The sequence below is a fragment of the Platalea leucorodia genome (assembly GCF_965183815.1).
Source record: "Platalea leucorodia genome assembly, chromosome: 1".
Classification (NCBI taxonomy): Eukaryota; Metazoa; Chordata; class Aves; order Pelecaniformes; family Threskiornithidae; genus Platalea; species Platalea leucorodia.
This window is the reverse complement of record NC_138823.1, coordinates 32,897,332-32,969,420: the sequence shown is the minus strand read 5'-3', so window position 1 is coordinate 32,969,420 and position 72,089 is coordinate 32,897,332. Positions and strand designations below refer to the sequence as shown.

Here is a 72,089-nt window from a genome sequence, read left to right as displayed (position 1 = left end):
ACAATCACATGGCAATTCAGTCATTATTTTTTCAGTTTCAGCAACAGGAGAAGCAGAACACATTTTTTATGAGCATTATAATACCTAACTAGCCCAGGCAGGCTGAGATTATTTTTGTCTTTGTTCAAATAGATGAACTATTTAATTCAAAGCTGTATGCTTGATCACATGTGCATTATGGAGATGTAATGGCATGTTAGCATTTATATTCCAGTAAAGTACACCAAGCCTTTTGCAGATACATTACAGGAAAAGTAAGCAATTTTATCTTAAAAGCTTTCATGCTGTGGTTTGACAGCTTGGGCTTTGAAATCTGTGATTTCTATGAACTAGTTTGTCAGGCTGCATCTCAAGGAAGTACAAATGCACTGTACATGAAGTGAAGGTGCAGTACATAACCTTGAAGCTTCACACATGAAAAAGGTTAGCCCTTCCTTTCAGTTATCATCTTTTAGCCGTAAGCTGATACGCTCACTCATCCTTATCAGAAAGCTGAAATAAATGTTGGAGAGAAGGGTTCTCCCACAGAGATTGTTTTTGACTAAGCTCATTTAGTGGCTCTGAGTATGACAGCCACTGAGTATGAGACTAACAAGGCCAGAATTGCCTCCTAAAACCTTCATTCTTCCAGAAAGTTGGGTTCCTTCTCTTTTAGTCAGCTATTCATCACTTTTGCCAGCTGATCTTTTAAAGTCAAAACTCAAAACCTTAAATAAGGGACCCAAATATAGCTCAAGGTCTAGATGCTGTGTCCCTTTGTGGTTGCAGGTGATACCTTTTCTCCTTTCCTGTTGAAAGCCACAGCAACTTTGGGACATTTTACTCTTTAGAGGAAGTACCTCAAGCATATGTGAAACAAAACAAGGGCCAGATGATGATGACAGTACGTTGTGTCTTAGTCTAACATTCAGTCTTCCTAGGACACCACTTTATCAAAGGATGTAGCAACAGTGCCTGTTTCCCCAATAGCCTGAAGATTAAAGCTTTGATCCATGACATCAAAGGTTCAGAATAAATCCCATCCTTTGTCTGAAGCTTTGAATCTCCGTCATCTACCTTCTAGGCAAGAAAGTATTCTGGCACGGAGACTCTCAAGCCTTCCTTTTAAAGCGTTTCACCACTGTGTAGAAAGAAATTAAAGGCCTTACCTTCTCCCAGGTGAATGCCCTAACCACTAGACTACCTGACAATGGATCCAAAACTATGCCAATTGTTTTCTTTAAGGAAAAAGAGTAGGATAGATAAGCTCATCTTCAAAGGAACCTACTCAAAGGGATTTACATGCTTAATAAGAACAGTCAAGCCAAAGAAGAGAAAGGCACCCCCAAGCCCAAAGGGAGAGATTTACATCCTTGACAAGCAGGTCTTAAACACCACCTTGTGCTATTCTTTACAGGCTTATGTACAGGCATAGGACTTCCGCAGATCTCATTTCTATGCCCATAACCCAGAGTCAGTCTAGGCATCCTCAAAGGACAGAGAATTGCAATAGTTGCATCCTCCTCATGAACGCAGTCCAACATTTATTAACTCTCTTCAGCTCTCACAGGAGAGATCACAAACCATGACTGATCTGAAATCTAGGTATAACCAACATTTTCCCTCCAACAAGAATAATAAACCCCCCTTAAACTATAACTATTCAACCAATCAGTGGCATCTAAAGCAGATTTCATTCTGGCATTAATATTCCAGGCTAATTTTGGGAGAGGCTTGTGATAAACAGCTGCTACTGAAGCTGTCAGTTAACCACTGCTTCCCTATCCTAGGGTCTTTGCCTTTATAACACAACCTGCCTTTTTCATGTATGATGTTGCCAGTTCATAAAAAAATCCCAAACATCCTTCATCAAGAGAAACATACAACTGGATGAATACAATTTGGGGGCGGAGGAAGAAAAAAATCTACAAAATCATTGGAGTTAGTCTGTCCTGACCTGGGGAGTTGCTTTTACAGTATTCTCAACAAATATTTTGACAACACTTTTATAAATAAAGACCTATTCTTCACTAAGAAAATATACTTCAAACAAATAGAAAAAACAATAGAGCTTATACAGCTGTGTTTAACAGAAAAGTATATCTGGTATGCATAGAAATAGGAATATATATGACAGAAAAGTATACCATAAGTCTATAATTATGACTAGAGAAACTGATGAAGTCAGACACTGAAATTGAGTGGTCATCTGAAAAAAGAAAATTACAAATGACAGTTTTCCCTTGACTCCATCTCTCTAGGATACATTGTCCCCAAGTAGAGGCGAGACTGCTGGGGCAAATTCAGTTCCTATGATGTAAATCTACAGTAACCGTGCTGAAGTGAATATTACACTTATTTAAAGGCTTTGAGAGCAGGAATCAACTGTACCCTATAATTTCTGCATCAAGCCCATGCTGTAAATCAGCTTCATATTTTAGCAGGATTAAAATCTCTGTATAGGTGCATTTATTTCTAAGGCATGTTTACTGCATAATTGCTACTTCAGGTCCACCAAGGGGGTTCAAACATTGGACTGGAGTTCCTTTTACACAAAACGTCTTCATCCTAAAAAATTATCCTTAACAGAATCTGGCAAAGATATTTCAGAGCTCAGTTCTTTCTCTGAGCATATGAATACAATATTTTCACTGCTTACAGCATTAGAGCCGAATGGCAGCATCTGAGAATAGCATATTGTTTTGAAAGTTCAGAAGACCAAACAATACATTGGAAACACAAACAAAAAACAAACCTTTCAGACAAAACCTTGATTATTTTTACCTCCCTCACACAAGTGAGCTAATCAGTGACCTCAAGATTGGAGACAGCCTGGGCTGCTGTGATCATGCACTGGTGGAGTTCACAGTCCTGAAGGATATAGGTCAGGTGAAGAGTAAAGTCAGGACCCTGAATTTTAGGAAAGCAAAATTCCAGCTGTTTATGGAGTTAGTCAATAGGACCCCCTGGAAAACTGCCCTCAGGGACAAGGGAGCAGAACAGATCTGGCAGATCTTTAAGGATGCTTTCCATAAAGCACAAGAGCTCTCGATCCCCAGGTGTAAGAAATCAGGCAAGGAAGGCAAGAGACCAGCATGGGTGAGTTGAGACCTGCTGGTCAAACTAAAGGGCAAGAAGGAAATGCACAGGCAGTGGAAGCAGGGACAGGTATCCTGGGAAGAACATAGGGACACTGCCCGGTTGTATAGGGATGGGCAAGGAAGCCCAAGGCACAGCTGGAGCTGAACTTGGCAAGGGATGCAAAGAATAATAAGAAGGGGTTCTACAGGTATGTCAGCCAGAAAAGGAAGGTCAAAGAAAACGTACCCTCCCGATGAGCAAGACTGGCAAACTAGTAACAATGGATGACGAGGAGGCTGAGGTACTCAACAACTTTTTTGCCTCAGTTTTCACTGGCAACCTCTCTTCCCACACCTCTCAAGCGGATGGACCACAAGGCAGGGACTGGGGGAGCAAAGTCCCTCCCACTGTAAGAGAAGATCCTGTTCGTGACCACCTGAGGAACCTGAACATAAGTCTGTGGGACCTGACGAGATGCATCCCAGAGCCCTGAGGGAACTGGCTGAGGTAATTGCCAAGCCACTCACCATGATATCTGAAAAGCCATGGCAGTCAGGTGAAGTCCTTGGGGACTGGGAAATGGGAACCATTGCACCCATTTTTAAAAAGGGCAGAAAGGAGGACCCTGGGAACTACCGACCTGTCAGCCTCACCTCTGTGCCTGGGAAGGTCATGGAACAGAGCCTCCTAGCAACTATGCTGAGGCACATGGAGGACAGGGAGGTGATTTGAGACAGCCAGCACGGCTTCACCAAGGGCAAGTCCTGCCTGACCAACCTAGTGGCCTTCTACAATAGTGACTACATCAGTGGACAAGGCAAGAGCTACGGATGTCATCTACCTGGACTTCTGTTAGGCCTTTGACATGGTCCCCTACAACATTCTTCTCTCTAAATTGGAGAGAGATGGATTTGATGGGTGGACTGTGCAGTGGATGAGGAATTGGCTGGATGGTCGCATCCAGAGGATAGTGGTCAACAGCTCAATGTCCCGATGGAGATCGGTGACGAGTGGTGTCCCTCAGGGGTCCGTATTGGGACCAGTACTGTTCAATATCTTCATCAATGACATAGCAGGATTGAGTGCACCCTCATCAAGTTTGCAGATGACACCAAGCTGAGCGGTGCGGCTGACATGCCTGAGGGATGGGATGCAATCCAGAGGGACCTGGACAAGCTCAAGAAGTGGGTCCATGTGAACATTATGAGGTTCAACAAGGCCAAGTGCAAGGTCCTGCACCTGGGTCGGGGCAGCCCCTGGTATATTGATACAGGCTGGGGGATGAAGGGATTGAGAGCAGCCCTGAGGAGAAGGACTTGGGGGTACTGCTGGACATAAACCAGCAATGTGCGCTTGCAGCCCAGAAAGCCAACCGTATCCTGGGCTGCATCAAAAGAAGCGTGGCCAGCAGGTTGAGGGAGGTGATTCTGCTCCTCTACTCTGCTCTGGTGAGACCACACCTGGAGTACTGCATCCAGCTCTGGGGTCCTCTGTACAGGAAAGACATGGACCTGTTGGAGTGGGTCCAGAGGAGGGCCACAAAAATGATCAGAGGGATGGAACAGCTCTGCTATGAAGAAAGGCTGAGAGAGCTGGGGTTGTTCAGCCTGGAGAAGAGAAGGCTCCAGGAAGACCTTATTGCAGCCTTTCAGTACTTAAAGGGGGCTTATAAGAAAGATGAGGACAAACATTTTAGCAGGATCTGTTGCGACAGGACAAGGGGTAATGGTTTTAAACTAAAAGAAGGTAGATTCAGACTAGATATAAGGAAGGAATTTTTTACAGTGAGGGTGGTGAAACACTGGACCAGGTTGCCCAGAGAGGTGTTAGATGCCCCATCCCTGGAAACATTCAAGGTCAGGTTGGATGGGGCTCTGAGCAACCTGATCTAGTTGAAGATGTCCCTGCTCATTGCTGGGGGGTTGGACTAGATGCCCTTTTGTCATGGTTTAACCCCAGTCAGCAACTAAGCCCCACGCAGCCCCTCGCTCACTCCCCCCCGGTGGGATGGGGGAGAGAATCAGAAGTGTAAAAGTAAGAAAACTCATGGGTTGAGATGAAGAGAGTTTAACAGGTAAAGCAAAAGCCGCGCATGCAAGCAAAGCAAAACAAGGAATTCATTCACCACTTCCCATGGACAGGCAGGTGTTCAGCCATCCCCAGGAAAGCAGGGCTCCATCACGCGTAACGGTTACTTGGGAAGACAAACGCCATCACTCCGAATGTCCCCCCCTTCCTTCTTCTTCCCCCAGCTTTATATCCTGAGCATGATGTCATATGGTGTGGAATAACCCTTGGGCCAGTTGGGGGTCAGCTGTCCTGGCTGTGCCCCCTCCCAGCTTCTTGTGCACCTGGCAGAGCACGGGGAGCTGAAAAGTCCTTGATTTAGTATAAACACTACTTAGCAACAACTAAAACATCAGTGTGTTATGGACATTGTTCTCATACTAAATCCAAAACACAGCACTATATCAGCTACTAAGAAGAAAATTAATTCTATCACGGCTAAAATCAGGACACCTTTAAAGGTTCCTTCCAACCCAAATTATTCTATGATTCTTTGATTCTATGATATTTATTTGCCATTCAGCTTTGGGACTTTATTTGAGGAGTCATGAGGAGGAAATATTATTATTTTTATTACTATTAAATAAATAAATAATAATAATAATAATAATAATAATAATATGGAGGTATAAAAATAAAATACCGAGTTCTTTTTTTTCATCATAGCTTGACTCTGCAAAACTTTTTCACAAAATAGTCATCCAAATAGAAACATGGTGTCATCCATATAAGGGTAAAAAATAAAATCACTGCATGCATATATTTAATACATGGCAAGGAATTAATTTAATATAATGGTATATATAAGCAACAGACATCTTCTACATGCCTCCAAGTTTTATCCTTAGGACATATCCACCCTTGTGACTGACATACCCATGAACCTGAGTGATGCCACCTCTCCACTTCACCCTCACCTTTTTTTACTGGGAGGGGAAAAGGGCAAGGTCTCTTATGCTAAATCCTCTTTACCTGAGACATGGTGCTTTTTGGAACTTATTAACTGTATTTGCTGAGGTCAAGTGCTGTCTTCAGTACACCTGACTTTCTCATTGTCCAAAACAGAGGCTTTTTCAGCCAGCAAACGCAATTTCGTTCTAATGGAAACCATTAGAGTGAGTGGGAACAGTGAGCGGATATACACAAAATTTTTACTTCCCTGTAGGGCTGAGGGGCACAGGGGCACAAGCCTGGGTTCCTCAATTTAGATGTTCAGTGCTGTATTCTAGGAGGGTTCATCCCATGCTTGCTAGGCCCTACAGACCAGATCGTTTCTAAGATATTATGTCTGATATATTGTGGAACATTTTTTCTTCGCTCAAAGTCTGTAAAAAGGAAGGTAACTTTGTCAACACCATACACTGCCCAATTAAACATAATTATAGTAATACATGTGAGATCTGTTGGAGGAATTCTTCATGGTTTGAATGCTTTCAGAGAGATGACAAAGGACATTTGGAAATTAAAACATTTACAAGGCCAGAGAACACAGCAGACAGCCAGCCAGTGTGCACAGAGATTGAGAAAACCGGATGCACACCACGCTTCTGGTTCAATTTCTGGTTTAGAGCAGTATTTTTAAGAGTAGGGTAGGACAGTTAGATTTCTTCTGCAAGGACATGTGTTATTCACCGCTTCTGCATATCTTTCCCCAGACTTTCCCAGCCTGGTTCTTCTTTTTGAAGTGTGTCATTAGCAACTCCGGTTCTAGAAATGCTGAGCTTTATCTCCAGTCCTGCTGGTCACAGAATGCATTACCTTTCTGCTCCAGCTGGGACTGGACCTCTCCAACAGCACGCAGGCTTTTGGCTTTCTGTTGCAGCGCCTTGGTAGGTATGAAGCAGCCAGACATCCTAGACTGAAGCATCTTCCAAGAATTGTACAGTCAAGTGGGAATTTTGTTTTCCTGAGTAATTGTAGATTAATTTTCCCTCTTTTACACTTCACCTTCTCCTATTTCATATTTTAAGTCCTGCAGGCTGAGTTACAGAGTGAGGTACTTTTCTTTAAGAGTTTCAGAGAGCCATTTGTAGTCATCTTTTATGTAGTCACATAGCTTCCTAAGCTAACACATAAGTTTCCTAACTGAGCTGAACCTTCACAATTTTAAGAATTCATCTTTGAATAAAGCACAGGGGTATTTTTGCACAACTCCTTCAGGCAAAATCCGCTTTGAAATGAAAGAGAGGTTTGCATAGTAACTATAAGAAGAAAGAATAATGTAAGAAACTGTAAGAATGTCAGGTCAGACCTTAGACTGATGGTTTTGGAAGCACATACTGAACACATGAAAGGATAAAAGAGAGCTTTAGCATGTACTAATAACAAAGGGTCACATTTTTTCTACACCAATTATGTGGGTGTAACCTGCTTTAGCCAGAAAGTCAAGCACTGAGGTCAACACCTTTTAAAAACCAATACCACTCTTTCAGTTATTAATAAGTAAGGAAAAAAAAAAAATCACATCTTGCAAAATGAAAGGCAGAGCCAAATAATAGATCAATATTGTCATTCTCCTCTTTAGAAAACTCTAACAAATATATTTACCAAACTCCACAACATTTCTGTATTAGTCAGAATATGTATATAAACATATTTGGTTCTTTTGTACAGAGCTAACATAATGCCATTAAAAAAAAGAGCTGACTTTATGAAAAAAAGATTTCTCAGTCTTTTTTTCTGCCTTGTAGCAGATATGGATGAATAGCCATAAACAGGATGATCAAAACATATAAAACTGATATTTCTCACCTATACTCAAGCATCGAGAAAAATCTACACCCTTTTATTATTAATATTCCAGGAATTATGGAGTTGCTGTGAGAAAAAAGCAGAATAAGCTTGTTTCATTGTTCTGATATTCAGTGACAGTGCAGGCCCATATTGAGTCACCTAGTGTTGCCTCATGGTTGGACAGTACTTTTCATTCTTTATTATTTAGCATCCAGCTGGACCAGGAAGTGCTTCCATTCACAAAAATGCTTTCTACCGGCCATTTAAAAGAATGGTAGCTAAAAATGACTATTGGAAAAGGCAGAATCTGTCTTACTGAAAATGAAGCCAAAATAGTTTCCTTGCCAAGTCCTACAATCAGATCCTCTTGCATGGCTTCCTACACCTGTAGAAAGCCTTGCTTCTGGCAATATCACTCCCCAAAGAATTACTGAGAGCAGGACAAGGACATCAGTCATCTGTACCACAGCAGCATACAAATTCAGCCTCTCTGCTGTTTTCATAGTGTTTTAACAATCCGTAGGAGTAATGTGGATGTTTCATAACTAAACAATGTTTTCTATTAAAGTGGTGTTTCCTCAAACTGGGAACAGCTGGAGTTTTAGAGCTGCAAACACAAACATCGTGATGAGACCTGGAAAGACATACGTTCTCTTAAGCAAACAAAAAAAGGGGAGAATTTGCCTTGCAGGGTATGCATATGCTACTTTGATAGCAAGTACAGGTGTCTGAATTCACAGTGAATATAGAAGCAATGCAGAACTCCTGTAAATTACTGTATCAAGTAGAATACTGCATGTTCATCCTTATCTCCATAGATAGGAAACAGGGACCTCAGCCCTTCTACTAGAACTGAGAAATCTATTATATACAAAAATAGCTATCCAGTAATTGTATATCATTGGCAAGACAAACCCAATTACCTCAAAGAATGTCAGTGGCAGCATTTGCTTCTAATTTTTGTTTCTGTTTATGGCAAAAATAATAATCATTTTGTTAGCAATTACCAGATGTTTATGCATCAAGCATATTAACTGAACTGGCATATACACAACCATAGGATAAAATACACAAAAGATGGCTGATTAAGATAATGGATGATTAAACACATCAGCTGATGGAAATGAAATTTGAGATTTCTATGGAGGATTTACAGGGAAGCACAGAACTGGGAAGAGCTAAAATGGCAGTTCATATCCAAGGCCTAAGGTCCAAAAAGTTTGGGGTCTGAATGTAGGGAAACTGAAAGACCTAACAGAAATCTACTTATCCACAACACACTGTAGTTCTAACATGGAAACACTAGTGCAAGGGGACGTTCAGACTCTGCCAGGAACTGTGCTGAACTCGTATGTTTGGAATGAATTACAGAATCACAGTGTGGCTGAGGCTGGAAGGGACCTCTGGAGGTCATCTGGTCCAAGCCCCCTGCTCAAGCAGGACCACCTAGAGCTGGTTGCCCAGGACCATGTCCAGATGGCTTTTGAGTGCCTCCAAGGATGGAGCCTCCACAGCCCCCCCAGGGCAACCTGTGCCAGTGTCACCCTCACAGTGAAAAAGTGTTTCCTGATGTTCAGAGGGAACTTCTCGTGTTTCAGTGTGTGCCCATTCCCTCTGGTCCTGGCACTGGGCACCACTGAGAAGAACCTGGCTCTGTCCTCTTTGCACCCTCCCTTCAGGTATTTATAGACATTGATGAGCCCCCCTGAGCCTTCTCTTTTCCAGGCTGAACAATCCCAGCTCTCTCAGCCTTTCTTCACAGGAGAGGTGCTCCAGTCCCTTCATGTCCCAGTATGTCCGTGTCTCTCTTGTACTGGGGAGTCCAGAACCGGACGCAGCACTTCAGGTACAGCCTCACCAGTGCTGAGCAGAGCGGCAGGATCACCTCCCTCCACCTGCTGGCAATGCTTTGTCTAACGCAGCCCAAGACACCATTCGCTTTCTTTGCTGCAAGGGCAAATGCACCAAGCCTTGAGGTAACTTGATGTTGTAGGTCTGGTCAGTAGGGAGGGTATGTCTATGTTTAAATATGGGCTAAAGGCTAAATTCAGCAGGTAAGCAGAGTGCTGCCTTGTGAGACACAAATGGGTCTTGCTTTACAGTGACTCAGCCATGATGCCCTAAGCAAAACTCTGCATTTGTCTGCACATGCTGCATTTAGTCACGTATTTATCTGAAGTGCAAATAGCCCTAGCTCCAAAGCCTGGCTGAACAGCCTCCATCTATCCCAACTGCATACGGTGTTTTATGTCTGACACTGGACAGACATAAGAACTTCGGGTACTTTGAAGTGCCCAGAATCTCCTTTTATCAGGTCAAATCACATTTGTATGCAGCTTTAGCTTAAGTTAGTTTGCAGGAAAAAAGTAGGTACAAGTAGTCAAGTCTCTACTGACTCTGCTCTCCCGAATTTTGTTTATGATGTATAAATTGTGTACAAGGGATAATATAGACATAGTCATCCAAGCCAGATCAGAGATGCAAATGAGGAGCTGGCCTCATTTGGTTCTGTTTACAATATAGAAATCAGTGAGGGGAATAATAACCAGAGGGAAGCGATAACCAGGAACAGAAACTGAAGTGGCAGGAGGAATTTTTCTTGTAAGCAAAGCTTTGGAGACAAAAGCTTGAAAATTTGGACAGAGGACATAGGAAATAGCACAATCTGAAAGATTCAGAGAAAGTCAAGCCAATACAAGAGACTGATTTTAAGATATTCAAAGGAGTAATAGAATTCAGTGGGGTTTCTACCTGAACCGCCGTTTGCAAGACATTGCTAAGCAATGTCTTTCTGTTCTATTGCTAATGAATATAGGTCCACAAAAAGTAAGAATTTCATTCTGGTGGAAAATGGATGAAGTAGTCCCTAGAACCAGAGGGAGGCAGCTGGAGCTGCAGGAAAGAGAATACTGTGTTGTGAACTTTTCAGGAGCTGTAACAATTCAATATCCTAGAGCTGTCAAAGATTTGTCCTGGCTTAGTGGCAGTTAGATGCACACAAAAATCATATTCAAAAATGCAAATTTGGGCTTGAAGCCCAAGCTTGAAGTTTGATTTCCTTGTTTCTCCTTTTCAGTTTTAACCAGACCTTTCAAAGAATCAGTTCTCCAAAAGTATTTAAAGAAAAATCAAAGAAAGGAATCAATAAGGAGGGGGAAAACCAGCAGTGCCTGCCAGCAAAACACCCATTTTTTTCTCTCATTGCTGCCTACGGTTGACCTCTGAGTAACTCCTTTGCATTTTAATTGACAATACTTGGCACCATCTAATACATTTAAGATGTAAATGGCCTTCCCAAATGGACATAAAAATCTACTAAAGAGAGCACTTAAAACATGTTCATGGGTTAAAGACTAAGAAGAGGTACATGAGAGATGTGGATGTAAACACACACACAAAATAACAAATATTTATTTGAGGAATTTTACCCTGCCCATTTTATCTTAACCTTATTTTATATATTATCTGTTGAGAAACTAAAATTGAATCCCATTTAAAATCAACAAACTCCTCAAGAATAACATGAAAGGGGCATAAGGAAAACAAAAAAACCCCACCATACTGCAGTCATAGAGAGTGTTGTAATCAATGTGGAATACTGTCTTCTCAAAATCTCCTTTGGTACCCAGTATTAAATGAAAGCCAAACTCACATATTTGATTTTTTATTTTGCAAGTATTTAGTATTTATGTGATTGTGAGTAAGAGTCAAGGGACATAATTTCAACTCTTCATTCTGCTTGTGATTTTTTGTGTGATTTCACTTCCTCTTTCCATGTCTTAGACTGCCACCATCAGTAACACTTTGAGATCAAAAGATTTCCTTAGTTGCTGGCCATTATTTTCATAAGTAATAGCTTCTATATGTAAATAGTTTTTTTTTAGATTGAGTATCTTAGAGCAAAGATCAGCTTAATTCAGGCTCTGAGTTCAAAGTGTGTCTCATACTATTGGATAAAAACAGAAACCTTCACTCAGTTTCAGTTTTGAAACCATTGTATGTAAATTTTTTAAATTGGTATGAAATTTCACAGTTAACTAAAGAAGACATTGAAACATTAAGCTATGTCTAATCAAATACTCTCCAGTGAATCAAATAATCAAAGATTTTTGCACTTCTGAATTGTACAGTTTGATCAAATAATACAAAGTATTTAAGAATATGTTGTGAGAATTATTCTGAGCTAGCGTGTGTCCCCTCTATTTCTGATTTCTGTGATTAAAAATGGAAGTATGCCGCAGCCTAGTTGTTGAACTTGTTCAGTATGATGCCATCAGTATGATAAGCCCATTGCTTAAAGTGAAAGCTTTGACTAATATTTCTGTGTTTCTTGTTGGAACCCATGTATATTTGGTGACTTTTTGTAAAGATATGCAAAAGAAAGCTTCATGCCAGATGGTAAATCCAAATTAAAAAATAAAATGCAACATTGTACAAGTTCTTTATATTAGAACTTACAGTAATTATTAAAGTCACTCATGAGCAACTATTCATCACCATGACTAATGGTTTACAATCTAGTCTGTGCCAATTGTGTCAAGACTCTTCTGTAAGTATTCACATGAATGTGGAAGTATCAGTAGAGTTGTATCATACGGTGAAATGAATTTTTTATCCAAACATCTAACTATATAGCAAAGCCAACTTGTACAGAGAAAGCCATCTCAGAGTTGCTCAGACTGAGAGCCACCACATTTACCATAATTACTTTCAGTTTGTTGATACCATTCAGTAAACTGATCGATACCTAAGAAGCCATTTATTGCCATACCCTGTTGAGTTGGATGTTAGAGAGGCTGAAGAGCCAATTTTCACCCCACGCTGTAAGTAGATGTCATCACTGATATTTCTTAACACTGGAAAACAACGTGGGGCATGCGGATATCTGGCATTTGGAAGAAAAAAAATCACAAATCATTATGAGACAGAGGGATTTCTCACCATGGCCGTGCATTGCTACTAGTAAGAGGAGATAGAGGGAGAAAGGGCAAAGACACACATGGAGTGAGGTTGTGGCTTTGGAAGGAAAAATACTAAGAGACAATCACTGGGAGATCAACTACAACTAGAACAGGCCTGGCGAATTCATTGATTGGGCTCTTTTTGTTTAACTTAAGGGAAGCACATCCAATTTAATGACACTTGGATTAGATGAAACTAAATGTTCATCTAAAACTAGATAAAACTTTAAGGTTTTCCTTCTTTGCTATGTATAAAAATGCTTTGTTTTAAGAAGGATTTTTACCACCATATTCATGACTACATATTCCCAAAGAGAAGAACTGCAAATGTGCAAATTTAGTCACATATCTCAAGGTGATAAGGGATGATATACACTGCATAATCTGTCTAGGCTTTTGTCCAAGAATGAAACAATCACAAGATCACATTCTGGAACAGAAAAAGGCAAGGAGCTGAGTATCTTAAGTGGTAAATAGAAAAGGAAACCAATATGTCAAAATATTTTATTCTGAAACAAAATCCAAGTTCAGTCAATAAATTCTCAGATAGAAAGGTGCAGCTGAGGCAGTGAGGGAGCAATACATAGGCAATCCTGCTTTAAAAGAGAAAATGTAAGCAAATATGTAAAATGTAAGGAATACGTAAGCAAAGAACTTAATAATCCTCCTGTTTCTTCAATCCTGAAACTTCAGCTTCTCAGTACCGGCTTTACAGATACCACAAGCATACATTAGTTAGCAGAAGAACACTGTTATCCTAACTACAGGAGGCTGACATCATACCCTGAACAAGAAGGATTTGGTCTCCCTCTCTTCTGGAGCTCTGGTTTCTCCCCTCTGCTCTGGGCAGTATGGGGTACTTTGAGGGGTGGAAAAAGACTGATAGAGCACAAGTCTTACAAGGAGCAGCTGAGGGAGCTGGGGTTGTTTATTCTGGAGGAGAGGAGGCTGAGGGGAGACCTTATTGCTCTCTACAACTACCTGAAAGGAGGCTGTAGCGAGGTGGGGGTCGGTCTCTTCTCCCTAGTAACAAGCGACAGGATGAGAGGAAACGGCCTCAAGCTGCACCAGGGGAGGTTTAGGTTGGATATTAGGAAAAACTTCTTCACTGAAAGGGTGGTCAGGCACTGGAACAGGCTGCCCAGGGAAGCGGTTGAGTCTCCATCCCTGGAGGTATTTAAAAGACGGGTAGACGTGGTGCTCGAGGACATGGTTTAGTGGTGGACTTGGCAGTGCTAGGTTAACGGTTGGATTCAATGATCTTAAGGGTCTTTTCCAACCTTAAGGATCCTATGATTCTATGATTCTATGAACATGTCTGGCAGAGGCACAAACAATTTGGGAGACCAACTTCTTCAGAAGTTCCTGCTGTTCTAACAGTTTTGCATTTTCCACAGCTGCTATTTTCGTCCAGTCTCTAAATATTCATTTATCTGGGGGAGTAAAATGTCAGGATTTCTTGAAAATACAAGGAAGAAGAAAGGGTAACATGCAACAGTTCATATTTCAGCCAGACGGAAAAGCAACAAAGAGAAATGCCTGCTTTCCTCATTTTGTCCTTCCTATTTTTTAAACGGCTGCTACAAAACCATGAAAGGATTTGAGCTCATTTAAATAATAAAAACAAATCTGCTTGTATGATGGACCCATAGGGTTTCATATGTCACCTTACAGATAGCACAACCCAATCCTACACACAGGGCTGTATTTTAAGTGCTGGTTTTTTGTGCTTCTGGATCAGAAAAAGGCGAGGCATTTTAATGGGCATAGGATACTTAAAAAAAAAAAACAAAAACAAAAACAACCAACAAAATCAAAGATCAGGAAAGATATTTAAAATCAGAGATGGGAGATTAGAAACTTGCAGTCTTTTTGCAAATCTTCAGGCTTATTGCTGGAGAAAAACCTCCATATTTTGTCATTGTGTCCAACAGGCTCAGCTGAAGTCTCTCGATTTTATCTGCTCTTTAAACCAACACAATCTACCAATGGAAGTGTCCATTCTGTCTTCCCGAAAGACTCTGGCTACCCATTCTGATTTTGATGCAGACATCCTTTGCTGCGCCGGCACAGCTGTTCACATAGCCAGAAACATGCATAGATCAGACAGGGGAATGTGGGTGCTGGGTAAGTCCCCAAACCACCTGAGCACATGAACATCTGGGCCAGTGCAACGAGGAGGAGAAGGATGTCAGAGTGAAGAGCTGAGAAACCATGGTCATCAGAGAAGGACAAGCGGTTTTGGTGGCAATGATGGTTTACTGATCAAGAAGGCATGGCATTATTCCAGCAGTAGAATGTCCAATGGAAAAAAATAGTCTTTTGTAGTTTGCTGTCCAACTGAAGAATTACAGCCTTGGATAAAGTCACAGCCCCTGGCCACCTCCTATTACTGGCTACGAATTTAAACTATTCTTTTATCTGTGTTTTGGGCATTATTACATCACATTTGCTCTAATACTTCCAGTTTAGACTCAGCTTTATAAACTGAGCAATTCAAGTTTGGAGAGAACAAAAGCTGTTCACTCCAGCACTGCTCACCAATTTTCATCGTGGCCTCTGGTCTTGTTCTGTCTAATTTGGGACTCCCACAGCAAACAAAACTATAAAAGTGTACTGAAAAAAAAATGGGTTGTTAAAAAGATTGATAGCAAAATCACAATACTCCAATCCTGAATATAAATCGGTACTATAACCCACAAAAGAACAAAAGGCACTCTTGTAGTAATTCAATTGAGGAATTATTTTAGTAGGAGAGTAATCATTCTTGTCTGTAGTCCTCAATTAGTGTTAATTGTAAGAAAAATCTTATTAGGAATATTTAAAGTCCCCCTGTGCAAGCATATCTGAATTCCCAGAAGGTCGTTATAGTGCAAAGTGTATTAATTAAAATGCCACTTTGGGAAATCCTTCTTTATCCAATGTTCATTATTAACATGAAAGATAGTGAACAGGTTTTGATTTTCTATAAAGATTTTAGTCATCATGACAGGGATTCAAATGGTGAAGAAAAGCATTTGGAATGTTAATGAAATTCTGATCATTTTACAGGACTTAGTCCTTTTACCACACTTCTGCCCCAAATGAAGGATTTGCACAGCTTTGCAAAGATCCAGGGCAATGTATTGTCAAACTCTGGATCCCAGAGTCACTTTCTGAAGCGACTAATGATTCAGAGCACTTCACTTTAGGGGTTTTTCTATATTGATATATACAGTAAGCCATATTTATTCCACAGCTCCTATTGGCCTGTCTGAACTGTTTATAAGACTCATAGTCCATTTCCCTCAGCAGCCCTCCTAACCTGGGGTGACTTTGCCATATTAATATTTCTAAATGCCAGAATCCTCTCCCCGTTGCATTTACTAAATACATCCTGTGATCAATACGTGCCTTTCAGATGATGCAAATCCAGGTATCTCTTATCACATGAGGAGCTGCATGACAAAAAAAGGGCTTACACATAGGAGATGGCTCGAGTTCGTTATGCGACCAGTTATGCTCTCCCAGCCATGAGCATCACACCCAGGGAAAGAGACAACTTTATGTATCAGTAATACACCTTGGACCTGTGAGTACAGTCCTCCAGTTCTTCTGCAAGAGGCCTTGACAGATTCTAGCAGAAAGATTTGGTATCACTTCTTCCCTGTGTTTTGAAATTAAGGACCCTTTCAAATCTTAGACCGCGATTCCACATCTCTAGGCACTTTTGAAAATGCTGACTTACGCAACCAAAGATCCAGCTGTAACTTTTATCTTTGCCCACAAACCACAGGGAAAATCGGTCTTCGTAATTTATCAAAAACTCGTAACTTATCCCTGTGGGCAGACTCCTCTTTTTTACCAACTAAAACTGAAAAACTGTCTCTTTACTGGCCAGCAGAAAGAGACTGAAGGCTTTTTGGAAACTGTCTGAATCTTAGGTGATATCTCTATGCTCCGGCTTAACGTCTGACCTAAAGGTACCACAGGTTACCTTTTACCTCTCTTCTTTGGAATTCCTTCTGGAATTTTGTCATGGGTAGTCATGTCTATGTTAGTGTTCGTACTTCAGTTCTTTAAAACAAGTGTGAGTAAATAAGATGTGACTTTTGCATTTAGGACCATATTTTCTTGGTCCTTCTCAGAGATACTGAAGATTCTGAACAGAAGGTGTTCAGACTCTGTTACTCTTTAGGAGGAAAAATTCCTATCATCCTTGCTGCCTCTGCAAAACAACTGATATGGAAAAGGAGCTAAATATATACTGGTGCCTACAAGCTTACCATATGTGCTGGTTTTGGCTGGGATAGAGTTAATTTTCTTCACGGTAGCTAGTATGGGGCTATGTTTTGGATTTTTGTGCACCCCACCAGTGAGTAGGCTGGGGGTGCACAAGAAGTTGGGAGGGAACACAGCCAGGACAGCTGACCCCAACTGACCAAAGAGCTATTCCATACCATATGACATCATACTCAGCATAAAAAGCTGGGGGAAGAAGAAGGAAGGGGGGGATGTTCGGAGTGATGCCATTTGTCTTCCCAAGTAACCATTACGTGTGATGGAGCCCTGCTTTTCTGCAGATGGCTGAACACCTGCCTGCCGATGGGAAGCAGTGAATCAATTCCTTGTTTTGCTTGGCTTGCATGTGCAGCTTTTGCTTTACCTATTAAACTGTCTTTACCTCTACCCACGAGTTTTCTCACTTTACCCTTCTGATTCTCTCCCCCATCCCACCGGGGGGGAGTGAGCGAGCAGCTGTGTGGTGCTTAGTTGCCGGACAGGGTTAAACCACGACAGTCCTTTGCGGCACCCAATGCAGGGCTCAAAGGGTTGGAGATAATGACAGGTTTGTTTGGAATGTGCTAAATTGAATTTATAGCTGTTATTGCTGCTTAGCTATTAATTGGCAGGCTCCTCTGCTTGCCATGGGGCTTGCTTGCCTTACTGTACATTAGAGTCTAGTGCTTGTTAGTGGCTGCTTTTTGTTTTCACTGCTTGCTGTACTGCTCATCATCTTACTCTGCTGTGCCTGGGAACATTTTGATAACAGCAGCGGTGATGCGCCTGGGCTGGCAGATGGCCAGGGCATCGCTGCTGTTTCTGTGCTGCTCTACTGGACAGGCTGGAGCTCCAGAGTGAACTCGAGTCGAAGGGACTGTGACCTGTGGATGAGTCCACATTGGAGAAGGACACCCCAAAGTGTCTGTGGCCGTGAATAAGTCCACACCAGAGCAGGTACATCTTGAAGCATCTGTGGCCATGGTTACATCTGTGCCACAGCAGATATACCTCTGAAGGGACTGTGGCCCAAGGATAAGTCCACACTGGCAAGGTACACCTTGAAGCTTCTGTAGCTGTGGATAAGTCCACGCTGCAGCAGATACACCTTGAAGCATCAGTGGCTGTGCATAAGGTCATGCTGGAGCACCTCAGAGTGGGTGGCCATGGATAAGCCTAGGACACCATAACACAGCAAATATAAACTAAGATGCATTAGTAAAAATATTCCTGGCACAGGTGAAGAACTCTAAGTGATGCAGTAAGATCACGTCTGAGGGATAATTTAAGATTCCAATCATGTACGAAATATGAACTAACATGGAATAGGTGCAAATAAAGAGCACCATGATGACTATGGAAATGGAAAGCATAGTTTCTGAGGACAGTTCAGAAGAGCTCTATTTTGTTTAGGCTAACAAGCCAAATACTGAAACAGAATGCATGCTAATTGCCTATAAATACATCAAAGAGGTAAACAATAAGGAAAATATTTAAGCCAGAAATCAATGTTGGCACAAGCATTCATGGTGCAAACTAGTAATTAATAAATTTAGCATAGAATTTGGAAAAAAAAAAAATCCTAAATGTTACAGGAATGTCATTGCAGAACAGACTTGCATTTGGAGTAGTAGGTCTACAGCAGAATAACACAGGCTTGGGGTTTCTTTCATTATGGAGCTAAGGTAAATTTATGGAGGCATTCACGTAGCACAGTGGCTATGATAATAAAGGACTAGTCCCCTGTTCCCCACATGGACACCACAATTAAAAGACAGCTACTTTTCAGCATCAGGAGTCCTTTAGGGTATGCTGTCCATATGCATAGTTACACAACGAATGTTCATACACCAGCCACAAGAGCCAGGACAACCCTCTAGCTTTGCAGCAGAATGGCCACTTGCCCATTCATTTTATGAGCCAGCTCTTATTTCTTTCATTTCTCAGATGAGTAATGGGATGACAAAGTCGAACAATGGCACCTTTGCAGAGCAAAGCTAAGCATTAAGTCTGTTTTCAGTACAGGATTCAGCCTGAAGAAATTTAGAGTAGGATTTGACTACTCTAATGCAGGTGTTGAGTATTTACTTGTCTCTCACCCTGAAATGGGCATTACATTTGGCCAGGCAGATTGCACCCTCAATCCTGTAGACTATATTAACTACACAGACAAATCCCTATAGACTATATTGGGGAACTTGACAGGTAGCTCAGATATGAGCACCGCATTGTAGACACTTAAAGACAGGTAAGCTGAAGTTATCTCCTGCCCCAGTTTTAACAAAAGTAACCACAAACTTCAAAGAGAAACAACAAACCAAACCAAACCAAACGGTCCTCTAATATGATACCCTTCACTAAACTGAGAACAGAAGGTAAAAATTATGTTTATGTTTTCATTATAAAGGATTTGCCTGCTGAGAGATTAAATTATCCTAGGCCTCTGTTTTTGAGTTTGCAGTCCAAGTAGAGAAATACCATGCAAGGAAGTGCACTTCTGATACACTACCCTAATGGTCAGTTAAACAGCAAATGTTTGCTAGCTATGGGCTCATTGAAGTTTTATGTCAAAGATTTAATGGATAATTTGCAAAGTTTAGGACCCTGCAACATGGTGGCAAACTAGTTCCTTCTGGCATGGCCTGTAATTTTATAAGCATAAGCTCTATAGATCAAAGGCAAATCTGAAACATATTTTTAGTATGGTTCTACACTACCTAGAAAAATTGCATCTAGAATTACCATATATATTCAAGCTTTTGGTCTCAAAGGATGATTTTAATCATATATTAATCATGGTTTACATGCTGGCTGTTTGGCATGCAGCATCTGGATCTATTTGTCCCATGCTAAGGGGATACAGCGAAGACAACATGATCATAATCTCCGATTTAATTTAGGTTTTATGTATTTGTTTTGCTTTCTTTGAGTTGCATTCCCAGATGTACCACGACTGGAACAGTAACTGTGATTCTATAGACAAGCAAACCTGTACCAACCAACTCGTCTAGAACAAGAAGAGAAATGATTTGCATGTGCCTGTAAAGACAGTAGTAATCTCTGTAAGATTTATTGTAGTTTATATAGAAAAATGTTATTAGTTGCTCATGGCATAATGCCACAAGAAAGACAAATAAAGACAAATAAAAAATTAATTAAGAATTAATTAAGAATTAATGCTAAAATAATATCTTGAAGAAACAAATCTTGAAATGCTTTTGTTGCTAAAAATGTGCAGAGGTCTTGTAAAAGAAACAGAAGAATTTCAATACGTATCAAGCATTATTCATATTCATTAGTCAACAGCAATTTAGTAGTCCTATTTTCCAAAAACATCCAATTACTCAAATGTTATCCTGTAGCGGGAGATACCCTCAGATAAGTTGTTTTGTATTAGCATCTCTTTCAATTAAGAAAATAAAAGGAGGAAAAAATGGGGAGGAATCCATTGCCTGCAATTATTTTCAGGACATGAACCTGAAAACCATTGTTTGTGGTTTTCCTGTGACTGCCCGTTTCCCTGCAGGCAAGGGGCACCCATCACAGCCGCGCGCTGTGCTGCACCCCAGCACCCCGCTCTTCGGCTCGCAGGCGTGGAGGGCGGCGGGCCCCTGCCACCATCTCAGCTGCCCCCCATGTCCACCCAGGGACTGACTACTCCGTTGCTTCTTCAACAGCACGGTTATTTCTTCCCCACGTTTTACTTCGCATACATACAAGTGCTGCTCGTGGAAGAAAAAGATCCTGATGGTAGCGTAACCTCAGCGTTGTGGCCTATACGACATGTCCGACTCTACCAGAGCTGGGCTGAGGCTGGGTTTTGCGGGAAGGTGCTCAGACCTGGCGCACCGCCCCCTTGGGAAGACCGACCTGGGGCGCAGCCGAGGGGCGGGGGGCACCACCTGGGCCGGCCGGGAGGCTCGGGGGGGCTGGGGCTCCGTGGCCGCGGGCGGCTCCGGGGGCCAGTGCCCGCGGGGGAGGCCGGTGCTCCCGCCCGCCCCGGGGCTGGGGCCGTGAGGGGCCGCCCGGGCCCGCCCGCCCGCGCCGCCCGGCCAATGGGAGCGGCGGTTGTTAGCGGGCCGGGAGGTGGCGGCGTTGCCACAGCAGCGGCGGGGCCGGCGGCAGCGGCGGCAGCGGTCGGGGTGCGGCATGGAGGGGCTGGAAGGTGAGGGGCAGCGGCTGGGGGTCCCCTCCCTTCGCCGGGGGCAGCCGGCGGGCGCCTGGGCCGGGCCGCGCCGCGCCGCGTCTTTGTGCTGTGGCGGGGCGTGCTTGGGCGGCGGCGGGAGCTGCGGCCCGGGCGCCGCCTTCCGCGTTCTCGGAGCCCCCTGAGGCGGCGCGGCGGCCTCGCCTCGCTCGGCGGCCGGGAGCGCTGGGGGGGCGACGGGGCCGAGGCGGGGGAGCGCCGCTGAGGGGGGCAGCGTGGTTTTGGGGTGGCAAAGAGAGGTGGGAGGCGGCGGGCCCCTGCGCGGAGCCCGGCGGGCTGGGGGGCAGGCGCGGCGGCAGGGCCGGCCTCGCTGCGCTTTGTCTCGGGCGCTGCTGGGCTCTCGCAGCCGAGCTGCGGGGCTGTGGCCGTTCCCCGCCGGCCCCTTCCTGCCGCGGCCGAGCTCGGGCGGCGGTGAGCGGGCTCGGTGATCCGCCGCGGGCAGCGGGTGCCCTGGGGTGGGCACGGCATCGAGTCGTGCGGGCATCTTTGCCAGACATCCTTTTCTTGAAAACAGATGGCTAAGGTGGGTGTTAGGATGCACTTATGATGCTATGGAAGTGCTCAGTGCAGCGGAGACCGAGTATGTATCTGCTGACAGAGCATTTGCAACTTTATTCTGTGCCACTTGCGTTAATGGAGATACCATCACCCTCCAGAGTATCCATCGTAGCATAGATATCAGCTTGGAATTTATGAAGTCACGGCTTGCTGTCTGAGCATTTTGGTAGGCCTGTCATTACTGTGTTTTGCAAGTTGCTTTAACCGTATCACTTAAGAAAAAAAATACAGACCTGTTCTGAGTAACTATGACAAAACAGTCATTAAGTCTTTCATGCTCTGCTTCGCTAAAGGTAACTGAGTGCTTAAATAGGGGTGAGCACAAGATAGCCTTTGTTCGTTATCCCTTGTAGCACAGTTGGAGAAAGGAAGTAATTCTCACCGAATACCTGTCTTCTGTCTGTAGCAGATTTTACAGTTCTCAGACTCTGTTCTTATGCCTAGTGACTTCAAGAATATAAATTTGGACAACATGACTTGGCATTAAAATCCCAAGAGGTTCTCTTTTATTCGATTTACTCTTCATGCTTTGCTGACTATTAATGCCTTTTAAATTTGAAAGGTGGTGTCCGGTGGCTTATCCAATAATGCTTTATCAGGCACTCCAACTCTCATGACAGTCCTGTGACAATTGTATGTTGCCTGTCCAGAAGGGGAAAGCTTGCTTTGATTTTTGAGTCAGCTGTGTGTTTGACTGCAGTTGGGACTGCATATCATCTGCAGCCCATCCATCAATTGATTTGGCTGTGAGCTAATTTAGCAAGTTATGCACAGCAGCTATGCCAGCTGTGTTGTATAAGCTCTAAGACCTTCATAACAGAGGGTGAGAAGAAAGCAGATCTACAGGTAACAGCAGAAGCCTGAAAAATCATGTCACTCTTGCAGCAGAATTTGTCTAACTTCTGACTTTGCTGGAAATGGTTTACATTTTCTCTGTATTTCAGTAGGTACTGGGGGTGGTAGGAGGAAGAACTGCTAAATCATAGGTGAAATCTCATGATTACTCTGTGAACCATTTCTTGAAAGTACTTTCAAAGTTTAGAGTTTATCAAAGCATTTTTCCATGACGTGAAATATTCCTTCTGAACTCATGAGATTAATTTGAGAATAGCACAGGTAATAATCTATTTCTAAAACTTCAGATGTCTTTGCATTGTGGACACTCGTATCCCACACTGTTATCCAGCATCCTTGAATGCTGAAGTTCTTCAAGCTGAAGAATATAGTATTTGCATTTTTGTGGGTCACTTTGTGCTATGTTTTTCTTTCTCTAAACAAATTGCCACAACATAAAGACTTCATTTTTGCTTCAAAACATTTGAAGCAAGTGGTTTTGCTTTTATTTACAGTTTTTCAGTTTAAGCTGTCTCTCTTAATGAACGTTAGGTTAGGCGCAGATGAAGTTTCTATAGAAAGATGTCCCCAAGACAAGAAAAATGTAGGCAAAACCAATAACAATAATAAATTATTTCATTGGCTATTATACTTTTTTCCAGTCGTTGCTCCACTGGCAACTCAGATGAACATTGCTGGTTGCCATTTTAGATGAAATTTGTGTTCAGAAGCACCGTTACACAGTCATATCCATCCGACGTGGAAGTATGGACTGCTTCTGAAATCTGACTCAGCCAGCTCCCTCTGTATGTCAGTGCTTAGCAAAATCAATTCCCAGAGCCGATTTGTACAGCAGGCCCTGGCGGTTGTGTGTGTGAGGGATGCGATTGTGGTGGGGGGCAGGACTTTGTCTTTTGGCAGCAGTCTGCTGGTGTGTTTTGATGACTGTGGAAGACCCCCTCAGGCTCAGGATGCTTGGCCTGGACTTTCCTCCCTCAAAGCTGGTGTTTTGCTTTTCTGAAGCTCAGCATTACTGATGCAAGATCTATTTTATTTCTGTTTATTTAAGCATGCTATTAATAAGAAAGAACTCTACCCAGTTTATAATGATTCTTTCCATAATGTGGAGAGTTGCATGTGTATTACTTGGCTTGTGGAGCTGCATTAGTGACATTTAAAAAGCTAAATGATATTTCCAGTGTTGCAGTTGCATTTTCTCACTGTGCAAGTTTAAATGTTCAGTGAAATGGCAAAGTAGATGTCTGTGTGACTTAAAAGTTTCTTCTGAAATTTACTTTTATTGCTTTTTTAAGTCTGTTGCTTTATTACTTTATTTGTATATCAGTATTGTTATATTACTAGATTGATACTGAAAGTCAAATTTATAACTTCAAAGTTTTGTAAAAGAAATCAGTGCGCACTTGTCATTACAAGTGACAAATTTGATATTACATCTAAAGTCACTAGCTCAGAGTTTGTTACTTTGCAGCCTCTGCACTGTTTGGCTGTTTTTCAGTTTTCATTTAATTTACTGGTGAAAATACATAGAGCAGTAGACTGTCTGTGCCTGAAAACGTAGTGATCTCTAAGGTGAGTTTAAAAATCCTTTCCTGAATAGCTCACCATGTACTGAATTTCAGGACCATTTTTGATGGGTTAACATGTGCTTGTTGCTTTTACTGCTGGATGGCAAGAAAAAAGCTGTCACGTTGGCATGTTTCTTGCTCTGTTTGCTTGAAGGAGATGGAGGAGGGGATCCAAGCACTGAATTCCTGACTTCATTTAAGCTGGAGCAGGCCAATGGCGGTGTTTGATCGGCTTCTCTCCAGTCTGTTGTTTTTTCTGGGAGCATGCTGGCAACAGCTGCTTGAGCTGACTAAATGCCGCTTCCCACACTTGTTCACAGCCCGTCCCAGCAGGTCGGGAGTGCTGCTGCCTAAGGAGTGAAGAGCGGAGGGGCAGCTGTGTCCGAGGGCAAAAGTCCAGCTCTCTGTGGTAGGTAATGGCAGCGCTTACCCAGCCCCAGCGTTCTCCTTCAGCCTACGCTCTCGCAGCCAGGGAAGGCTGGTTGTGGTTGGAAGGGGATGTGTGGCTGCTTGCTCAGGAAATAGCCTGCAGTCTCAAACGCAGAGCTTTCCCTTGCAGATGCCAAGTAGGGACTACTGTGATTAAGCATGTAGACTCTGAGCAGTCTGGGTGTGCCCTCAAGGTCTCATAAGACTAAGGCTTGCTGTACAGCATCTTCTGCCAAGAGCTGAGATCTGTGCTGTAATAGCGTTTGTCCCTGGGCCCTTTGCTGGTACTGACAATGTCTGAGACACACCGCTCCAGCCCAAGCATTCTAGTGCAAGCATTCTGGTTTGGGGTTTTATATTAGTAACGTGACTGTTGAAAGCGAGTGCTTATACTTGCTTTGACAGAATTTCTGAATAAGCTAATGCCCAGTCTTACTTTTTTTTCCCTAACAGTGTAGAAAATTATTTGTTTTGAAAACAAAAACTAATATTAATGTGAGTCTTACTTTTCCTTTAGCGTTCATCTTTGTCTTGCCTCACTGGATGCATACAGCAGCTTCCTTACTTTGGCGGCCATTTTCTTAAGCTCCATTTGAGAGCAGCTCCTGCCTTTTTGGAACACTTCAGCTTTTTTTTTTTTTTTTTTTTTTTTGGTGTCTTATTTGTCCAACAGAAGGCAGAATTAATTTTATGGTACTGTTCTTAAATCAGCAAGTAGGAAACTATTAAAGATTGAAATGCAAAACTAATACTAATGTGTATTCTTTTTAAGAAGTTGTTTGTCGCCGGCAGCCATTAAAACACAATGATAAATATGACTTTGCATTGAACTGCTATGTCTCATTAGGCATACTTGCACCTCTGTTATGTGATCTAATTTTGACATTTAATACACTGTATAATTGTGGTCAATGTATTTACTTTTTCTAAGGCAATTATGTTTTTGGGTTTTGATAAATGTTTACGTTTTGGGGAAGAAATTGAAATTAAATGTTTTATTTAAGGCAAAATTCTGAAAGCTAAGTTTAGGCTGATATGATGGGGAAGTGCACTATCAGAATACGTTTCACCTTTAAAGGAAAGGAAGTAATATGTGTAGACAGGAATTTGAGTGTTTCAGATCAGTTTCTTCAGCATCTTAGAACCGATAGGTTTTACACCATTTTCCATAGTTTTGGTAGAATTCTTGCATTTTTAACTTATATTGCAGAAACTAGATTGATCTAGTAATTGAATTCAATTGGTTGAATATAGTGGGAAGATGAATGCATTTTACCTGCACACACACACGCGATGTGGTGGTTATCAAAAGCAGTTGTTGTGTTTCAGTAAAATCTAGTTCCAAGAGTATGTTAAACAGTTGACTGGAGGGGGTGAGGTGTGGGCTTACTTTTTAAAGAAATTCGGGGGGGGGGGGGGGGGCCGCAAACTAGGAATCAATATATTATAAATTAAGTTTATTATCAAAACTGTTTTTAACACATTATTGTTAGCCAAATAACATTCTGATAAGCAAGCAGACTTAGACTGGGATTGCTCTGTTCAATTACATTTAGGTAGTAGAGTATGTAAGTCCAGAATTGCTTTGGGGGTTACTGGTCCAAAGCAGTCTTGGTTTAAGGCTAGTGTGAGAAGGCTAGTCTTCGCTTGACTACCTGCTTACAGTCATCATGGTGCTTGTAGCCTCCCCAGGAGACTAGTGAGTTTATGATGCCAGAGCAGTATTGTGTAACATGTACATGGATTTTGCAGTCACATGCTTTCTAGTGGCTTTAGTTGATCTAAAAGCTCGTTAATAGAAGACTAGGTAATGTATCTGGAAGTCAGATCGATCAAATAGTGCTGATAATGTGCCTTTGGTTTTGCTGTTTCCATATGCATTAGAGGGGAAGCTCTCATAGATTTTTCTGGATAATCATCATGACTGTGTGCTTCTTTAAAGTGCCTGTACATTAACACTCACAGTATGTGAAGAAATGGGAAGAATTGGAGGTCTGCGTGCAGTTGTAGGGCTACAATCTTGTTGGGATCATGTGTAGGTGGTAGGACAGCTCACAGGACCGCAGTGTTGTGGTGGATGATTACAGGCAGAACGAGTTGGACAGCAAGGGAAGTTGCCCTTTATGTGGGAGAGCAGAAAGAATGCATGGAGCTTTGCTGTGTAGCCACCTGGGAGCTTAGGGATCAGGGTTAGCAGGCAGCCCAATGTGGGAAATGTTGTTGTGGGTGTCTGCTACAAACCACCTGATGAGGAAGAAGATGAGGCCTCCTTCAGATAATTGGAAGGAGCCTCACATTCACAGGCCCTGGTCCTCATGAGGGACTTTAACGACCCAATACCTGCTGGAGGGACAAATCAGCAAGGCACAAGCAATCTAGGAGGCTTCTGGTATGCATTTATGACAAATTCCTGACCCAGGTGATCGAGAAGCTGACAAGGGAAGACACTCCTGCTGGACTTCACACCTACAAACACGAGATGTGAAAGTCAGGGGCAGCCTTACCTGCAGTGACCATGGGATGACTGAATTCAGGATTCGGGGAGGGGGACTGGGCAAATAGCAGGATCTCAACCCTGGACTTCAGGAGAGCAGGCTTTGACTTGTTTAGGGATCTGCTTGGAAGAATCCCATGAGACAGGCCCTAGAGAGGAGTTCAGGAGAGCTCGTTATTTTTAAGGATGTGTAGTGTGACATTGGCATGTTTTCAGATTAAAAGTTATGCTCATATGAGGAAGGGAGGAAAGAAGGACAGACAGTCACAGAAAAGGGGAGTACACCACAATGTGAGTTGTGCATGTGCTGCTGTTAAAACCATTCTTAACTGCATGCAATTCATTTTTCAGTCACAAAAAAAATCTTCTTCCCAGAATCCTCCTCCAGGTTGTCACTTTGAGGCAGCGGGGCTCTCCTTGACATGTTATTCTCAAGGAAGTAATACAGAACTCGCCATCATCAGTCTCATGTTCAATGCGATAACAGTAATTTTGGCAAATATAATGACTTGCATTGTCAGACTGAAGAGCTGGTATAAAAACATGCAGAGCTACTATAAGAGTCTTACTTAAGCTTTTCAGCTTGAAGGAATGGAAGTTATGCTGCTTTTTGTTATCTTTTGGAAGCAGAAGTGACAGGTTTATACAAGATTAGACTGCATTGTCAATACAGAAGTAGAAGAGAATTCATGAGGCTTTCTTCTAAAATTAGGGGTAGGTAGATAACAGTAAATTGGTTTGCTATTTGTTACACAATTACGAATAACCTAATTGTGTAAAAATTTGAAAGTATGTGGAAGGCTGAATACTAAGAGACAGAGCTTACTATGATTTCGTCTTCCTTTCTCTAACTCTTCCTGCAAACTGCCGAATAGCATAAGCGAGAAGGGATTTGCTTGGTGGGGTAAATCATGCACGTCGTCAGTTATCAAGCAGACTTTACCAAAGTATGGCAAGTACTGCCTGTTGTTAAGCAGTATGATGTATTTGGCTGACTTTCATTTGCATTTCAGAATTCCTTTTGGCAAAATAATGAAAACTTGCAAAACTTAAACCATTATTGGTATACTTTTTTCCTACTTTTATACATTCATCTTTTCATTATTTTATTTAATGCTCTTTAAAATTACTCTTTAAAAATTCATGTTCTAAATTGTTCGAAGAAGTGTTCCCTACCTATGTCACTGCATCAGTATCATTTTTAGGTGACTCTTGTTTATGGTATTTGTCATTCGTCTTTTCAGACTGTTGTTAGTTAACGTGTTGATTAAAAAACATAACCCAGTCAGAACTGATTAATGGACATATGTTGGAGACAGACAGTCCCCAAAGAACTAGATGCTGTGGCTTGATGATATAGATTCCAATTAATATGGGGAATGCACTGTATTTTTTTTTTCATACCTGAAGTATATATATGGAAAATTATTAAGTGGAAAATACTCTGCTTTTGGAGGTGAGAGGGGAGTTACGCTAAAAGCAATATATACAATTTTGCAGGAGAAGAATTTGGCAAGCACTCTTCAAGTAATAACTTTCAACAGTCATAGATTACTTGCTGATTTCAAATAGGTACCTAGTCTCAAGGCTGGAAATCATACCAGAGTGTTTCTGCAAGTTTGAATTCAGTGAGGCTTGATGGCTCTGATTATCACAGTTGTCTGGCCAAAGTCATTTAGTACTGTCACTGCTGTGGCAGGAAATGCAAATAAAAGGTTTTGAAGGGCAGTCAAACAGATTTTACAACATGACAAAATACTGTTACTGAGACTAAGTGCAGTCTTCTTTCTTTGAAGCGTTCTATATAAATATCTAAGTGCAGACACATACTTGGGTGTACAAAGCTCTCCAAAAGAGAAAACTAACAAAACCTCGGTTAATAGCTGTTCAGCAATACTGAAGACTTCTGCTCCCTCTAGGTGCGGGGTGTATTTACACAACTGCTTAATTTGTAAACACGACGGCAAGAGCTAGCATTATGCCTGTGACTGTGTCAGATCAAACTTGTATGGATTGATGGGTCTGCATGTTGCACTGAGAAAGATAAATCTGAGGACTGAGAGATCGCACTTTCCGCTGTAATCAGCTGCTGGTTTTGAACATGAGAGGACAGAAAGAAAAAGAGTTGTTCTCTGGAAATCTAGGTTTCAAGGAAGACTAAGCTCATCTACAAGAATATTGAAAGCACTGTGCTCCATCTGGAAGACTGTCAGACTTTGAGGTCCACCGGATCTTTACAGCTAAACTCCAACTTCAAGAACAGAAAGTATGAGTAACTGGACTGTGGCCACATTCAAAAGGAATGTGTGCAGTAACTCTACTCATTTGCAGGTAGAAAAAAATAATTTGGAAGGTATTGTTGTACTCTGGGAGTAGCTGGAGGAGGAAGAGCTCTGACAGGGACAGTTTAGAAACACAAATGGTGAGATTATTGTAGTGCTGCTAATAAAACTCCCAGTCTAGTTGTTTAATTCAGACACCCAGCATCTTACATTTTTGATTCTTAAAATGGATTGTGCTCTGTAGTGTATTAATACAATCAATACATTATGTAGTTACATACTGATGATGAACATCATTCAAGTAATTGAAAAAGGCAGGAATAGACCTAATAGTTACATATGGGTACTAGAAATCTCACTCAATTTTAATCTTTACATTTGGAAAAAAAGTTTTTCAGTGGGAACCATGGCTGCCTGAATCTACACTTGTTTGCCATGAAACATTTTGTTAAATTTTTCATTTTCTTTAGGACTGGTCCTACAGTTAATTGACAAGTATGTATGTTTAGATGGAAAATTGTTTTCCACTGGGGAACTGGGAACAAAAACTGATTAAATCATTGAACATTGCTATGTTCATAACTTCATTAGTTTAAGCCACTAGTTTGCCTAAAATACAAGTCAATTCAAAATATCTTTGTTTTAACTTTGTATCAATAGAGGGAGCTGTATTGTCTGCAATAGTCAGACTGAGTGCAGAGAAAGCGACTAGTAATTCTCAAACTTAGTTGAAACTTACTACCTCTTTATTGATGTATAAGTGATATAAAAATATCCCTGCATCTCTGGTACAGTACTACATATAATAGATGCCTGTTATTGGGAAACCCTGTGGGGTTTTCCATTTATGCCATGACTCCATTGCATAATGCGTACTATATGAATATATTTGCTTGCATAGGCTTGGATACTTTGATTTGTTGGTCTTTTATCTGGTTCTGTGAATGTGTTGTATGTCAAGTATACCATTTACATTTTTGTTACTGATGGTTGAATAACAATATGAGAAATGCTTTTGTAAACTGTCAGTAATAATCTGAATAAAATATATAGTAAAAATAGCATTCAAGACTTTTTCTTTCCAAGAGAAAGTGGAATAATTTAACTTAGTAGAGAAAACTAAGTGATGTGACTTATATTTGATTCTGTAACAGGTGATTCTCTTCCAAAGACACAGAAATACCCACTGAATATCGTTATTCTTGGTGTGTGTGTTTGGGCTGTCATTGTGACTTACAGTGAATCTGTCATTTGCATGCTGGCATACAGGCATCCCTTTAAAGGTACAGAGTTTTGTATTGCAAATTATCAGAATTGATACTGACATGTTACTGGGCCTGACTGCTTCCAAAAGTACGTAAGGACTTGTGTATCATCTTTTCCTTTCTGATCTGCACAGTCTCTGCACAGTTCAAAGAATGTATACTATTACAGTAAAAACTGTTAGTATTGCTAAGTATATGAGGTTAGCAATCTAGGAAGACGTTTTTATCATGAATTTAAACAAATTTTCTTATAGACGTTGTTTGTGTTTTTTGGGTTTTTTTTAAGGTGTGGTTACAGTGCAAACTGGAGATCTGCTGCCATGTAGGATTTGTGGAAGGACTTTCTTTCCAGCAGCATTGGTAAGTGGTATGACCACTGTTTGCTTTTAGATCTGATAAGTTGATATGGGAGTTAAGCAATGATCAGTATAGCTAAATAAAGTCAATCTAGATGCTTGGTTTTGGTGGGCTTTTGTGTTTGGTTTTTTTTTTCCAAAGAATTATTAATTCTGGTTGTCTCAGTTTTGAAGCTCCTTAGAAGGAGGTTAATTTTATTTCAGCATCCCATCAGTTCCTGAAAATACATGCTTCTAAAAGCATCTTCTCTAGGGTCACAGAATCACTGCCTCTGCAGATGTCAGCCCTATCATCATGCAGTTTCAGCTAGTAAATGAAGTGTTTTGCTAGCCATCTTCAAACTACTGTGTTCTCCACTCTTGATAGAAATTAGTCTGTCCTTAAATATGAATATGGATTTCTTCTGATTTGTCTTGCCGCTCAATATGTATATGCATTCATGAATTCCTGTAGTTCTGTTCTAAAAATAATGGCTGGCATAAATATTGGAGTGAAAGCAGTCTGATCTTATTCATCAAGAGTTGGGCCGTGTTTGCTGATTGGCATATTGAGAAAGAGGGAAATAACATGTTAATAAATTATGTTTTCAAAACTAAGTTCTATATTCTCCTTTTTGGTTTTCTTCTGCTTGTAGAAAAAGCATGGACCCATTTGCCAAAAAACTTCTGCCAAGAAAAGGAAGACATTTGATTCCAGCCGACAGAGAGCAGAAGGAACTGACATTCCCACAGTAAAACCTCTTAAGCCACGGGTATGTTATAATTTAATCTGCATATGAACATCTTAGGCAAACTATGTATGCATTATAATAAGGCTTATTTCTGTTGGCAATTCGTGATAATTAGATCGACTAGGATCTGGAAGAAATCTAACTATAATGTTGTGTACTAAAATAAGGCCCGTACTTAGCTTGAAGTAAGAGCTTCAAACATGTAAAGCTCTTTCTTTTTTGGCTTCTCAGCCAGAACCACCCAAAAAACCTTCCAACTGGAGACGAAAGCACGAGGAATTTATAGCAACTATACGAGCAGCCAAAGGACTTAATCTTAAAGATGGTGGAAAACTTCCTCCACCACCTCCACCATCATATGACCCTGGTATGTAAAACAATTGAGTCTTTAGTGATTTTTTTTTTTTAACTGAATTTGTAAAAATTTGAATTGTAAAGGAATTTTTTGGAGTACAATATTCACAAGTTCTTGAAGATGACTATCTGATTATCCTTATGCAGATGCTGGCTTGTCACTGTGGGTCTGGGTGGCTAGCATCCTGTGTAGCTTTCAAAGCCCATGACTTTGTTTTTAATGCATTGAAAGGTAGTTGTGGCCAACTTGCATCTTGCTACCATCTTATAAACCACAGGCTGGGCAAATTGTTTCAACGCCTTGTTTCTGTCCACAACAGTGGAACTGCTCAGAAAGAGCAGACTACTTTTTAATTAGCTGCCGACGCTGGACACCCACAACCTATTTACATTGTAGGAATGCACATCGACTATGTTCTTCAAATGTCGTCTCTCCTATTTCTTGCTGAATTCACATTTAGTTTCATGTATGCAGTGTATGCTCTAGCGTGCACGTGATCCTTCCTCATGTGGTGGGGGTACTTGCGTTTTGGGTATGAGAGGTGTGGGATTTGTATTAACAAGAGAGTAACAGCCCTTGGGTGCCTTCATAACTGAGGTTGGGTAAAGTGTTGAAGCAGTCTGATGTTAGTGAGAAGGAAATACACTTTCCAGTTAATTTCTGTGATGTGAGAATAGGTTGGAGACTGTATTTCTTCCTCTTGTCCTAAGAGCTAAACCATTTGATCAGTTCAATGGCTATTCTCAGAAAGATAGGGAAAAACAGAAAAAAAAAATCATCTGTTTGCTTCTGCCTGCCTGTGGTCAAGTGAGGATGTGAGTGTTCCCTACCTTGTTTCTCTACAGGCAACGTGTTAGTCCGGTATTAGGATTTTAATTGTGCATTCATAGTAAGAAGTGAAGTTGTATTATTCAGCATTCAGTATGCTATCTTGAAATGCTATATGCGTTTTAAAGTAAAGTAGAACCAATGGCTAATGCTGTGGATAAGAAACATAAGGCTCGATCATCATTAATAATCTAGTTGTATAGGTTCTGCATTACAAGCAGAAGAGCCCAGAACTAAAGCTAGCTTGGAAGGCTACTAAAGTGGTGCTCCCTTATTTCCAGAGACGGCAAATCAGTTTGAAGCGAAGGAAGTAACTCTATTCAGCCTGCTTGAAAGCAGATAGGAGGTAAAGGGAAGAGAAAGATATTGTGTCGCTGTTTCTCTTCCTTCTGTCTTTTACTTTTTCCAAGCTGAGTCTTACTGTTTGTAGTCTTCTGACTTCATTCTGCTGCAGTGGGTAGGACTTAGGAGGAGGGAATCAGGAATGAAGAGAAGATGCAGGAATTGATCAATGGATTCTCTTCCTACAAATAGAACAGAACGAAAACAGAGCAGGGGCAGCTACCCTTGCTCTTTTTCCACTTTATGTGTAGGAGAGAGGGAGAATTATGCATGGTATCATGGAGTATATTCATCTCTTCTACTCTTTGGCGTGCCTATTTCCAATTAGCCGCTAGTCTTTTTCCTTTAAAAGAAAAGACTTCTGTAGTAGTATTTCCTACTTAATTGCATGCTTTGAGTTTGCAAAGAAGCCGTATTGCTGGTTCTTTGATCTCCTGTTCCACCTTTTCCTTAGAAGTGTGGAATACCCTTGTGATATTAAGGATCTTAGGTCACCCCATTTGCATTGAACTTGACTGCCTATCTGTACTGCCCACTTATTTTGATCAGTTTGTATTTTATAAAGCTTACATTGAATCCTAACAGTTCTTCTGGACAGTACGGACAGTACTTCCATGTAGCCAGGTGGCTCACTGGTGCTAAGCATTTTACAAAAGGATGAAGATACAGTCCCTGATTCTTAAGAGTGTATGTTAATCTTCTATCATCTGATCCATTTACTTCAGTGGGCTTTGAAAGTCTTCTGTGGGAACCAAGCTGTGCCCCTGCAAGAAATGTCTTTTCTTATTATCTAGGGGCTTCTGTGGCTGTTTTATTAATCTATTTTTGCTTTTTTTATCTCTTTCTTAATTTTGTTTGGGCCTATCTTCATTTGATCATATAGATATTGTAATTCTTTTTCTTCTGAGTTTCTATCTCTTAAGCTATAGTTTATGTTTGAGTATTCCAACAGCAGTGGAGTTTATGTAAAATAAATAAATAACAATCTCTTGTTGTTATCACATGAGATTCCCGTGCTGTCACTTCTGTGAAGGATTCCCATGTTCTTCCTGTGTCCTTTGCTCACACTTCTTGGGTCACAGTTCGTGGTTTGGTGGCCACTGCATCATTTGACTTATTCAAAATTGTTTGTTAATTTAAAGGGATAACTAGTTAAACAAGTTCTGCTGCATTTGGAGTAGTAACATGTAATCCAAATCTTATTTTGGATTGTATAATATCTAACTGTAATCTTGGAGACATTGACTGTTGAATCTCTCCTCATTTTCTTCAATACATGTCTAAAATCAGCTAGGAACATAGTAATTTAACCTGCTTTGTCAGTGTCCAGCTCTTCTGAAGTTGATGTGTACATGGTTTTGAATACTGTAATCTGGGGAATTCACCATCCATGTCTCTAGACACTGAAATGTCTATCTGAAAATGCAGTCCAAACATTTTACTTTCCAAGGGCAGTGTATTTTAAGGGGTGTATTTCCAGCATACAGATGAGGCATCTTTTAGTATTTTAAACATTTACGTAGCTTTTCTGTTTTTTTTCCCAATGTTAGTAATAATATTTCCTGCAAGCAGTACTATTTTTAATGTGACTAAATTAATCTTGAAAAATAATACAGCCACCAGTTACCCTGTTTTGCATGTGTCTATAGATATCTCCTAATTTTGGCTGGACTTTCTCTGATTCTTTTTTGTTGTTGTTAAATTTCCAATTTTTTTTATATATATATATATATATATATATATATATATATATATATATATATATATATATATATATATATATATATATATATATATATATATTTAATGATAATTTCCAGTACTGCAGTTAGTATTTCTCAGTCTTTTCAAAACTGCCAGAGAGAACAGATTTTGTTGTCTTTTGCTATTTGTATGGGAAAGGTTTTAATGCATTTTCATGTCTTGAACAAACTGAACTGTGTTTGTGATATTTTGTTTGTTTGTTTAGCCTCTTCTCTTCTCCACTTTCTTCCAGCTGATATCCCTGCATGTCCATGTACTCTTCGGCCACCTCCTCTGCTGAATAGCATCTCTCAAAGCGTTTCTGATTTCGCTTAGGTTATTTCTGATCCTCAACCACTCTTCTTATTCTTATCCATCAAACAAGAAACATCTTTTGTTTTACATGTGGACAATATTATTTTCCCCAGCAATACGTATTTCATTTTCAGATTCAAGAGGCCTTAATTTTCTTGGGGGGGGGGGCTGGAGCTGGTCTTTAAAAGACTTTAAAACACTTTTTTTTTGTTTTAATATTAATGTTAGGTTTTTATGTTTTTAAGATTACATTCAGTGTCCGTATTGTCAGAGGAGATTTAATGAAAATGCAGCTGACAGACACATCAATTTCTGTAAGGAACAAGCAGCACGTATTACTAATAAGGGGAAATTGGCAGCTGATACCAAAGGGAAGCTTCCTACTCGAACACAGGTGAACTACAACATTTTTTCTTAATTTGTAACTTGCATTCAACATCAAATCAAGCTTGTTAAATACTATGTTGCTCTTAAATGGAATTAACTGTTTTATTCTGTAATTTTATTATTTGTGCTAGGCTGAAATTAGACACTAAGTGTGGAAGAGGTTTTTGCTCTATTACGAGAGTTGCAGAGATCTATAAATAAGTTGGCAGCAGTTGCAAAGCCAAAAACAGTCATAAATGTAATTCAGAGATTTGTGAAAATGACAGGTAAGGGTAGCATCAGGAAGTAGAGATGCAGTGTTTGTAAAGAAAGTTGAATTTCTGTTGTGCAAGTCTTCTGAATCCAATTCAAGACTGCTCCTTAAATGGGCAAACAAAGGTACGTGACTACAGGACAACTGACAGCAATATTTTAGCTAATTAGAGGCTTAGCGGGGTTCAGGCATATTAAGGTAAGAGCTGCAGTAGTTAACTTACGATGGAAACAAATGAAGGATTAAAGTGTAGGTGTGTTTTCATTTGGTGGTAATGCCCTTTTTTTTCTGGGAGCTGTGAAGAGTTAAACAGACACAAGCAGTTACTTAGTGATTCTTGCACTGTATTCTGAATCGGTGCTGGGACTGGTCCAGAGCACACAGGTGAAAGTAAGATTTGAAAGACAAAAATGATCCTGCCCTTGAGTATTCTTTTTAAAATTAACTGGTAATGAGGTGATAATATTAAGCTCATGAGACAGCTATGGAAAAAGAAGAGAAAAGCTGTAAAAAAGCAGAAAATACACAAAGACACACAGTTAAACAAAAAACCAAAACCACTGAGTTAGTTAGGTAATCTTTCCTACCAGTATCATCTGTATGTATAAGAAAGCAGACTAGCGGAAACCATTTGCATGATCCCATACCGGAAACAGTTTACCTAGTAGGTAATCATTATCTGTTTTCCCACAGTACCTGAGATAACTACCTATTGTGTTATATAGATAGTTTGATTTAATTGCTTAAATTTCTAGGTTGTATTTTATTACAGTACAAACCTGCTGCAGTTAAGAAGATGCCTTCTGTAGGATCAACGCCACCACCATCATCATCATCATCACGCTTACCACAGCCAAGTGGTGTTAGCAAAACTGTTGTAGGTATGAAATACATGTTACAAATTTTCCATTTCCTTTCTAAATATTAGTTCTCAAACTATGCAGTAAAAGTAGTATAATTTTAATAGCTGGAAGGATTTCTAGAGCATTGCCCAGTGATTTAAACTGACAAAGTAAAAAAAATTCATAGGAGTTCAGTGTTACATTGAGTGGATAAGATGATGTCTGTTTTTCATAATACAATTTTTTTAATCAATGTTTTTGTGACCTGATTTTTTTGACTTACATATGTGATGGCTATATACTTTATTGTTGAAATTGATGTACCGGTTTGTAAAAACTCATTTAAAGTAAAGTTGGAAGGGGCACTGATTGACGTCTATCCAACAAGACTCTTGAGCACATAGGATTTTCTTCTGTTTTATATATCGGGTCAAATTAGGTTTTTTCTGAATTGAACCTGCAAAATCATTCTGTGTAATAATGCATAATGAATACTGATCTCTCACCTGAGATTCTTCTGTTGCTTGATTCTGTAACTAATTTGTATGCTGAATGTGATCATGAATTGGTGAAAATACATAGTCAAGCCATGTATATTGTAATTATGCAAACACTGGTTTTATTCTGATTTCAGATATCATCAGATATCAAACATGTTCTGTTTGTACATACTTTGACATCCTAGGCTTCTTTTCTTTCCTTTTTCTTTCTGAAGAAAGTAATTGAGATCCAATGTTTTTTATTAGAATAGAACATTATGTTTCAATTGCATATTTTCTGTAAATTTCTGGAAACATACTTGCTTTTTCCTAGTATCTTGACACTTGTTCATATCTGGATATTTCGAAAAATCTCATTTTGAATTTTACAATTTAAAAATACATAATTAATTGTACCATTCCAGCAGCAGAATCTTACATTTTCTTATATTTCCATGCTTACTTTCAACTGCAAGGTGCCTCTTCAAGTAAAGCACTGTCTTCATCTGGATCCAGTGGGAGCAAAATTCAGACATTATCACCAGCTCATAAAAACTCCTTGGGAATGGTGAACGCACAAGCAGGGTAAGTTTCCATTTAATGTTGTCATTTATACTTCATTTCATATTTATATTGTGCTAGTTCTAGAAGTCTCTGTGGTCTGTTTCACTTGCCTTTTTTTTTTTTTTTTTTTTTCCCCCACCCCGTGAGCTTCAGAAGTGCAGTGTTTTGAATTTATCCTTTAGTTATAAACATAATTAATGTTTAGGGAACATCAGAGTAGGCAAAGATGCATTTTCTAATGTTAAAATAACAGCAAAGGAGGTCAAGTGGTAAAACCAGATATAAAGTAGATTAAAAAGTTATAGAATATGCAGAAGTTGTTGGAGCTATAATTTTTTTTCTTTGTAAAATTGAAGAGACTTAAAAAAGGAGAAAACATTAGGCATAATTTCCTGCAATTCATGGAAATAAAAGAAAGAGGCCTCTGCCAGAGACCGCAAGCCAGTTGTGACAGGATCTTTCCTCTTAGCACAAAAGGATGGATACTTTCCCTCTTCCCTGTCCTGTCTTAAAATACTCAAGAGACAACAAATGAATGAGCACAAATAAGGCAATGGAAACCAGTACTCTACAACAGCAACAAGAAGTGGTAGATGTAGATTACTACAGTTAGTGAAAGTGCTGGTGTGATCAAGGCTGTTACCGATATTTTGCTGGGGGGCTAGTCAGTGCATACTATCTCAAAGAAGAAATGTATGGAAGGGATTGAAGAAAAGGCGTGCAATTTTACAGAAGTTGAGGAGCACTAAGGAGCACTGAGAGAAAACAAAAAAATACATCAAAGTGATTGCAGTTATAACATTGGTGATTGAAGAAGACTTATTCCTATAAAAATGAGTATCAAATTGGTGAAGGCTGTGTAAGGTGGAGACAAACAATAGCTTAAGTTTGTGAGGAAGAAGGATATTCTGAAAGAACTCATGGGGATGGACAGCTTTATTAATTACACAAAACTAGTGACTTTTAGTTTATTGCTCTTAAGTCTTACAAGTTATGCACAAGTATAAATTACAGCTCTGTCGTACCTCCCTCCTGTAACACCATGTAGCATGAGGATGCAGTTCTGTCCCTCCTTGCTCTACGCGCTGATACTAAGTCTTTCAGACACAGACCAGAGGCAGAGTCAGTGAGGTTGTCAGAATTTTTTTTTTTTTATCCCCCTCCTCCCCCCCAAGTGTCCTCATAGTCTTTGGTCTACAGCTCAGCTTCACTACTGTTTGTAGGCATCTATGCTTCAACTGTCAGAAAGTCCCATCCTCTGTTATTCACTGACTGATTTTTTTATAGCATATTTCTCCATTTTCAGAAGTTGAATTAACACCTACAGATGAGTGGCAAACAAGTTGGTCTGCAAACCATAGTAAAAAATCAGCTGAGATAATTTGAAGGCATGTTTCTGACCCCAGTGGTGAATCCCAACTGTCTGGGAAAGGCTTTTTCTTGTGGATAGAGTTTCTAATTGCAGTCTGTATTAGTTTGTGGGGGGGTGCAGGTTTTGGTCTTCACTTCTTAACAAGGAAGTTCTGTTTAATTTTACCAGTCAGTTGCTCACTGGACTTACTACTTTGTATTCTGTTGTCTTCTGTTTCCTTTTTTGAAGCTTGGAGGAAGAATTGTGATGTGACCAAGCCAAATAGCGGTTAATATATGGAGAGATGTTTGCACAGGTTCTCTCTGTTCATACGTGCTGTTTTAACCACAAATAGATGACTTCTGGTTGGCATAGCTCTCAGATAATGATCTCTGCTGAGAGGCAGTGAATGTTAGTTTGGCTTATAACCTCACTTAATTGCCTACACAATTTCCAGTTTTTAAGAGTATGGATGTGATGAGTGTGTTTCTGCCTGCAGTCCTTCTCATTTCTCTACTCTGAAAAACTTGTGTTCTCGTTCTGTCTTTCCCAGCCGATCCTTATGATTTCTTGCTGGTCATACTAACCAGTGTTCTCACAGATGGCTGTTAAATGTGTCTCTTTCCTAAGTGTTACACCTGAGACCTAGCAATTCTTTCTTTTTCTTTTAGCTACTTTGCATTCAGTTCTGATAACAAGATTGTCAGAAATTACATCGAAGCAAAGAGGTGTAGGAGCAGTTACAACATGGAAGAGTTAGGTGTCTCATATTGGTCACTAGTGACAATTTTGGCCTTAATCATCTCAGTCTTAGTATTGGAGTGTGAGGGGGAAATATTTAGGGTTCTGTTGAAATATGTACAAAATTATATCGGAGCAGGGACTGAGACACTAACAGTCAACCTCCTAAGTCAGAGAGTGAGAATAGCCAATACTGTAGTGACACAGGTTTTGAACATTAAAACATCTTACAATTTAGGCTACAGCTAACTGCAGCTAGAATTATTTTATAAAATAAAAGAGCTTTTAAAATTTTATAAAAATAACCTTCATTAGGATAAAAAAGGTGTGTTTCTTTTGCTACATTTATGATTTAACCAGTAAAATGACAAGGCATAGCATGAGATCTGTGATTCTGCTGTACCTAAGGCAGGTAGAGCTCATGCTGTAAGATGTCATGCTCTTCCTTCTGAGTTGTTAGTGAACTGATTTACTGAGCACAGTGTTGCACATGTATTGTTTTAAGGGTGATCTTTCAAATGGAATGTTAAGTGATTGCATCTTTTTTTTTTCTTGGCAAATATTTAAGAGCCTACATACTTTTGTGACCAGGTTAGATTCCAGTTTTTGCTGTAAGAAACAAGCTCCTGCAGTTTTCCCTAAGGCAAACTAATTTTTTTGGTTTTTTACATATTAATTAATTGAAACATTCCATTTTTGCCTAGATTGTTGTAATTCCAGATTTGGCAGAGAAGTAGTGAGGCTTAATAGTAGAATTACAATTACACTATGCAATATCAAGGATGAATGATATGTATGTTGGAGGGGGGCAATTTAATCAGATGCTGCTTCTTTCTGTAGAATCATGGTACCTGTTCTCTGTGATGGATATGCAAAGGGGCAAGAAATGACTATCTGCTGTCTAATCTTAACAGCCAGAAGTGATTAAAATACACAGGCATGCAGTTTCCCTCTTGCTCTTTAGGTGGCACTCTTGAACTGCTGCCTGAAACTATTGTGAAAGGCACATGAAGCTGTTCCTACATTTGTGTTAAAGGTGACAGTTAAAACGACCTGGGACTCTAAGGTGTTTGGTTCTGTAAAGGAAAGATTCTTGAACTTCATTTCATATAAAGTTCAACTTCAATATCCCACTATAAATTTTTATTTTGTATGAGCAGAAATGGAACCAAATTTTATGAACTCCCTTAGTTTAAGTCATTTTTGCTATATTATTTTTTTTTTTTAATTTGAATTCTCCTCTTCTGCTCTCCAAGTAAAGGACTACTGAGAGAGCACACCACAGCATCATCAATATAAGCTAGGTTAGCATTAGTGAGGCTTACTTTGTAGAGGTAGATCAGATTGTGTCAGCTGAGCTCTGCTATGAGAGTTCTCTTTTTCTGCCTGGACAGAGTAAGAGCACAGCTAGTTATAAGTATTAATGGAAGTGTAGCATAAGGACATCACTTCTGAGTCCTAGAGAAGCAAGTAAGAGTGCAAGAGTAGCGTGTGACTCTGTATTCTTGTCAGTAGGAAAACCTTCACTCGTTTGCATGAAAATAGGATTTCATCTTTTTGATGTTGAAGAACTGGGAAAAGGAAAATTAAATTATATAAATTGCAGTTAGGCTTATATTTTGATAGTGAATCATGTTAACATGCTAAGTTTGATACGTATTTTGTAAGAGTACAGAGTTTAGCACTGTTTTACATTTCTTGAGGGGTAGGGCAGTTCCAGTAGGCTGTCAGAAGTAATCAGATCTCCAGGAGAAAAAAATTGGGTAGGTTCTTCTTCCTATCCTAAGGCTAAGCAAACAGGCAAACTCCACTCCCACTTGCAACCTGTTTTGCCTAGCTTGACAACACTGTTCGTGGCCAGCCAGAGATCTTTTACATGTACAGATTAATTGTCTGTGCATGTTTCATTTATGAACTGTATTTTTTTTTTTAACTGAGAATTGGAAAATTATGTGATGTTTTTCAGTGTTGCAAATGAACCCTTAGAAATACCTTTTTGTCATTTTTATTTTATTTTGGGGATAAAACATACTATTTAATGTTAAGCTGATCCAAGTTATGCCTCGTGTGATCATGTCTGTTAGTGACACATCCAGTACTGTCTTACAGCTGAAATGCAATATGACTGGCACACCTAACCAGTATCAGTAAATTTTAAATTCCACTTATATATTTGCCATACAGCATGTGTAGCCTTTAAAAACATTATATTTTTAAAATAGCTTGTTCCTTTCATTAAGACTATAACTTACACAGCTTTGTTCAATGAAATCAAGGTAAATAAGTTGTCTTGGTGGTCTTTGCATTTCAGAAGACTCTTACGATTGTGATTTTTTTTTCATTAGTACATGAAAGGGCTGTCAGCTTTGGGTGTTTGGTTTTGTTTTTAAGTATGGAAGAATACTCTAGTTCTTTATTTTGGCAGTATCATGACTGCTTCTAGGTTATTGTCTTCGGTGTTCTACACTGTAGGTGCCTGGAGTTCACGGATTATGTTGATAAATTGTTAAAGGCTAAGAAAATCATGGTACATTGGAGTACGTGTCTTGCAGTGTCAAAGACCTCAGTCTTGCTTCTCAGTCATTGGGAAATATGTAAAAAGTATATATTTGGTCAAACAGGAATTGATTAAGCATTTCCGGAGTTAATTAGTTTGAACTAGAACATCTGTTTGGGAGGAGGAGTGGGAAGAGGGACTCTTACAGCCTGCATTATTTGGGGCTAAATTGTCATGACTAAAATCTCAGTGTTCCCTGCTGACTTTATGATGAATGAATATCGTCTAGCATTGTTGAATTTTTCTTCCTTATGGGGAGATTTCCTTTGATGCTTTAGAGATGTAATGTGGATTGCAAGGTTCACACCAGAAGCTTCCCAGTAAACAAATTACGTTGCAAGCTTTTTTTGAGAAGAAACTTCAGTTACATAATTGAGGTAGGGGTGGAGATATAATGGACTTCTTGCAGGTTTTACCATATGGTTTAAGATGATAAAAATGAAGAACTTTACTTGAAGACCTGTTTTTTCTAATATAAGTTGTGATTTCTCAAAAGTTACAATTCTCCTTATGCTGATATGTAGGAGGGATGGTGGTGTGTTTTATTTTGATTTTTTTATTTATTTTTTTTAATTTGATTTTTGGTTTATTCTTTTTGGTTTGGAAATGTTATCCATAATAGTAAAAAAGTATTCAAGTGTTGCCTATGTGTATAGTACTGTCTATTGTGAGTGGATTTTTTGATATTAAAACAAGGTTGTTTTTCTTTCAGGCTTTCCTCTGTTCTTTTCTCATCTCCATAAAAGAAAAGAGAATGGAAGGCATGTTATTCTCTCTGGGCACAATGTTCAGACTTTACCCAAAAAAAAAAAAAAAAAAAAAAAAGGAAAATTTTCCTTCTTCCTAATTCTAAAGTTAAGGAGGCTTGTACTTACATCTCTGTGCTTTTCTAACATCTTAATAAAGTTACTATAACTTGTAATTATGATTATGAGCTCCCTTTTCTAGATGTGATAAGTTTGACACTATGTAAGCTATTCTTAAAAGAAAAAAAGGCCAAATGTGAGTGCATTGTGCAGATTGTGAGGATAACTGGCATTAGTTTTTTGTTTTGATCAAAAAAAATTAAAAATATGCATTGGAAACCTAATCCAAATATAAGTCTATGAAAACCTCTCTTTAAAGTAAGAACAACCCTTTTGTTTACTGGATTATTAAAGTCTGATTTGTAATTTTTTTTTTTTTAGTCAATGGTAATTCTTTGGGAATATAAGTATTTAATTGTGAGTACTTTAATTTTTTTTTTGCGATGACTTGAATAGCAATCTAGCAGTCTCCTTATGAGTACCCCTTTATATATTTTAGTAGTAAGATGGACAAGTTAGGCCCACCACTGCGAACTGGAAGAGATGTGCAAAGGTTTTATGACACTGATACAAAAACAGACAGTACCATCAAAAGACCAAATGAGTTGTTGCCTATAAAGAAGTAAGTATTACAAATCAGTGTGGTTTATCTGTTTTGCAGAAATGTTCCTCCAAAGCATTGGAATAGTGAAAGTGTGACCTTGACAGACATCTGCTGCCCAGTATGTCTTCAATATAAATGCTGTGGGAGAAGAGTATATAATATAATTAGTATAAGTATCTGTTTCATGCAGGGTAAACAGCTTCATAGTAGGACAGGAAATATAAAGACTTACCTGAGATTTGATTTCTTCTGTCACTGATTATGGACTAAGAGTAATGAACTTCTATCGTTGTAAACCTCAGATAAAACTGAATTTGCATAATGTAAAGCTGAAGTAAGCATTTAAGCCTGATAACTGTACAAGTATCTGCCTTACAGGCAAATGTTTTACAACAAAGTAATTTTTTTCTTTTAAAGTCAAATATTTATCTGTCTCTTCTGTAAGATAGCTGTGGTGGTCCAAGAATGTAAGCAAGGCAGACTTTGTAATGAGAAGTCTTTTATTAAATCTAACTTATCTCATATAAAGACTTCTGAATATTCAGCAAGTTTAAGTTTGGAAGAAAGGGTATTCCAATCTTTTAAAAAGGAAATAAATACTATATTGTAGTTAACCCTTTGCTATAATTTGGAAGATGCCAAATTCAAATGGGCTGATTCTTCATAAACAATACCTTAAAGCATATTGCAAAAGAGAAATTAGTAATGAATTATGTGGGACATACATGGAATATAATGCTTTAAATAGCAGAAACATGTCTAAATCTCTTCATGCTGTTTTAGTGTTGTAACCAAAGCTGAAGTGTCTTTTAGAGAGGGCCAGAATATTTGAACTTGGGTTTCTATTTGAAGAAACAAAAGTATTGAAAGAGGGGGAGCTCTTTTTAAACAAACAGATCTTTTTTTTTTTTTCCCTCATTCCTTTGCATGTTTGGTTAGAGCTATAAATCCTCTGAATCATCAAAAATTAGGTCAGTTTTTCATTTTGTAATACATTATTGAGATGTTGAAAATTTGGCTTAGTGAGTTACTAAGCGTGCTTACAATAGCCCCTCTCCATAGAGCAGTGATTTGATTTTTTTTCTTCTTCTTGAGAGAACTTCTTTAAGAGTATAGACTCTGCTTTTCATAACATGACTGTTGTTCTTATTCAAATGTCCACTGAGTTCATGAATTAAATCTGCCTTCCTTGCAGGAGGTTATCCAGTATGTTATGTGCTAACAGCACTGGACAAATGTGAATAGCTACTAGACATTGTTAAATTCAGCATAGCAATGTGGATGTGGTTTATGGCAAAGGTTTCTGGACTTTGGCATGCATGCCATTAGTCATAAGGAACTTACTTATGATTTCGCACAGAACTATGAGCTGTTGTGGGTGACACTGATAGCTGTCAAGAATATCTGAAAACGCCCTGTCTAGGAAGCAAGCTTGAAGCTTGAAATTGCTTGAAGCAAATACTGAATGTGTAAATAGAAAGAGACAAGCTTCTTCCACAGATTTCTTCCAATTTTTCATTTTGCAAGCAGTGGTAATTCAACTAGATGTACAACTTGAGCTGCTTTAGGAAGGGAAGTCCCCTTCAATCTTATTTCTTTTGAAATTGAGAATGGATAATAAACATCTTTAAAGGTATGTCCAGATTTTAAGAGTTCAAGGTGGCATTGGTACGCAGCCTCATCTGCTGTCAGGCTCCATTAATACTTCATGTGATACGACTTAGAACAGGGATTTATTTATATAGCTTTGCAAAATCAAAACAAACAAACAATAAAATCCAACCAAACAGAAAAAACAACAGAACTGGACAGGTAGGTAGAAGTGGCAGAGGTTGGACAGATCGGAAGAGACCAAGCCGTGGTGACAAAAGTTGAAATAATCAAGAATGTCTGATTTGTTGGAAGACATCTGTCTCTAGAGATCAGATTGCAACTTAAGAATGCAATTTCAAGATTTGTCAATAAATATATATGAAACCTGATGCTAATTATGTGTCTAGATCTGGGATGAGTAAAGTTGTAGACAGTGGCAGCCTGCTACTTCTGTTGATTTACTCATCAAAAATGGCAGAAATCACTGCAGTTAATTATAAGACTCGTATTAAAGTTTCTAGTCTGAAAATAGATTTGGTTTTTTTTCTGTATTTTTAGAAAACTAATTGGAAAAAGAAATCTGCAGGAATTATGCATAAAGCTATGTTTAAACACTTCAGAATTAAGACATCCTGATAAACCTTTAATGAATGATGTTTTATCTGTTCATGGGGCTCTGCCTCCCCCAATAGACAGGGTGGACAGTGCACTTTCAATGTGGCTTTTCAATATTTTGATTTCCCCCCCGCCCCCGGTTCAATCAGTGGCCTGTAGGCTGTACTAGACACTATACAAATCATGTTTTTAAGACACTTATTTCTGGGAAATTTCTCTAGTATACACCAATATTAAAGCGTCAGGTCAATCTTCAGAGCACCTAGTGGATGAGGGTGTGTTATTCCTATTTTAGAGAACTGGAACAATTGGAATACAAGCAAAAATAGTGGACAATTTTTTTATGTTGATTTCTTTCAAGTATCTAGGATTCCTAGCATTATGTTCAAAAATTATTGATTCAAAATACACCCTGAAGAGACTTCAGTTTAAGAAATTAGTGCTGTTAGTTTTGAAAAAGTAGTATGTTGGTCCCAAGGTGAAAATCCAGAGAAAGCTAAGTCAGTAATACTTTTGAAAAATTTGTTTTAAATCACTTGGAGTTGTCTAAACAGGAATTAAGACACAATTCTGATCTTTGCATCGTTGTCTGATCATCCCTGATCCATGATGATCCATACCATTTCTGTGTCTACAGCTGAATTTTTCATTATATGCTTTTCCAGCTTCCATAACAAGTAAAGTAACAGTCCAGTATGTTCTTTCCACTATTGAGCTCTAATGAATTTTACTCAATTTTAAGCAAAGGTCTCTCTTTAATGTAAAGCAAGATGGGGGAAATAACACAAGATAGAGTATTTAGCATCTGTACTATTGTGCATACTTGTAACAGTGTAATTTAGGTTATATTTAGAACTTTTATCCTGGAATTCTGTAACTTCTGAAAGACTGACATAACTTCTAATAGGTTTTAACTCTGATATAACTTATGTAGTGCTTTTCAGTCTGCACAGTATTTTTTTTTTAAATCTTTAGAATCTCCTTGCTAACTAAGAAGACAGACAGGAAAACTAACAGAGAAGGTTGGTGTTCTGCCCAGTGAGCAGAATCTTCGACGGTTCCACTCTACCTGTTGCATGTAGAAGCCATTCTTGTTAAACTTGAATACTTTAGTTAGATTAAATCAAGTGACATATCTTAAACATAGTTCCTGATTTCCACTTTTGTGCTTAATCATTTAATCACTTTTCCACTGAAGTGTTTAAGTGATGGAAGGAGCTGAAAAGCCTTCTTTAGCCTATGCTCATACCATGAAGGAAGAAATGTTTTATGCAACATTTCTAAAATTCAGGAGTTATTACATTGTTCCTCAGTTGTGTCAGTGTTGCATTTGAAGTAGCTGTGAATGCGTTTCCTTATATATACTTTGAAAACCAAGCCAAGACGAAGTTGCCTATAATTCTGAAAGGAGCAGTTAGGTTCATCTGATGGGAAGAGGAAAAAAAAAACCCCACTTTTGGGTTTTTGCTGCTGATTGGGCTCTTGGTGACTAAAAAAAAATTAAAACAAGACTCCATTTAAAAAATTAATGTCCATGAGCCAGTCCCAACTTAAATTTCATTTCTGCATTGGTGTTCAAGAATGAAAACAGAAAAACTTGGTGGGTCATGCACATGATTTCGTAGTCACTGAAGTCTTGCCAAAGAAGAAGAAATCCCAGTGAATGGTAATGCTTTTGAGCAATGACAAAAAATTCTGTCCTTGGTCACTGATGATAAAAGGATGCCCCTTCCTATCTTTCTTTCTTAGTGCTGCTCAGATTTTTCAGGGGATTCTGTTTCTCTACTCATCAAAGCAAGCAGTGAGATGCTCTGTGTGTTTAGGATGTGCTATTCATTGCATACTGGCTTCTCCTAAAACCTATGAGTCTCGAGGAAAGCAGCTTTCACAGCGATGTGGTCATACTGTTGAAGCCAACTTTAAGAACACTGTGACAGGCTAGGAAAAAATTAGGCCGTAATGCCCAGCTGGATAGACTTTCTTTCCTCTCCTCCTTCTGTTTAAGTATATAATATTTATGCTTTGAAGAAAAAGTATCTACAGCATTATCTGAGAAGCATGCATCCTAAATAAAGCCTGTGGCTATGAAGAAAAAAAGTCTTGTGACTTATTTCATATTGGTCACAAAGTATTGAGAATATGGTATCCGTTCTACATTTTTTTTAAACTATTAAGACCTGCAGTCAGCTGCTCTCTATTTCTCTGAAAGCCCTGCCAGTCCTAAAAAGTAACTTCTAGTCTGTCAAGGTGGACATTGTCACATACTAAACAACCAGTAGTGCAGGATCTGCGTGTATTTTGGTGTGATAGCAAGTGAAACACATGAACAGGAAGGGACTTGCTGTTCTGTTTAGCTTGTCATTGTAAGATTCAAGTCATATTCAGTCCAAACCATGGAAGTTCATGCCAAAGCTCTTCTATCTGCTCTTGGTAGGAAGTAAGTTATATTTTTCATACAATTAATTGTTGTGTAGATTGTTGAACTCATTTTTTAATATCATTTGTAAATGCATATTCTTGTCTGTATTTCTGTGTGTATATAAATCATCAAATATTTATTCTATTTTAGAGGCGCAACAAAAACACGGACATCAACCCCTCCTAGTGTGGCAAGAACCATGAGCACGGGTGCTCTAACAAACAAAAGAAAAACTAGCAATTCAGACAGTTACCCAAGGTAGCTTTTAACTTTGTTGATTTTGTCAGCTATAGAACCTTCATTAAATGGGAGTACTGATTACAAAAGAAGTTGGGGAAAATATTGTTCTCTGCAGTTAACAGATAACTCATGGTCAGTATTATTTGGCCTGTTAAGATGCTCAATATATTTTGCATATTTATCATCTAACAGAACACCTTTGTCATCAGCTGTCTCAGATGTGCACAGAAGATTGTAAGAAATGTCAAAAACCTCTTAGGAACTGTTGAAAAAATAAGTGAATGGTCTTTTAAATGGGAAGTGAGTGGTTCAGTTGAAATTGAGTGAAATTTGCAAGCACACAAGTTGTCTACCCTTTTAAAGGGTAAGATAAGAATTGTATTGCTGTTTTTGCCTTTCTTGTTTTGACAAGCTAAGTTTCAAGTTTTCAGACACTCCAGTTAGATTAACTAGTGAACCAAATATTTGTTTCTGCTGCTAAAATTTTGACATTTTTTGTTTTCTTGCAGGGAAGGTAGGTATCTGGAGATAAGTAGGGGAGTATGGGTAGAGTTATAAGGTATAGCACTATAAATAAATAGGAAGTGTAAGCATGAAAATGACAGTAACAATAGCAGTAATTCACTGCAAGGATTAGAATAATTTTGCATCAAGTTATACTGAACTGAGTTACAGAGAATGTTCTTTATCTGGGGATTTTTAGGTCTGACGGTAAAATTGGGTATGACAGTGGAGACTACCCATCCTCAGTCAATGGAGGAAGTTCAAAAAGCAGTGAAGGAAATTCACCTGTACAGTTATCAAAGTTCTGCCATGAATGTGGAACAAGGTATCCAGTGGAATGGGCGAAGTTCTGCTGTGAGTGTGGAATTCGAAGAATGGTTGTATGAACACATTCTTAAAAGCAAAAAGAAAATGAGAAATAAGAAGCATCTGCTACGTACTGCTGCATGGAAAGCTAGAGCACTCCTTCCAGTTAGACTTCATGCTACAAACATGTTGAAACATCATATTGTAATTTTCTGAGTACAGTCTTCTGGTTACACACTTATTTATAAACAAATATATATACTGTATATAAAAATAGCAGGTACCTAAAACTGTGCCATTCGAGGAAACACTCTTTAATCTCTGTTGGAAATATTTAAAATTAAGGTAAAAATGTGTTAAGTAACTTAGGTAGCAGAAGTGGTTCAATGTTATTTTTCTTGTAAATCCTACTAGATAAAGGATTATTTAAATCACTTATGTAGGATAATACCTACCCATAGGGAACTAGCCATGAAGAACTTGGGCTTCAAAAGTTTCTCTGTGGAGGCATTTCCTCCATATGTGACAGTAACTTAGATGCTGTGTTCTAAAGGAAAACAACATGAGCAACTCCTTATGAATTCCTAGTTAAAAGTGCAAAAAGTCTGGATCCCTTTAAACTCTTTAATGGTAATACCCTAATTGGACTTTAAATAGGATTTTTTAAAGAATCAAAGTGCAAAATCTACCTGAGAATTCTGTTCATATGTAAGAAGAAAAAGGAAGATTTTTGTGGCTTTCCATGTTCTGTTTTCCAATAAGAACATGTTAATATTTTTATGTATTTATAAGGACAAATGTGGTATCACCATTTTATTAAGTTCCTTTTGTTCAGAAACACTTGTTGTCTTCTTCCTGTGCTCCACCATGACCAGCATATCTAAAAGTTTTGTGGTTTTTGTCTTTAAAGGTTTCCAAAGGTCCTGCTCCTTTTTTTTCTCTTCCCTCATTTCCTGAAGGAGAGACAGTCTGTGCTTATCCTACCTAAATGTTGAACTTTTATTTTGAAAACAGCCTTCTTGATGTATCCAATAAAAAAAAAGAGAGTTCCATAAAAACTTATGTTATTAGAGCAGTAGAACTTGATGTAAGTAGTGACTGGTTTTTATTATTCCTGTGCAAATAGCACAGCTTACACAAGTGCATAATGGAGTAACTGTGCTCCATAGATTTATTTGTTAATACCTTATATGGTTTTTTGCAATTTTGTGTATGCTTGGGCTCTGAACAGCAGCCTCTTGAAGTTAGTAACAGACTTCGCATTAATTCGTTGGGAGGAAGGGTGAGGCACTGGAAGTTGTTCTTGTTTTAATATCCTGTGTCACTTAGTAAAAAAAGGAAAAAAAAAAAAAAAAAACCAAACACAAAAAACCCAAACAAACATTCACAAGACAAATTACTTGTATCTGAATGTAGTAATTTGTTTTGTGATGTTTTGCTTTGAAGTACTGGCACCATCTTAGTTATGCGTGAAAGAACAATCTGACAGAACTTAATTGTGCCTTTCCCACAATAAATGCACTCTTTTTATCAGAAATGGTTACTTTCAACTCACAAACACCATTAGTATCAAGTCATATAATTTCTTTGTAGCTTATGCAAAATATAATGTTCCATGATAGTCTTGTGATCATTGTTCGCATTCTCAAAACTTGTGGTTACTATCAGTGGAGCGAATTTTGAAGAAAGCATGATTGAAGAAAAGCATCTCCAAATCTGGTTCCAGTCCTGGAGGATGAGAGATTTAAGAGACTTGATGTAGTCACGTTGCAAGCTTCAAACTATTGATGTTTTAGAATTAGTTCAAGGGTGTGGAATTGTCTTACACTTTTTATATAAAATTATGTTTAGAAATTATGCTTCATTCAATGTAGTCTTGTTTTATTGTAACTTGTGTAAGCTGGCTACTGAGCATGGTAAGATGGATGACTGGTAATGATAGAACACAATTTGGCTAAGATTTGTCAGTTCTAGGTAGTTTAGGTTCTAGGATCCATATTTTGGCACATTCGTATCTGTACTCGGAAAAATTGGAATCCTGCATCCTTTGCATAGATAAGCCTGCTTTAGACAATTTGCCCTGGACTTCAGTCTGCGGACTGAATTACTGCAAGCTGAGTGTCCATCAGCAAAGATACCAGTCCAGAATACGTTTGATCAGTTAGTAAATCTACTGATGAATCAATTCCTTTTTCTGACTTGATGAATTTACAGTTCTTGTTTCTGCTGGAAAAACGCATTTTACCATTTTCTGAAAATGCTTTCTATAAAGGGAAAGTTTAGTAAGGAAATAAATACCTTCTACGTTTTCCAGGATTGCTGTAACTGTACAAAAAACATGTTGACTGTTTCTCCTTTGAATTGTAGGTGGCAGGTTTCCTAGTTTCAAATCATTCCACATACCATTACGATAATTTCTGCTTTTTGAGCTGTTTGTGTAACTCTTTGCTTCCAATGCAGCATTTAGTAAATTACTTGAGTCACACATCTTTTAGTTTATTTACACTTCGGTGATTTATAGCAAGGAGTAGGCAGGGGATTAGCCTGAACTGAAAGAAGAATTTTTAAAAAGATTTCCTGAATTTTTAATTTGGCCTTACAAGAAGGTTTAGTGAAACAAAAAAAGTCTCTGATGTTACAGATCGTACACTGTATTACACAAGTTGTCAGCACAGATAGCTGTCATTCCATCTTAGTGGAATATTTGTTAGGAAAGAGTAGATTTGTTTTCATAATGCCCCTGCAGAACTGAATATGGGAAACAAATTTGTTACATTTAAAGAAAAAATAAACTGTTAAGGGAGATGGACTCTGAATTTTGAATCTTTAGGTACATTGCATGTGTAAGGAAGTTCCTGAATTTAATTTATTAATGACCTAGGTCCAAACCCTCTTGCCCTAGCCCTCCCCCCTGCCTTCATGCCTTGGTTTGCATGGGAGGAAAAAATACGGATATCAATATCAAAATATTGATAATTGTGAAGATAAAACCCCTAGATGAACTATGCACCGCTGATGCACTTCACCGATGAGTCTAAACTTAGCTAGTGTCATCCTCTGGATGCCTTGTTGACAGATATTTCACTTAAAAATCTAAATTCCTTAGAGTTCATGTATGAAATTAGGATGATATGATTACACCATTTAGCATCTGTCTTTCCAGTTCTTGATATGTGTCTGTGTGTGTGTGTGTGTATATATATATATATATATAGGGTGTGTGTGTGAGCACACACCTGTATTTTGTGAGAACTCTTTAAGTTATACAAATGTAAAAAGTTGTTCGGCTAAAGCAGAGTTGATACAAAGCAGGACTCAATGCTACTTGAGGACTGTGAAGCCTCAGACAGTAGACTAATGTAGTTACTGTCCATTTAAAGTGAAATTTATTGATGTGATTGATTTAATGATGTCTATACCAATGTCTGACCCTATGACAGACTTTCTTTTAATGTCTGCCACTATACCTTCTTAATGTGCTTACGAAGGTTCTTCCATTCAATTAAAAAAGAAAGGAAAAAAACTCAAAGGTAAAATTCCATATAAAGAAACAAGGAGAAGGCTGGTTTTGAGGTCTGGCCTGAGAGTGTTTGCATTCCCATTCTGCTTTTGTGAATATCTGTTACACAAGGGACATATCTGGGCCAGAAAGGAGTGCGGGATCACTGGAACTATACTGTTACAAGTGCAATGGAGTTACGAAAAATACTAGCTTCGGTAGTAAGAACAGCATAGCATAAGGCTTAATCTTTATACGATGTATCTTACACAGGTTTATATTTATGCATGATATTCACACCCTAGGTAGTTTCAGAACTGGAATCTCTAAATATACAGCAACTTAAGTATATGGTTATATGGATAATTATACCCTCAGTCTTACATGCCACTCCAGGGAAGTGGGTGTGGGGAGGTGCTTTACTACCATTTCAGCTTGCACCTAGGAAATGAACATTCGGGCAGAATTTTTCAAATCCACCGAAGAGACTCGAAGAGCCGTCAGCCGCCCTCGAGTGGATCTGCACAGCTCAAGCCGAGGGGTTCCGTGGCTGGGCAGGAGCCCGCGGCCTGCGGGGAGCTCTCCATGGTGCTCCGGCCACCCAACCTCCGCTCGCAGCGCCGCAGGCAGCGGCCGCTCAAACTTCTCTACACGGGCTACAGGTAGCGAGGTTCACAGGCTAGTAACTTAAAATGTATTTTAAGATCTGACCCAGCCTTCAAGCGTTGTGGAAGTTCTCTGTCGTCGGAGAGAGACTAGCTCCTAATTCACCAGTGCAACTGAGAGTTAGTGCCTGAAATGCAGTGTGCAAAGAGAACGGTTTCATGATGCATGCTTATCCAATCAGTGGAAGGAGGTATGACTGCAGTAGTTTAAATGCTAATAAACGAGGCATGTAGCAGTGCACACTGATGTAGGCTATGTAATTAGAGTATAAAATGAAATGGTATTGTCTACGTATTGCAAAGTTCTCAAGAAGTGCTAGTTTCTATCACATAGACTTTGTATATGTGCAAAGAACAAACCTGTTACAAGTTTTTTTTTAATCTTGGCTGGCAACTTTGTATTTTGTAAGAGCACTTTTTGCAACTTTAATTATTTTCAGTTTGACTAAGCTATGAATAATTATATGGGTTGTATGACAGGGTAAAATTTTCATCTTTGGTGAAGTTGGGTTTGGTGAATGGTGAAAATAGTTTTGTTGCCTTTCAAGTACAGCTCATTCCAACTCATAATGGTTTTGTTGCTGGTTTTTTGGGTTTGGGTGGTTTTTTTTTTCACTGAATAAGGTTTGAGTTACCTAATGGTGGTGTTGGAAGAAATGTTAGGTAAAAGATTCTCTTGCTGTATTCAGCAGTTACTTGGTTGATATTTTCTTTGCAATATTCACAATATAACATTACTCTTGCATACTAGTTCAGTGAGTTGGTTTTTTTTGTTGTGGTTTTTTTTTGGTTTTTTTTTTTGTTGTTGTTATGTCATTCCAGAATACACATTTCTGGAGGATCCTACTTAGCCCCATTCCATTTCATATTGCCAGAAAACAGCTTATTCCGATTTTCTCTTAATTAGTGTTTCTTCTTTACAAAAATAATCAATAGGGAAATCGTATTTCTCCAATGTGAACGTTAGCTTTTGAGTCAGCAAATCAAATATTCAGTTTAATATAACTGAATATTGAACTTAAGTGCTAAATAGTAGTGCATGGTTTACTATAGTTCTATATTTGTATTTGGGTTTCTGGCAGAAGCGTGAGTGGATTTGGGTCTGATCTGTAAAGTGCTGAGTATTCTACGAGTGTTACAATACCTACTTTATATGATTGCTCGAACTCTTGGTGTTCATCCTTCATATGATACTTGGTATGTATCTTCATAAGTTTTTATTTATTGATGTTCTGTGTTTTTAAATGAAGTGTTCATTCATGTGTTTGAGATTATTAATTTTGTCAGCATTGCATTTATTATGTTTGCCTTGCCTCTCAGTACATTAAATATTTGTGTTTGTGACCATCCAGTGTTTTTTTGCAGAATTCCTGGGTTTGTTTGCATCTTATTTGGTATATTATGTTTATTTTAAAGTGTCAGTTCTGTTTTAATTAATAAATGTAAATCACCACCTAATGCTAATTTGCCACTTGTTAACAATAAAACAAATATGCCAATAAAACTTTTTGTCATGCCCACATTTTTGCAGCCAAATGTGAAATGGTCTTAAATAAAATAGCATAGGGATAGGTGACTGTTGCGAATCCTGATTTAGGATCCTGCCAACTATACCAATTTGTCGCAAATCCTGAGTTAGGATCCTGCCGACTATGCCAATTTGTCACGAATGGGCGATTTAGAACACTTAAGGAATCACCAACAAAGGTATTAGCAAAGGTGTTTTTAATAGGATGTTGTAAAGTGCAACTTAACAAAGGTCAATGGCAAGGTTCACTCTATTAATTACTGTATGGAAGAATCATATAGAGGAAAATTGAGTTACACTCAAGTTAGAATGATTCACAGGGAGATCAGAGATGCAAAGAGTAAGGAAGACCCTCCCATTGAGTCATGAGGTTCTGAACTCCTGATGGAGCACGGGTGTGGATAGGTCCAATCTTAGTCTCAGACTTGGTCAGCAGTTTATGTCTAAGGGATTGTACATGCAAAGTTTATGTAATGTTTCATTAGCATCAATTCAGCATGCAATCAAAGTTACCAAGACAAAATCAAAGTTACCATACTACAAGGCTGTGCACGATATTGGTCACTTACCAAAGATCTGTCATTGGTAAAAGGTCTTTCTGCCTCGAGGAGCAACCTTGAGAGGTGTCCCAGCTCGAGGGGAGTCACCGCCATGCAGCCATGCTGCCTAGCAGGGAGAGCTCAAAGAAGGCTCACTTAGGCTGTCATATTTATAGGATAAAGTGGTTGGCTTGTAGTCAAATTACATGTGACGGAAAAGGTATGCAGGAGACTCCTTGTAGCCACAGATTTCTCTGTTCCTTGATAAATGAGTCCTGGAAAAGCCACCCTGCTATTCATGTGTCAATCGCATGATCGGTGTTCCAAGCTCATATGCATTGATGCTCACTGTACCACTCTGCTCCTTTGTGGGTTTTCAGAGAACAGATTGAAACTAGAGGAGTTCACGGCCTGGCTACAGCTCAGGCCTTTACCTCTTCCAGAACCTGCACCAAACCACCACCAGTCTGGTCGAGGGGTCAAGCACATCTGCCACAGTAACATCATTTCAACATTATGAATATTCTGATGTCTTTGGTCTCAAGTAAACCAGACCTGATGTGAGGACCATCCACTGTCTTCCAGTGGTTGGGAGAGAACCAGTTAGTTATTCTTTTCAAAGGATAAGGTTTTTTTAATTGACTTGTGAGATAAGATTTGACTTCCTCAGTCACCTTGAAAAATACTCTATACCAAATATTTAAGTCAGTGTGATCTGCTTATATAAAGTTAACTCTGTATCTCTTCTTTTTCCCAACTATATGGAGAGTTTAGTTTATACAGAGCCTCTCACTGTGATACCTGTAGTAAATCATTCATTTTTCTTTTTTTTTCAATAAGGCTGTAAGGTATAATAAATAGCCTAAGCTTGATCTGGGTTTGTTCTCCTTCATGAGGCTGGAGCACTGTTTCGCTGATGAAATGATTAAGCAGGAAAAATGCAGAAGTTACATTTTTCCTCTAAATTCACTTATGTGAGCAGAAATTGTAATAAAGGCTTGGGTTCCTGATTTTTTTTGCTAAATATGGATGAGCAGAGACCAATTCCTCTTTTTTTCCTTTTTTTAGGGGGAAGTTCCTCCTAATGGGCTCTGTTGTTTACTTCACCACACCCTCTTCGGAGAAAGGCAGATAGATTTTTCCCTTCATTCTGAATGAAATTCATTTATGTGCCAAAAGTCTGCAAAATCTCTTGTCACCGCTGAGAGTCCATGATATTTCTCATGCTGGCTTCCTCTTTATTCTAGTTCACCATGAACCATTCCAATCAGATAGGAGGAGGAAAAAAAAAAAAAAACAACAACAAAAAACTAAGTAGCTGCTGAATGAAACCTATCATAAAGCCAACATCTCTTTTGCTCAGCACAAAGCTGAAGAGATGGAACTGGAAGGAAACATAATGAGCCAGGAGAGGTTTACTCCTGCATCTTTAGCTAAAGAACTACAGCTGTAAACATCTGTTTGATGGCGTACCATGAGATTTGAACATTCTCTTCCAGTGGCCTTCCTTGATCTGGATTCCTAACCACCAGAAATGCTTGCTTCTCATTATAAACCACAGAGCACCTAACTCATTCTTGCTGTTAGAAATGTGCAACATTATCTTGCTCACGAGGGTTAGTCACCCCTTTCTGCTTTCTCATAACCCCTTGCAACAACTGTGCCAATTTTTTTTTACTAATTTAAATACCTAAGTTGTTTTCCCTTGACACCTTCCCATAAATTCCATGTATTTCTTAATCATGGTGCTCATATTCCTTCTTTGTTGTGGCCAAATAAGCAAATAAATACATAAATGAAAGTGGCAGGGAGGTAGGCATGGTGGTGATACAGAATCATAGAATCATAGAATCATTAAGGTTGGAAAAGACCCTTAAGATCATCGAGTCCAACCGTTAACCTAGCACTGCCAAGTCCACCACTAAACCATGTCCTCGAGCACCACATCTACCCGTCTTTTAAATACCTCCAGGGATGGAGACTCAACCGCTTCCCTGGGCAGCCTCTTCCAATACTTGACTACTCTTGCGGTGAAGAAGTTTTTCCTAATATCCAACCTAAACTTTCCCTGGCGCAGCTTGAGGACATTTCCTCTTGTCCTATCGCTTGTTACTTGGAAGAAGAGACCGACCCCCACCTCACTACAGCCTCCTTTCAGGTAGTTGTAGAGAGCAATCAGGTCTCCCCTCAGCCTCCTCCAGGCTAAACAATCCCAGTTCCCTCAGCCGCTCCTCGTAAGACTTGTGCTTTAGACCCTTCACCAACTTCCTTGCCCTTCTTTGGACACACTCCAGCACCTCGATGTCCTTGTAGTGAGGGGCCCAAAACTGAACACAGTACTCGAGATGCGGCCTCACCAGTGCCGAGTACAGGGGCACTATCACCTCCCTGGTCCTGCTGGCCACACTATTCCTGATACAAGCCAGGATGCCATTGATTCTCTTGGCCACCTGAGCACACTGCTGGCTCATGTTCAGGTGGCTGTCAACCAACACCCCCAGGTCCTTTTCCGCCAGGCAGCTCTGCAGCCACTCCTCCCCAAGCCTGTAGCTTTGCATGGGGTTGTTGTGACCCAAGTGCAGGACCCAGCACTGAGCCTCATACAGTTGGCCCCGGCCCATCGATCCAACCTGTCCAGGTCCCTCTGCAGGGCCTTCCTACCCTCCAGCAGATCGACACTTCCACCCAACTTGGTGTCATCTGCAAACTTACTGAGGGTGCACTCAATCCCCTCATCCAGGTCATCAATGAAGATGTTGAACAGGACCGACCCCAACACTGAGCCCTGGGGAACACCACTCGTGACCAGATGCCAGCTGGATTTGACTCCATTCACCATCACTCTCTGGGCTCGGCCATCCAGCCAGTTTTTAACCCAGCGCAGAGTGCACTTATCCAAGCCGTGCGCAGCCAGCTTCTCCAGGAGAATGCTGTGGGAGACAGTGTCAAAGGCCTTACTAAAGTCCAAGTAGACAACATCCACAGCCTTCCCCTCATCCACTGAGAGGGTCACCTTGTCATCGAAGGAGACCAGGTTAGTGAGGCAGGACCTGCCTTTCATAAACCCATGCTGTCTGAGCCTGATCCCCCGGTTGTCCCACACGTGCCACGTAATGGCACTCAAGAGGATCTGCTCCATGACCTTCCCCAGCACCAAGGTCAGGCTGACAGGCCTGTAGTTCCCCGGATCCTCCTTCTGACCCTTCTTGTAGAGGGGCGTCACATTTGCTAAGTTCCAGTCATCTGGGACCTCCCTGGTTGACCAGGACTGCTCGTAAATGATGGAGAGTGGCTTGGCAAGCTCCTCTGCCAGCTCCCTCAGTGTCCTCAGGTGGATCCCAGGTGGAGGAGCAGGTCGGTGACTGCCACCTCTTTGACAGCTGGGGCTTCATTCTGCATCCTATCTCCATCTCCCAGCTCAGGGGCCTGAAAGCCCTGAGGATGACCAGTCTGACTATTAAAGACTGAGGCAAAGAAGGCATTAAGTACCTCAGCCTTCTCCTCATCCTTCGTGGCAAAGTTTCCCTCCGCATCCAACAAAGGAGGGAGATTCTCCCTGGCCCTCCTTTTGTCGCTGATATATTTGTAAAAACATTTATTGTTATCTTTAACAGCGGTGGCCAGTTTAAGTTCTAGCTGGACCTTCGCCTTTCTAATCTTCTCCCTGCATAACCTCACAACATCCCTGTAGTCCTCCTCAGTCACCTGCCCCTTCTTCCAAAGGTGGTAGGCTCTCTTTTTTTTCCTGAGTTCCAGCCAAAGCTCTCTGTTCAGCCAGGCCAGTCATCTTCTTCTTGGCCACCTGGGCACACTGCTGGCTCATGTTCAGGTGGCTGTCAACCAACACCCCCAGGTCCTTTTCCGCCAGGCAGCTTTCCAGCCACTCCTCCCCAAGCCTGTAGTGTTGCATGGGGTTGTTGTGACCCAAGTGCAGGACCCAGCACTGAGCCTTGTTGAATATCCTGCAACGTTTTCATCCCTTCGCCCATTCCTGCAGAGCAGTTTTTTGTTGTCACATTTGTAATTTCAGGAGAGACTGGAGAAGGTTCGCAAATGGAAGGAACAAATCAAAGAGCACAAGTCACTGCATTTAGCAGTTAGTCTTTGCATGTAAGTGGTGACTCAGGAAATTTGGCAACAAGAATCAGGCAGGCAGGATATTTATTAAGAGAAGCAAACAGAAAAAAAACACAATTTCATAATCACTCAATTTATATTTCTGCTCTGGATCTAACCCTGGTCTTTTCCCCAGAATAGGTCTGAAACTGCTTGATTTAACTCAAGATTTAAGTTGTGGGCTGCTGCTTAAGTCATTTAAGCTGACTGAACTTCCAGTGTTGTAGTAGCTAATACTGCATCTGCGTGTTTTTCTTTTAATTCCCACTGACCTTTCCTTGCCAAGTGGTTATTAGGAAATAAATCTTGGCTTTCAGCTGTTCCTGAATTTCCAAAAAAAAAGCAACCGTTTTTCAGTCTCAGAGACAAATTTAATCCTCAGTCTCCTGTGACTTCTTTAAGTAGAAGGCATTTCTAGAGAAGTCCTTACAATAGTGGTTATGTTCTCTTCTCTGCAGTATGATATTGGGAAATCTGCTTCCTTTTCCTATTACAGAAAAGAATTATGGGTTGGGTTTGGTGGGGTTTTTTTCAGTGTTTGGAGTTAAAATTGCAATCTCTTGCATCAAGAGCTAAAGAGAATATGTAAAAGTCTCAATCACAGTTTTGCAAAGTTACCTCAAGAAGTCTCTTCACCATAAATAGATGGGGGGTTGGAGGTGGTGTATTCCAGGAAAGCATAACAGTATGTTTGCTTTGCTCTTAACCTCTTCCCTCACCATTAGCAGAAGGGCACACTGGGTTTCATGGACTCAGCACAGCAGGTCTTATTCCATTCAGAGGAGATTTATACAGTTCTTTGAAGCACATCCCACCATATTTTCAGGTCTTTGTTCTGAATACCAAAAGCTTTTCAGAGTAGTTCCATGGAAAATTTCTTTTCGCACAGATAAAAAAACATGTCACCTTACTCCGAACCAGGAAACAACAGGCTGACTTAACTAAAGATTTCCCAAAGTATTTAGTCCAAGGCAGACACCTGGTATGGAAATGTTTACCTAAACTGGCCAGGTTACAAGCAACTAAGAAATAGGTATTTTATAATGGGAAGTCCCAAGCAGCTGGAGGTTATATTACCAGCTCTGCTTTTAATGACTAGCTGTGAAAAAAAGCTAAAAAAGGAGTCATGACACCCAAAAAGTCAACAGCCCAATTCCATAGAAGACAAATATTTTATTACCAAAAGAGTTATAATATCAAAGTAAGAAACTGCAAAAGAGTTATAAACAACTATAAAAATACTTCTGTTTATCCAAAATTAAATATGAACACTTTATTAGTTAAATGCCAATATATTATTCTCTGAAAATATTCACACATTTTAAGTCATGTTTGTCTAACATGTTAAACACGTTCTATAAAATAATTGCATATAAGAAATCACAATCTGAAGGTAAGAGATTCTAGCTCCTCCTGCAGCTAACTCTAGGATAACCAAGTACATAAGGCTAGTGCTGTTTCATTCAGCTGAACAAACTTACATTCAGGCATCTCCTTTTTTGCCTTCCATAGGTCTCGCTGTCTTGCCTCTACTTCAGCCAGTAGAAGTGTGCTACATCTCTCAAAAATCAGTACCCTTCCTAAGTTTTTCAAAAAAAGTTAACTTTTTCCCTATTTTTCCAAACCTAAATCAGTTTGCAGACCCATTAGATACCCACGCTGAAAACATTATTGCATCAGCAGAACAGACCCAAGATCAGCTGCTTGTTTGCTAAATTGTTCCTTTTGGTCCTTGATGCGTTTTATATAAAGAAACCAGCTACTTTTCCATAATGTTTTCTTCACCTGCAGCTTGTAAGATGTTTTTATAAATTGCAGTAGACATGTAAGTAGATTGCTTTCATATGACGGTATTACGAAGTTACTTGAAAGATCAGAAAACTCAAAGTAGTTTCCAGAGCACGAAGGTGGGACACAGCCTTCGGCAGAGTTCTTTGCTTCAAACGCTGGTCTTGTATTTCCACTTCTTGGACTTCAGCAGCTTGGTTTAGCCATTTCTGTTTATTCCATCTCCAGGAACAAGGTACAGTAGCTTTCCATCAGAATTCTGGCATAAAGTGTTCATATAAATGAGCAGAGTTACTTGAAGAATGCATATAAAATGCAAAGATACCAAGTAATGCCAGTTTAAATGAAAAGAGCAGGATTCACCTGCAATCACCTGGAAATTATTTTTTCAAATTTATTCCAGCAGGATCGAAGGCTAGATATATTTTCTTTCAGTTCACAAAATTCCTGGTTACATTTCTTTTTGGACTGTTCACCTGTTTCTGTATCTTCTTTATTATGTGTATTTACCTGTGTGCAAACCTGGAAAAGAATAGTTTGTATTGTTAATTGTGAAGTGCTTATTCTTTTCATATAGACATCTTTAAAAAAAAATAAAAGATTCCACTACATCTCAATAAATAATGGTGGTACCTTACATGGTAACTAAGCCGGAAAGCTGGGCTACTCAGGAAACGTGCCGTGGCGGTACGTAGCCTGCATCGCTCTGATGTTCTCACTCTGAGCACAGCCCTGCTGCCGCCCCTGCCCACTGGACTGGGAAAATGCGGCTTTAACACGCAGCAAATATGGACAGCTGAAACCAGTGTGTGCAACTGAGAACATGTACATCCTCTGTCAGCGGTTTAAAATTTATCCTCCATTATTTGAAGGACTGGAAAAATAAAGCCAATTAAATTGTGAGCCAAACTTCAAAAGATATGACTACATGTGTGGTACCTTGAGACTGGTGGAATAAGACAGAGCTGTTCCCAGGGGTTGGTGCTGTGGCCTAGCCTTCAGGATCTCACCCAGAGACAACGAGACTGTGGTTCTTGTCCATATTCAATGACTGCTCATGATTTTTACCAAATGATTTAATCGGTCTTTAAATAAAACCAGGCATCCACGAGGCTAGGCAGGAGTTTCAAGGGTGACACTCTTTGACTTCTACGACTTAACTGGGATACCTTTTATGGTAAGGCAAACATTGGATTCACCACAGGTGGCTAAGCAAAATATAGACACCAACATTACTTTGAAGATCTGGTCCTAGATTATAAGAATTTCTCCATTTCAAGGAGAAAAAGAATGAGCTAAATGCAGCCTTCAATCCAACTATTTAAGCCAATCAAAAGAATTATATCCTTTGGTGCCTAGGGGGAGGCTTTCTGATGTTAGTCAATATTTTTGTGTTCAGTAGGTAACTGTGAGCCACACTTAAAAGAATGCTCTCCCTTTGCTATGGTAGTCTGTAGATCATTGCGCTGGATTTGAGTGACCCAGCAGATTCTGCCGATGACTAAAAATCCAAATATCTTCATATCTAACTGTTCTTGTTGAGTTTGAGATATTGTGGTTAAAATAAAGGTCAAAGGGATTATGGAAAGGAGAGAAACTCCCTCAACTTTTTAACTGAAACAAACCAAATTAAACAATAATCTTAGAGTAGAACCCCAATGAAAAGTAACGACTATGATTTTATACACTAGAGAAGTTAAAAGCCTTCCTCGCACAAGTGTGGTCTTTGTCTTTTACTGGAGAATTAACTCAGGTATTTCAGTACTGAACTTGAGCATATATCTTCATTACAGACTTCCAGATCATTGTCTTACTTAGCCTTTGCGCTGGGCTTAATGTGTATTACAAGACACATGCTATACAGAGCAAAATTCGTCACGTGTATAACATGTGCATGACAGTTGTACCTTTGAGAGGTAGATATGATAGTCTGTGTTGAAGGGCTCTAAGGAGTAAGTCACATACTTCCAATAAACTGTAGACCATCACTACCACTCACCTTTTCTTTTTTATGTCTTTCACATTTGCACTGTAGAACCTGTAATGTCCCACATGAGACTAATGCTGCTTTCCATCTAAATTCTTTGTTGATTTTTTGCTTATGAAAGAATCTGAGCATGTTGCATGCCATACTCTGTAGTGATTCTATTTCCTGTAAAGAGAGCAAGAAAAACGTCCTGAAAAGTCTGTGCACGATTAATTCTTTATAGTGTTGGCTTGTCTTTAAAAAAAAGCTCCATCAATTACCATTAGTTTCTTTTGCTTTCATAGTGCCAATCTTTTCCAATAAAACACACGACTAATCTGACCTACCTGCCATCTCTTCAAAATATTTGAAGTATCATTTTGTAGTAGTAATAATAATAGAGTAAGGATGTTAGGGAGAAATCATAGCCATAATGAAATCAGCTGCTGCAGTTGGGGAAACACTGAATGATTTTTGGAGTCAGTCCTTTTATCAAGTCACAATAAAATTTACAGCAACAGCTGACAATTGTGCTTTCTGTCATTTGAGGTCTGCCCAAACTCTTACTTTTAAAGCTTTCAGATCTGAAGCGATAAGCTTAGCTAATATGATTCTCTTTAGAAAAATGAAAACAGATGTTGGGAAATTTTTATGTTTACTTCCACTGGCAAAAGAAAGTAAGTTTTCTGTACTACTTTGGATTAAAAATATAAAAGAATCTTTATAGTAGGGAAAAAAAGAATTTCTTGGATATGGAATTGCTTAATATTCTAATTTTTAAAATATCAATTTACTTGACAAATTCTGTGATTCCAAATTAAAAAAAGGAACAACTGAATATCATGATTTGACTATTACAAGGTAATATTACTCTCTATCACAATATGTTATTCAGGGACTGGACTGTACAAAGAACCCATTTGAGTTTGTATTCTCTAAAGTAAATTCTGAGAAGTTAAATTTTACCTGAGTATCATTGCAGAAAAACACTTTGCTATTTTCATGTTTTTTATTCTTGCAGCACCTGTCACGATACTCTGCAGACATATTTACCTGTAAAATATCATATATGTTTAAACATGGAAGTACTTTTAATCCAGTGAGCCAAGTTTCTCACCAACAGCTGGTGATGTCAACACTAAATTGTTCTGTAGCATCTCCTCAGGTGTAGCGGGGTCAGAGTACAATTCTGCGCTTTTCCTTGGCAAGCAGGCAAAGAAAACCCCAATCCAGCTACAATTTCTAAAGGTATTCACAGAAACACACAGAATTACAGAATGGTTGAGGTTGGAAGGGACCTCTGGAGGTCACCTGGTCCAACCCCCCTGGCTCAAGCAGGGCCACCTAGAGCCAGCTGCCCAGGACCACGTCCAGATGGCTTCTGAGTATCTCCAAGGATGGAGGAGACTCCACAACCTCCCGGGGCAACCTGTGTCAGTGCTCAGTCACCTTCACAGTGAAAAAGTGTTTCCTGATGTTCAGAGGGAACCTCCTGTGTTTCAGTTTGTGCCCACTGCCTCTGGTCCTGTCACTGGGCACCACTGAGAAGAGCCTGGCTCTGTCCTCTTTGCACTCTCCCTTCAGGTATTTATTTACACACATTGATGAGATCCCCCCTGCACCTTCTCTTCTCCAGGCTGAACAGTCCCAGCTCTCTCAGCCTTTCCTCATAAGAGAGGTGTTCCAGTACCTTAATCATCCTGGTGGCCCTTTGCCGGACTCTCTCCAGTAGCTCTGTATTTCTCTCGTACTGGCGAGCCCACAACTGGACACAAATCTATTCATTTTAAACCTTCATATTCTATCGAATTACTTGGTTCTTTGGCATTTTAAAACATGCAGGAATATTTAAATCTTACACAGACATCAAATACAATGTTTGTCAATGTTTGCCTCAATAAATACATGCCCCAGGCATCTAAACAGATTGTAGCACTCACTTTGCATATGCACTAACAGAAGATGTCCTGAGCAATATCACTCGCTCCCTTTGCATGTCCACAATCTTTTATCAATAGTTTATTCTCTGTTTTTTTTTTTCTTCTACTTTCATACTTGTCATCAAGATGACAACTGAACCCAACTCAACAAAATTCCTTCACTTTCTTCTTCAGCCTGTATCCAGATAACCTCATACAACCAGAAGGGCTTTAAAAAAGGCAGCTCATGACAATACTGCGTTAGATCTCTTCACTTAAGCATGCATATGAAGAAATTAGACAACTTAATTCTTAAAGTTTTTCTGCAGATTTTTGTGTAACATCATTGCCTATATTTCAGAAGTTCACCCAAGATGAATAGAACTTCACTCAGGAAGTGTTTTCAAAACCAAGAGTTTAGGGGGTCAAATATTCACTGACAAAAAAAAAAAAAAAAAAAAAAAAAACACATTTGGAAGATAATGCACATCTCTGCTTGTACCACAATGGAATGAAGTTTTGCTGCAGTCACACAGCACCAAGATTTAAAAATCAATCAATAAATAAATAGTCACCCTAAACCTCTATATCTGTGGCTTCATTTGCTAACTGCGAAGGGATTTACCCATTCTCACCGACCTCCTCAGATCACCTTTAGTATAACGTACAGTAACCATTTCTGAAGGCAGTTTATTGGCTGTGACTAAAGCAACCTAGGGGAAATCCTGGCCTCAGAAAAGGCATTAGTGAAAATCAAATTAACTTACGGAAGTCTAGTATACAACCCACTAGTCATCTCCATAACTGCCTCCAAATATCAGCCTGAGGGATGAAACTGATTGACTTTAGCTCTACAATTGCAGGAAAGTGCCTGGTGGGCAGTTGCTATCACCCAAACAGCACTGTCCATAATATTTGCTGTTAAGTTATAGTGACAAGACTATACAGTGATTTTATGTAGAAGACAAATGAATCTCTCTTAAACTGGGAAAAATAAAGAAACTTGCACAGTAGTTGCTTGTATACCTACTGCATGCCCATTCTAGGAAGTAAAAGCTTCAGAGTTCAGTACTTTCCCATTACCTTTCACAAACATTAATTTGTTAAGGCATTTATTTATTTATTTATTTATTTATTTAGATAACAGATTTAGTTCTCATGCAGTCTGCTAAAAAACTCTATTTCCTAAAAAACTCTATAATATTTATTCCAATAAAAAAGATAGACTTTCAAAATATCTGGAAGAATGGCATTGCTCCATTCAAATCCTCGATGGCACCCTGGGGCATGGAGTGCATCAAGCTTCATCCTGCAATTGGGCAATGCCAAGGCATTGTCACCTCTGGCCCAGGACGTCCTCCCAGCTTCCCTGACCCTGCAGCTCCAGCAAAGCTGGGATGCGCCTCATGGCTCTCCACCACTGGAAGACAGCAGGATCTGCCTCCCAGAGGCTGTTATTCCTGTCATATTGTTTTCTCTTATAGGTCAGCTATCTTATAACTGCTCACCAAGAGGGTTTATTTTTTTCTCTAGGAAACACTTGTCTTTTTGTCAGAAATAAGATCAAAAACTAAAGGGGCTACTTATCTGTTCTAGTATGGCCATGAATATTCTCCCCAGCTTTGGTGCCTTGTTCAGGATAAGGTCATTTACCTATGGAGAAGTTCCTTTCTCTCTTCATAATCTCAACAAACACAACATGATCAGAATGTTTTTGAAGATTAAATGATCATTCCCTGACCCTAAAGGTATTTTGTTTCCAGATAAGGGCTGATGTGTCTTGGTAGAGAAAGGTTGGAAACCACTGGCATAATGCTCTGAAGGATGGTGGTGGATCGTAAGTGTGAAGAAATACAACGGCTCCTGATTTCACCTTTGGAAAAGCACTGTGTATCACTTGTATTTCACACAAATAGATCTTGATTTAAGACTGCAACAGAATGGTAAGTTCTCGTTTAGTGACAAACTATGATAAAAATCCAATTTTGGTAGAAATGTCTCTGCTAATCGAACTATGGAAAGTGCTTTCTCCCATGAAAGTGTTCTTGACAGATGAATTAAACTGTTAATAATTCTCGATGAAGAGTTGGAAGGTAGGTTTTGGGCATGGATTGGTAAACTGTTATGATATTGTTTTCCAAAGTTGTAATAAATCTGGCTGATAAAGCCATAATGGAGGAGATTTACAATGACAAAGTTAAGTTTTTCTCTGCTGCTATCTAGAAAAGCTGATTCTTTGTTGGCTAAACAATATATATTAATAGCTAAAATACAAAGAAACTTCTATTGCTGTATGAATTTTGTGCCTGTGTGCATTTGTATTCAATGGACAACATAAAACTTCAGTCAAGAAGCCTACAATTAGTAAAACAAATTACAGGTTGTGTAATGCTTTCTTCTCTTGATAAGAAGACATAAACAGAAGCAGTCATGAAATTACTTCAGGAGAGAGTACTCTTTAATGTAATATATTATACTATTTAGGGCCAAAGAGTACATGTGTGTAACTACACAGTGCACAGGCACAAATACCTGTATCACAGTATTTGTACATGCAAATAGGCAGCATCCACAGATTTCTGAGATTTTAAAGGGACTGAATTGTTGCACACCCTCAAATAAAGCCACCGTTCCAGGATAATGTGTGATTTTAAATTGGTCTTTTATCGTATGTCAACCTTAGAGTTTTTTTATTATTATTTCCTATCATGTAAAAATAATCAACGTTTTTTGAAAGCCCAAGAGCTATTACCTACCAGCTCATCGATGTCGTGGCTTAGTATATTCTCATACTTCACACGGATTTCAGTTGTTTTATTTCCCATTGCACAACTAGATGAATTCACTGGAGACAGAACAAGGAGCAGTGGCAGAACCCGAAAGATAGATCTAAAAAAGGCTGGATTACAAGAAGAGCAGTTAAGTACATGTTAAATGCCATAGAGTGTATGCTGTATTAACAAAAACCTTCTGTAATCTGTTTAAACAGTTTAAAAGGGATCTTTGTACAACCAAATGACTTGTACCTTGAGGGAAGGATTCAGCTCCAGATTAAGACACTATTTGGGTGTCCAAACTCCCTCATACTCAAAGATGATTTAGACAGCATGGTTAAGAGCCTACAGCTATTGAGCTGACCAGCCACCTGGTGTCTATTTGGGCCAAATTAATCTCCAGGCTTCACTGCAAGCATTGACAAGGTCTCTCCATTGACCGTAATTGGACCATAACCACCTAGTACATACATAGACAAGTAAGTGTCTTAGTCAAATAGGTGTAGACATTCATGTGTCTTCATCTGCAGCCAAATCTCATCTTAATTGTCCATTTTTCATATGATATATTCTACAAATGCCCATGAACACGCCTTTATGTCAGAAGTGTGTTTAAACACATTTTCAGGCTGACCAAATGTACAAATACATACTAGTGGCCATGACACGAGAGAAGGCGGCAACACACCCTCCTCTGCAAGATTTTTGCAATCTTTTGGAGCAAATCTCACTGCCCCTCACTTTGTTTCTCCCTTCAGTGGACCATCTTGCTTTGCTCGGACCCCTGGTCTTCTGTCCTTGCGTGACATCCAGGAAAATATGAGTTCTGTGAGGATGGGCAGAGAGAAAAGACCAAAATATCATAGGAGCCTGAAGGGACTAACAGGATAACCGGAGGCTGCAGGTGACTGGCTTGATGCTGGGAATGAGGGAGACTGGGTGCAGCACAGTATCAGGATTAGGAAGCTCATAATTGGACTCTAGCCCACAGCTAGACTGCCTAGGATGATGCTTAAAGTGAAGATTTTGGAAAAAAAAACAGAGCTAGAAATTTAGGTTGAAGGATTAGCAAAGATCACAGCAGGTTCCTGGACCAGTACGAGCTGTTTCTACCCATCTTTGCTACTCAGTAAGAACAACAACCGCATACAGAGTAACCGTGGGCTTGCAGCCAGGAAAGGCAGAGGGGATGCCCTCACCCTAGCTGCTACTTTCCATCCTCTCCAGCGAGGATGGGAGCATGGGGTACAGCCAGTCCAGCACTCGGAGATGGGCGTCTCTGGACTTGGGTGTCACTAGTAAAACCCAGCCTCAGAGAGAAATCTTGAATAACTAAGAAGAAAGCAATGAAACTGGACCATAATCTTTACTGAGCCACCCAGCCTCCGTGATGCAAGAACCACAGTCACACCATGTGCTCATCTGCCGTTCAGAGAAACACAGGCCCTCACGCCCATCCCAGCTGACTCCCACCGCACGCTGCTGCTTCAAAGCAGAATGCATACCACTTTTCCTGACTACCAAAGCCTTTTCTTCTGATAGATTACTTGTGAACACGCTGTTATGTACATCTCTGTCCTAGAAAAAGGACTGGATAATTTTTACCAGTACAAGCTGAATTCCAAAATTCTCCTTGTAGCAAGCCGCCTGCCAAATTTTAATGGGAAATCTGATGGCCTGAAAATCAGATTTTCTAACCTTTTCATATACTGATCAACAGAGGTCTATTAATATCTCAAAAAATCTAGCCTGAGGAGCTAGATGGATCCTAAATGGATCCTACATGTAGTAAATATAAAAACTACGTCAGGCAAATATGTTACTATCTTCAAGCTCCAAGTGGATATCTGAACTCCACAGAGCTTTGCCTTTGTAAATCTCTATGCTAACTATATCTATGCCAAGCGAATTATCAATCTGTAGGACTGAGATTTAATATTTTAAAGGAAGTTTACAGAAAAATGCAAGAACTCAACTACAAGACATTTTTCCAATATACCATTGCACCTCTTGATTCCAGTGCAAAAGAAGAACTGTAATGCTTGTTTCCAAGTAACAGTGATAAAAACAACTTGGATATACTGCTTCAAATAAACATGCTTCAAAAGACACAGATAACAATCTTCTAAATTAAAATCAGTCTGACAGATTCCATCACTAAAAACTTGGTTTGTCTGGCAACGAGTGAAGATCATAGGTGAAAACTGCAAAGTCACTTCTTTTATTTTTACTTTCTCTGTATTGTACAGATTGTGAATCTTTTTTAAATGAGGAAATTACAGAATCAAAGCAGACAATTCTGAAAGAGATGTTGCACGCTCATCAAGTCCCTTGAGCCATCGCAAGATCACGATGAAAGCTATTCAGCCATTCCTAAATGAGTTCTCTGGAACCCACAAGACAAATGCCACAAAAATGTCTCAGGAGCTTTGGACTGAGAATTGAAAGGATTGTTCTTAAATTTAGGTAACTTCAACAGAAGCGGAATTGATAGTGCTCCATAGGACCAGCACTTCAAATGAACGGGAGCGTGTATTACTGGTAATACCCCATTCTTTCAAAAAACTCCCAAACTCATATCTGGAAAGCCCCAAAAAATTCTCCCAGAAAAGCCAGGAAGAGTTAGTATTCCAGTATTTCCAAATATAAAAACCCCCTTTTGTGCATGCAGCCTGGAAGTGGCACTCCAGGCGCGCCCACGCCCGCGGCGCGTTCCCGGCCGGACACCGCGGGCTCCCCGCAGCAGCCCGCCTGCGGGGCCACCCGGCCCCCCACAAACCCCCCGCATCTCCGCGGGCGGCACCTTCTGCCCGCTGCCCCGGCCGCCCAGCCCCGCTCCGCAGCCCGCCACCCCCGAGGGGAGCCGCTAACAGCGAGTTTTCCTCCCTCTGCCTCGCCGAACCCTTGCAAAGGTGCGGACCCGCCGCTCCGCGGGTCACTCCTGCCGCCCGCCGGGCGAGGAGAGGGGGCTCCGCCGGCCCGAGGGCGAGGCATCCCGGCGCTGCGCGGCACCTGCGCCCGGAGCGCCCCGCGGGCCGGCAGGTGCCCGCGGAGCGGCGCGGAGCGGTGCTCCCCCGCAGCTCCCCCGCCCCGCACCGCCCCGCTGCCTCCGCCGCTCCCGGGCCCCGCTTCCCGGCAACGAGTGGGATGGGAACCGGGCGCTTTTACTTTCATTCTAAAGGGGAAAGGAAAAAAAAAAGGCAAAACTGGGAATTTCCCCGGCCGTCACCGCGGGTTTAAAAGGGCACCGGGCGGCACCGCGCCGCCACAGCAAGCGAGGCGGCGGGGCCGGGAGCGCGGAGCCAGCGGAGTCGGTGAGGAGCCAGCGCGGCCGAGGGCGCGGAGCGGCGCGGCGGAGCCCAGCCCGGCCCAGCCCAGCCCGGGCGCAGGTGGAGCGGGGCGCTGCGGGCGGCTCTGCCCGCCGCCGCCTGCGGCGCGGCGCGGCGCGGTGCGGTGCGGTGCGCGCTCCTTACCATGGAACATGGTCCGCGGCGGGGGTGGCAGGGAGCCGCGCCGGCGGCTCGGCGGTCATGGTGGCGGCGCCGTCTCGCCCATGGTGCCTGCAGCCCGCGGAGCGCCGCGCAGGGGGGCGAGAGGAGCCGCGGCGGCCGGGCGGGGCTCAGCAGCCCCC

The 72,089-nt window shown here is 40.1% G+C and overlaps 2 protein-coding genes across 2 annotated transcripts; one reads left to right on the top strand and one right to left on the bottom strand.

The window, feature by feature from the left end:
* Positions 1 to 21,219: 21,219 nt before the first annotated feature.
* Positions 21,220 to 50,293, top strand: ZC2HC1A (zinc finger C2HC-type containing 1A). Its single transcript, XM_082307836.1, has 10 exons — positions 21,220 to 21,246; positions 31,020 to 31,093; positions 31,725 to 31,841; positions 32,052 to 32,187; positions 35,649 to 35,797; positions 36,816 to 36,924; positions 37,841 to 37,949; positions 43,883 to 44,005; positions 48,765 to 48,872; positions 49,558 to 50,293. Exons 1-10 carry the CDS (start codon positions 21,231 to 21,233, stop codon positions 49,742 to 49,744), a joined length of 1,128 nt encoding a protein of 375 aa, XP_082163962.1. The 5' UTR covers positions 21,220 to 21,230; the 3' UTR covers positions 49,745 to 50,293.
* Positions 50,294 to 62,138: 11,845 nt separating this feature from the next.
* Positions 62,139 to 69,121, bottom strand: IL7 (interleukin 7; the record flags this gene model as incomplete). Its single annotated transcript, XM_082315921.1, has 5 exons — positions 62,139 to 62,321; positions 63,799 to 63,951; positions 64,732 to 64,818; positions 68,441 to 68,583; positions 69,112 to 69,121. 5 exons carry the CDS (start codon positions 69,119 to 69,121, stop codon positions 62,169 to 62,171), a joined length of 546 nt encoding a protein of 181 aa, XP_082172047.1. The 3' UTR covers positions 62,139 to 62,168.
* Positions 69,122 to 72,089: the final 2,968 nt, after the last annotated feature.

Bases quoted from the DNA above. Each gene is read 5' to 3' on its own strand.
- ZC2HC1A (XM_082307836.1), top strand. The intron at 31,842-32,051 runs GTATGTTATAAT...TTGGCTTCTCAG, and splicing joins TAAAACCTCTTAAGCCACGG to CCAGAACCACCCAAAAAACC. The intron at 37,950-43,882 runs GTAAGTTTCCAT...TATATATTTTAG, and splicing joins ATGGTGAACGCACAAGCAGG to TAGTAAGATGGACAAGTTAG.